The sequence below is a fragment of the Mizuhopecten yessoensis genome, unplaced genomic scaffold, assembly GCF_002113885.1.
Source record: "Mizuhopecten yessoensis strain PY_sf001 unplaced genomic scaffold, ASM211388v2 scaffold10879, whole genome shotgun sequence".
NCBI classification, from domain to species: domain Eukaryota; kingdom Metazoa; phylum Mollusca; class Bivalvia; order Pectinida; family Pectinidae; genus Mizuhopecten; species Mizuhopecten yessoensis.
In genome coordinates, this window is record NW_018408767.1 from 385,569 (window position 1) to 457,657 (window position 72,089).

At 35.8% G+C, this 72,089-nt stretch overlaps 2 protein-coding genes across 3 annotated transcripts; both read left to right on the forward strand.

The window, feature by feature from the left end:
• The first annotated feature begins 24,185 nt into the window (after positions 1-24,185).
• LOC110463234 lies at positions 24,186-31,540 on the forward strand. The gene is made up of 2 exons (XM_021517666.1): positions 24,186-24,267; positions 30,353-31,540. Exon 2 carries the CDS (start codon positions 30,408-30,410, stop codon positions 31,389-31,391), a length of 984 nt encoding a protein of 327 aa, XP_021373341.1. The 5' UTR covers positions 24,186-24,267; positions 30,353-30,407; the 3' UTR covers positions 31,392-31,540.
• A 13,220-nt stretch (positions 31,541-44,760) lies between these two features.
• On the forward strand, positions 44,761-54,211 carry LOC110463237 (lactosylceramide 1,3-N-acetyl-beta-D-glucosaminyltransferase-like). 2 transcript variants are annotated; one of them, XM_021517669.1, is made up of 2 exons: positions 44,761-45,076; positions 51,208-54,211. In XM_021517669.1, exon 2 carries the CDS (start codon positions 51,427-51,429, stop codon positions 52,528-52,530), a length of 1,104 nt encoding a protein of 367 aa, XP_021373344.1. In that variant the 5' UTR covers positions 44,761-45,076; positions 51,208-51,426; the 3' UTR covers positions 52,531-54,211. The 2 variants fall into 2 exon arrangements, with proteins under 2 accessions (XP_021373344.1, XP_021373345.1); XM_021517670.1 differs by lacking the exon at positions 44,761-45,076 and adding an exon at positions 45,110-45,177.
• The last annotated feature ends 17,878 nt before the right edge of the window (positions 54,212-72,089 follow it).

Below are 72,089 nucleotides of genomic sequence, written 5' to 3' on the forward strand. Positions count from 1 at the left end.
ATACTTCGCAAAGCGCAAGCTGGATTTAGACCGAATATAAGTACAACTGAACAGATATTTACATTAAGGAACATATTAGAAAAAATAAATTAATGGAGATCGTCACTGTATATCCACTTTATAAACTTTGAGAAATCATCGGAGTGGTTTGACATAAGAGCTGGGGTGAAACAAGGATGTATTATGTCGGATTTTTATTTCCTATTGGCCATCGACTTGATCATGAAGAGAACAACAGCAGACAAAGTGTGAAGGATACGGTGGAAATTCAACACCATCCTGGAAGACCTGGACTTTGCCGACGGCATTTCTCTTCTGAGGCAGTAATAATTGGACTAAAGCTTAATGCTAAAAATGCAAGACACTCAGGAGCGAGCAAGCAAGCAACCATGACAATATCATATTAAACAATGTTTACAGTGCTGTAATGGACAGAGAAGGAGGAGGAGGTAGAAGTGATATCAGGAACAGGCTACAGAAGGCAAGAGCGGCATTCCAACGACTCCGAAATAGTTGTGGAGCACAAGCTATTGGTGGAAAGATAGAGATACATCTGTTCTTATAAGACTTGAATTACTGTATGGCTGTGAGACCTTGAAAATAACAAAAGCAGAAGAAAAGAAATTGAACACCTTCCAATACCAGTGTCTCAGAAGGATATTGAGAGTAAGATGGCAGCATAGAACACTAGATGCTGAAATTAAAGATCTAGCCAACATAAATGACATCGACTGTAAAATAAGAAGAAGAATGTGGAACTGGATTGAAATGACTGTAAAACACATTTGGGATGGGCACCAGAAAGAAAAGGAGCAAGAGGGAGGCCAAAAACAACCTGGCGAAGAACAGTTAAAAAAAACCGCAACCATAGGATGGAGTAGCTGGAACACCGAAAAAAACAGGAGCGCAAGACAGATTGAGTTGGAAAGTAAGCGTGGGGGCCATATGCGCCTACTGGCGCGGAGAGAATTTAAGGTAAGGTAACGTTGAAGTTGTGGATGTCCTTGTAAAAGTTTGTTAGTCGTCTTTCCTTCCGTCTTCTCTGCCACTGTAGCTCGATCTGCGTTACAGTTACAGTTCCGTAGCACGATTAACATCTTCGATACTCCAAAGGTTACGCTCACTTTTGCTCTCTTCACCCCTGGAATATGTCATAACATCGGCTTATCTAGTTTTTGTCTGATTTAGGGTCAGGTAGACCTTCTCTCTTACATATTTTCTCTTTGCATCACCCCAGGTGGTGTCTCAGGAAGGATAGCAATCCTTTGGCCTTGGCGGTCATCTGGGGGATGTGGTGCTTTCAGATATGGTCGTAAGCTTGTTCCAATCCAAGGTACGTGATTTCATTTCAAATCAATTTTATTGTATTCAAAAAGATACAATTGGATTAGGCACAGGCATTGCCTATAAAAGCCCTTTCCAGAGAAAATTCACACATTTCATACATTCATATATACATATATATATAGAGAGAGAGTATTATAGAGAAGATGTAGTATATGTTCGAATTAATAGGAGAATACTAGAACCATTTAATACATGTTCACAAAAAATAATACATGTAACTAGAATATCATAGATTTACCATTTCAATTAATATAGTCTACTTACTTCAATTATTAATAGCCTAGTGTTTGGTTGGAGGCACTTCGAAGAAATTGTCACTATACACAGGGCCATCCTACCCAATTACACCAGAGTTATGGTTATAACATAGCAAATACAAACACATTGTAATGTAATTTTTAGTATAGTTTAAGTTAAAATCTTCCAGATTTGTCAATAAACTCCAGAACACATGAGAGAATAAATTTATTTGATTCACTGCTAAGGTTCATATCACCCGTAGTGAAAGTAACTGTATTTAAGATGATGTTGTCAATTTCGTTGTAATTAGATAGAGCATTGAATAAAACTATATATAAACTATCTATATATTTGGGGCAATTGAGGAAGAAGTGATTTGCATCTTCAATAATAAAACCACAGTCACACTTAGGATTATCTGTAAGATGATCATTATATAAATCTGATTTTAATTGGCTGACTTTATTCCGTAGTTGACATAAAGTTATATTCAACTTCCTGGAGCCATCGTATTTAAAAACATCCGTACAGTTAGATGGTTGCAAAACGTATGTGCTTTCCTTAAGTAATTCCAGTTTTAACTGGCTCAATGTAGTGAGTTTTGGAAAAATACAGTCTGGCCTATTCCATAGAGACATCATTCTAGGAAAAAAACTATTTTTATACAAGTTGGTTCTGCACAAGGGAACAATAAAGTTTCTATGATGTCTAAGGCGAGGATTAATATCATTATTAAAATATGGTAGGATACAATCATAAAGATGGTCAGGACAGTCATGCTGCAGTATCTTGAAAAATAATATACATTGGTAATTATCACGTCTTATTTTTAGTTTATCTACCCCAACTTCCTTATATATTAAGTTATGACTTGTACCTCTTCTCAAACCTGATATAATTCTGAGACATTCTAATTGGACTGATTCCAATAAGTCACTTTCACCCTGGGTGCAATTATTCCACACAGCACAAGCATATTCAAGTGTTGGTCTTATAAAAGATTTATAAATTATTTCAAGAGATTTTCTATCTAGCTTGTGTTTGAGCATTCGCATTATTTGTAGTTTTGTACAGCTTTTTCCATATATATAATTAACTTGATCAGACCATTATCCACGACTATTAAAAAGCAGACTAAGATGTTTATGATTTTTGACATTTATAACGACACTATTTGAGAATACCAAATCTGGATGAGATGTCTCAGAATTATTTTTATTAGACATTAGTAATGATTCAGTTTTACTTGGATTAAATGATATTCCCCATTTATCAGCCCAGAGAGACATTCTCCTTAAATCCTCATTGAGAATATCTGCAGCATGTCTGCCTTCACCATCTATCAAAACGTAAAGAGAAGTGTCATCAGCAAAGAGTTTGACATGGGATTGGAGTTCATCTTCTAGGTCATTAATAAATATTAAAAATAAATAAGGCCCGAGAACCGAGCCTTGGGGTACACCAGCTTTTAATGTTTGTAAATTTGACTTGTAGCCATCTACTAATAAGGTACGTGATGTGCTCTACTTCTTGTAACTCAAACACCTTCATGTTGTAGTTAGTTCATATTATGGTGTTTGGTGAATATATCTTCATTCTTGTCATGTTACACCTGACCATGTTGGTTGGATCTTCTGGTCGGTGGTGGGTGTCTGTATCTTCGATACTCTAGGGGTTTCGCTCACTTTCGCTCACTTGCGCTATGTGCACCCTGGAATATGTCATAGCAAATTGAAGGCACGCGGCTAGAGATTCGATTTGTTCTAGGTAAAAAAAACTTGACCAATCGTTAAGGCTGTTCTATGGGGATTACAGAGGAACGACACCCGACTTTAAAGTTTCAATTTTACCGTTACGCGACCGACATATTGTTTTGGTGTACATCAAAGGATCGAACTAGTCTCATCGTCTCTTCCACAAGATAGTGCAGATTCTTCGATTTCGCTGTTACATACTGCAGGGGTGTAGAGAACAAATGTGAGCGTAAACCCTGGAGTATCGAGGATGGGTGTGCGCAACGTAGATTACCCTGAACATAGGCAATTGCCAGATAATAACACCACAGTTTAAGCAAGTCATGTACCATTATCATTAACGCAAAAGGAGAACATTAAAGGCAACAGGACGTCCTTAGGAGTTTCCTGACTCTACCGGTACTACTGTTGATGATTCTCCATCCAATAACACCCCCGGGATTTCAGCGTGATACACTGTTTTATTCACCGCTTTTCCTGTCTCACTCCATAACGGGACTGCTGCAATAACTGCCTAAGTGACACGGTTTCAAGCCTTGGATAATAATGTCGACTTGCCTTTTGTTGTAAGGAAATATCCTCTTCAATATATAACCATTAAATGTTTGTTTATTTTGAAAGGAAATGAAAATTAAACCTATATAAGAAATTACAATAAGATGCAGACGTCATCCAATTACCGATGATGACAAACTTTATAAACCCGCGAGAAATGGGATTAAATCAGACTTCGAGAGCTTTCCATCCTTCCAATATACACCATCAGTTGCGTTGATAGTTTTACTTAGTACGTTTTGATATAAACCCATAAAATATATAATTATACACTACACACCTAGACAGGTTTTATCATGCATGCTGTAATTGTTTTTCAAGTCCCAGTAGGTCGTAGTCGAAAGCCAATACTTTAAACAGCTTTTAAACTGATGTGCTAGCCCGAGTTTCCTCTGGCCCTGACACCTGTCACCAGGCGGATAGATGTCTGATGTGGGCCAGAGCGCACTACTCTATGAAAAAAGTGGAATTATCTGACACCGTGCCCTTTTTATCACCAAGAGCTGCTTCATTTCGTCAGTAGAGTACTAATTTTTCAATCGTTCAAAATTTCCCACCTGAGCGACGCCATTTTGTACACGTGAGTGACTAATTAACAAAAAGAGACGGTACGGAGTTTCTCTAAATCATATATTCAGTTTTGGGTCCGGATCAGTACGGTTTGTTGATTAGTCACCACGTGTTATTGACATAACCTACAAAATGGCGTCGCTCAGGTGGGAAATTTTGAACGCCCTCGCCCCACACTAGACATTTATTTGTTATAATATCTAACTCTGGTGTCAGGACCAGAAAAAAACGCGGGCTAACTAATGTGCGTGAATGACCTTGGATACCTAACCAAAATAGTTCAATTAATTTACTGAAAGCCCAATTATACTCAAACTCTCAAGAGAACACGATTGATAACAACGATTGATTACAAGTCAAGCGTTGATTTATTTACTTTTTGTATATTTATAAATAATTAACAAGATTGCAGAGAAACAGTGTTATTTGGAGGATTTCGTTTGGGCAGGTTAGTATATTTTGAGTGTAAGACTAGATCCCCTATGTAGTATTCTTATCAGGAACTTCTTGAGCCACTCGACCAGCTAAATAAGAAACCAATATCGGGCTACTTTCGTATCATTGACAGGAAGTGTGTTTAAAGTCTACACTTCTAACGCTATTTGGCACTGCTATTTAACTTATCTAAATAAAGATGTACAGGTATGAATCCAGGTTAGAAAGTCGGTGTTATTTACTTATTTAAATCACCTAATAACCCGACCTATAAATGATAGCATTCTACTAATACGTGTCGTCGTAAGGGTGTTGATGACTGCTCTCCGAATCACTGTCAAAAAATCGACATGGCATGATTCTTTGATAAAATATTTCCGGAAAGAAAACCACATCTCGCGGGACTTTTATAAAAGATAATATGATCAAATCAACAAAACATAAACAGCGACAGCGTTCCGAGTACCAACATTCTATTCAAGTATAGACCGGGGCCCGTATATTTGAAACCGTCCTCATGCTCAAGCATTGTTTTTGTGCTCAAGCCTAATTGCTGGTTCTTGTTATAACTTAATAATAAAATCTTACTTTGTCAACGATATGGAAAAACTTTGAAAAGTCTTAAAGCCGAACAACATTTTCAATGATTTCGTTTGACATTTTGATCATTTGACATGATTTTAAGTGAGTTACACAAGAAAGCTTGGTTGAGCACAAACTTCACGATTAAGCATGAGAACGGTTTCGTGGATACGGTCCAAAGATTCGAACCTTGGTCTTCAGCTTGTTACACGGTACTATAGTTCTAACCTACTAAGTTACCTGGTCAATGGAAGTGTCGTGGCCTAACAGTGCTACAGTTGTATCCATAACGAAATTAAGGGGAGGTTACTGTAGCATTTCTAACATCACAGTGCAGTGAGATTGGTTTGGTTTGGTTTGGTTTAATTTTGTTTAACGTCCTATTTACAGCTAAGGTCATTGAAGGACATGCCTCCATGTGTGTGGTGCATGTGTATATGAATGTGTGTGTGCAGGAGACAGGGTATGTTGATGTGATTGCCTTCTGGTGATAGCGCGGATCTGATGCCGACTTTATAGTGCTATCTCACTGAAAGGCTATGCCGAAGGTACCAAGCACAGCATTCCGCCCGTTCACATGTGAATCTTCGATTCGGAGGAAATAAAGAGAATAATATTGACAACGGGTGAACCAGTTGTTGCCTTTTCCCTTAATGCTGAACGTTAAGCAGAGGATAAAAATGTCCCTGCCTGGGGACAGATCCCATTGCCATCCTCGCCTAGGCGAAAGCTCAAAAGTCAAAAGTAAGGTATTGCCAAGCAAGGCGCTAGGAAATCAAAGTTAGTTAGAAATAGAAAGAAATTTAAATATCCCAAATATTGTAATGGGTGCAGCAGATTTATTTTGGTTACTTTTGTGTACCCAAATAGAGGACACCGAAGCAAATCCCGAATTCTGCAGGGGGTTCCCACTTTAGTCCTACGATACATGCAGTGGGTAACAGCAGGTGTATTCTTTTCCCGATCCCCCAACTGCAGGGGTGGTGCAGCGAGAAAGGGAACCTTAAGTCAATAAGACGTATTTATAGTAAGAGGACCCCTTCCATCGTCAGGTGTCTGCACATACATGTCCCTGTACGACGACAATTAAAACATTTTCATCAAAAGTGTTCATGTTCTCATCATCCTTACACATATTGCTATGTTGTGAGTAGTTGAAGATACTCTCTCTCATGAAGTAAACTGAGTTTTCACATGAGCTCAAATATTAAAGTAAAAAAAACAACACAATTTAAATATGTTACTGTGTGTAGTGACAGTGAATATGAAATGCCTCTAAATATACACCAGATTCTGTTTATTAAAAACTCTGATATTCTCAAAAAAAACTTTGTTTGCATGTAATATGATTTACTCTTATCCTTGTTGCTTTCCAAAATATTGCTATTCATATTATTCTAGAATGCTAGCAGCCAAGCACGACTTTTCGCGCTCTGTGTTAAGTTGTCAACGGCGATGTTTTGATTTTCGCCGAGAGATAAATTGTATAGTGAGATTTTTCAATCACCTTCTCCAGTGTAAAAGACGTGATGTATTTCACATTTACCCTGGTCCAGGGACGTAACTGTTTTAATCATATTAGAACGGCAAGGCTATAAAGAGGTCATATCAAGGGAGGGGTCAAAATTCAATATTGTCTGTAAGTGGTGCTGTGTGCAGTTTTGCAAGCGACACGAAGTTGATATTTTACCGTTAACATGGTCAGGTGATTCACAACTGAATTAATCCAAATCTTATACATAATAATTGTTAATATGATAACCAGCGACCACAAAGCTTGTTCTCATTTGCAATGTGTTATAACGATTTAACGTATATCATAAAACTGTTGGTGTTATAAATATAAGAGGTTTGGCAAGGCGCGCCATATAAATGACCACGCCCTGTAGTGTAAATAAATGTCATCACTCTTATTTCGTATTCGTGAAAAAATATCGGTATTCTATCATCTTCGGGAAATGTATGTGGTATTCACCTGGGAACCGTTACATGTATATATTCAATTATAGTCTGTCGCCGTTAACACAATTTGTGCGTGTTTGTGCATATATGGTTGTGTGAATCGGGAGAATCATTGGTACTGACAATTACAAGTATCGCTGATAATATCATAAGAAAGAATACAACATTCGAAAAAAATCAATTATTCATCAATTATTTACAGTATGCTACAGTGTGCTGTCGTGTGCCCATCCTCAATGATAACATGACAATATGGTGCTATTATTTCGCACGGTTTCCTGGCGCCCCTTTCAAAAATAGTCGTGATAATAACAACTGATTAGAGACCTGTCTTTGTTTTTATCCCAGTCGGTATTTTTTTTTTATATCAGGACTGACTGGGACCCCGAGCAGGACGTTTGACTTGTGCACACGGTCTGAATTATTCTCACTAAATTCAATTAAACATCAAATCCCATTTCGACATAGCGGAAACGATCAGATTACTTATATAACACTGCCGTATTGATTGCCTTCATTCTGCCTTGTCGCTCACCAAGCTTAATCCATACGCATGTAATAGTTTCTGTCAACGAATTAACTCGGTGAATAGAGTATTTGTATTTATTTTTACCGGTCAGGTGGTTTAGGAACTGTATAAGGTTCATATTGATCAGATCCGTGCATTTTACGATTTATTTTGGTGCTTATATAAAACATCGAGGATACTGCTTTGGACACAAGCAGGTTGTACAAGGGGAGATAATTACGTGACCTGATATCGTAGGAAAGGACATAGTGAATGGCGGCGTGTCTGTAAGGTATCCAGTCGATGTGGTTAGTGTTACTGATGTAATAAGTGTATACACTTACGTCATTTTATTCAGAAGTAATAATATAAGTAAAGTGACTAGGTAAAAATGCTTTCCGACATTTCCATATTTTTCACTGGAAGGCATATATGAAAATCTTTATGACACAATCACATTTATTGTCTACTGTATATGTATCTTGTGTTTCGGTTTGATTTGATTTTCTTATGATATTTATAATAAGACCAACCATCCTCGATATCCAGGGGTTACGCTCACTTTCGCTCTCTACACCCCTATAATCATCCTCGATATCTAGGGGTTACGCTCACTTTCCTCTCTACACCCCTGTAATCATTCTCGATATCTAGGGGTTACGCTCACTTTCCTCTCTACACCCCTATAATCATCCTCGATATCTAGGGGTTACGCTCACTTTCTCTCTCTACACCCCTATAATCATCCTCGATATCATGGGGTTACGTTCACTTTCCTCTGTACACCCCTATAATCATCCTCGATATCCAGGGGTTACGCTCACTTTCGCTCTCTACACTGTGCAGTGAGCGAAAGTGAGTGTAACCCTGGATATCGAGGATGGTAAAGATGAACGTGACACATACACACATATGATTGCACCTCCAATAGAAGGTAATAGATTCAGTCAGTCCAAAACCAAGTCCACAGCAGCATGCAGCTGTTACGTCATTCTAGTCAGAAAAATACCCCAGACTATTGTTGAAACAGAGGGGCAGGTGCATAAAACCCCATAATCAAAACTTCACAAACGACTTATATGTATCTATCAATTTACTGAAGGAAGAAATCAAACCAGTTAGTAGTTAATACGTTAGACGTTGAATGGTAACTTTATCGAATACTAATCAACGTGGCTTTAGAAACAGTTCTAGCGACCAAATAACTTATCTGAAACCTAAAGGGAAAACTGAAATAGAAAAAAAGTTATGCTTAGGTATCTGTACATATTTTGAAAATGCTATTATCTTGATGTGTATAGACAATATACAAACAGAAAGCTATATATCTCACCCTAAGCTACAAATACACCCATTAGTGTACCTTGGTAAAGGTTCCAGTATACGTTACCATAAGGTACATGACAATTTGTGGTACAATCTACTACCAGGAAGTCGAAACCCCCATTAATCAGTTCGAGAAAGACAACAACACTCATCTGTTCACGTCAGTATTTTAGATTCTTATGGTAGACGTATTGTAACTAACAGGCACACCCATATATGTAGATATACATGACCTGCATGCCACACGTATGATGTTTTTTATGCCTTGTATTGTGTCTTCATATGTGATTGATGTCATTTCATTTAACAAGTCTTTTATTCGTCCACTTCTTGACTCTCATGATCTCTTCTGTACTGTAGGCGGTATAGAATGTAAATAAGATTCAGTCACCCTAAAACGATCATTATAGTCATACAAAGTCAATCGTATTAAAGGATTTTTGCAAAATAAATTGGACGCTATTTAAATGTTGTATATTATTGTAATATAAAAAAAAGGAAAGATCTATGTCGATAACTAAAGAAAATAAATTATGTCTTTAAAAAAAAGGAATGTCTCCGTGTAGATACCAGGGGGTTACCTTACAGCTTGTTTCGTTAATGGCTTTTCACTATGTTATTTGCCAGGATTGAGCAGGTTTTTTTTTTATGAATGAAAGCTGTGCAGCTATTTTTAGTTTTCGACGATAGATACGGAAACGTTTCTAGTGTGCCTCTCATTACTAAGCTGTCTTCCGTGAAAACAGCAAATATAATCTCTACTGCATTTCAGTGAGGAACACCTCCGGTCCTGGCGATGTCCATACGTGTAAGGTAAGTCTGGTATCTTAGATTACTGTAAGTACATGTACTTGCCGTATTTATGTCACGTTTACGCGGGGGAATTTACCGCGCGGTTTTCATATACAGATTGAATGGATTTTTTCATGTACATTGCGGCAGTAAATAGCAGTAGCTGATCTACATATCCTGTGAAGCGCGTTAGCGCTCAGAAGATATGTAGATCAGCTACTGCTATTCATTGCCCCAATGTACCCGAAAAAAATCCATTCAATTCATATATTTACATTACGATGAACTACAATAAAAAAAGTTACACACATTTTTTGTAAATTTAATATTTTTGATATTTGTATCGGACAGAAAACAATAAAAAAGGAACAGCCAGAACTCCAGCCTTCACACAAACTTCAAATGTTCGACTTCCGTCGATCAGCTGATTTTGTTGAAACGAAAACATAACTTAAATTATATCTAGAATCTAATAATAACACTTGTTATTCCTTTCATATGATATATTTAAAAAAAGTTTATGTCCGCACTATTTCAAATAATCGGTCACCATAGTGACCATCCAGGACACTCGTCGGCAGTAGGCATAGAGTTCATTCGTCCTATTTGTCAAAAGTTGATGGATGAAGTGTCCTGTGTCATTACAAAGTTCTCTGGGTTTAATGTGCAAGTTGATGTCACATTTGAGTGATAGAAAGTTCGTGACCATGAGGAACCGATTGCGAGTCGGAAGTCAGTATTAATATAACAATGTTTTTTTATTCTTATTTTTTAAATTTCAAATTCAAAGAAATAATAACAATAGCTCAACGGTTTATTATCCAACCACGTTATCTCGGAGAAGGGGAGATAACTCTTCTCATAAATTGTACTATGTGTAAATCAGCTGACCAGTTGCACGAGAATCGATTCATTGTATTCATAGTGTATTCATGGTCTAATAGCTGTTGTTTTCAGTTGGCAGAATGTTAATATAGTTTGCTGAAGATTGATTGATTTTAAGTTAGAAGTTCAGATGATTTCGTCAAGTTTACCTAAACATAATTATTTTCATTCAATGATTTCGTCAGAAGATCTTCGCGGAACTACTGCTGAACAAACAGTTAAGTATGAATTCGCTATGTAATTTATGTTTCCTTTATAACGTTGGTTTTGATGCGATTCAATCAGAGATCACTCACAAAGATTGTCTGACATATCTATGTAAACGAACCGCACAGCGCGCCGCCATCTTGTTACGATATGAACAAGTCAACTGATATATAGTTCTTTGGCCGTATACACAGTTTAAAGGAGCGCATCGCAAGGCACTATTTGAGAAAATGGCAAATTGAAATAACCTTCTATCATACAGTTTGAAAATAATTAATTTTCCATTTTTTTTTATATTTATTCTCATATGAAAATAAAAACAATATCTGCCTCAAGATGTACGTATTTTGTATTTTTTTCTAATGTGTGAACTGAACGTGTGATAATACCTCGACTATCTACATCAGCATTACGTCGATAGGTGACAGTCTATTTCTGTGATAACTATTATCGGGATTCCCCCTCACGAGGCATTGTATAATCACAGTCTAACAGCATAGTATTTCAAACATATTCTTATGTCATCAATACATTGCATAGAAGACAGCTGCAAGGCAATGGAAGGGGCCGCGGTGGACAAGTTAGCTGATAATATAATGAGACGTAAAACACAAACACCCCAAATAAAGCAAAGCAACAGAGCTAATAGTCCAACATCAGAGTTTTTAATTAGCTTTGGGATTTGAAATTAGCAAGTACTGTACAGTATATTATTGAAATTAATAATTTAAGGGTTTTATGCACATATCCTTCTTTTACAACGGTAGTTTGGACCAATTCGGATTTCAAGTTTGCCCCTAACATCGCCGATGATTCCTAGAGGGTCGAAACAGCTACTGTATCTGTTACGAGGGACATTCAATACGTTTTGTCGCAACACACCTCCCATAGGATCGGGAAATAAAATAGTTTCACGCCTTGTTATACTGCAAAAGCATCTAAAGAACAATGCACGTGCACATTTCGACATCATCCGACAAGATTTAAACAAGGTACTTTTTTTGTATGGAATGCACTCGTGACAGGTGGCTAGTTTTTAACGCTAAAATGAAGGTTGAGACTAAATCTGAAATACGGTCCTATATCAGAACACTGTGTGTTTTACCGATACCGCAAACACAGATACTTGCTGAGTTGTGCAGCATAAACGGCACCTCTGCCTTCACACTGATAACTATTTTCAGGTGGATGAACAAAGCCCAGAATGGTAAAGTTGAAATCAAAGAGGACACGCGGCCAGTAAGCCCAGCAGCATTGAAGAAGAACATTGTTGCTGTGAAAGCAATAACTAATATAAGGACAATGGTCGATATACTGTTTCTGAGATAGCTCATTCGGTGGGTAATTCAAAAGGCAGTAGTCTCACTATTATATACGTGAATGCAAAAGATTTTTTCTTCAGAATTGTTTCCTCGTGTTATTTTGTTTACTTCTCGAGGTCAAAATAGCAGTTAACTTTTAAAAGCTGCTAAAAAAATGTCATTTGAAGAAAGAAATATGAACAATTAAGGCATAAGGCAGTACACATCACATTCTGACTAAGTGCTTGGAATTAAAGAAACCCTGTGCTCGATGGATTCCTCAATTGCTGATATCTGAACAAAATGCCAAACCTTCGAAATTTGCTAAAAAGACAATGAAAAAGTACGGTAATTTCGATTCCAGAATGCTATCTGATATACTTACAGGGGATGAGACCTTGGTCTATTGCTTTGAACCCCTGGGGCTCAACCTGGCAAAACATTCTACATAAAAAAGCGTCAAAGTAAAGGTAGCATGGCATCCAACGCTAATTCACGACAATGCTTCTTCCCACAAAAGCAATATTCTACAGGTGTTTTTTGAAGCAAGTGACTTGCTCCTGTTTCCTTTACTAAAGAAAACACTCTTAGGGAAACGGTATGCCTCTACGAGTGCTCCGGGAGGTGCAATCTTCCAGTGTCTTGCCAGTTTATCAAGGGGAGACAACCGCGCAGCGTTTACTTCATTGATATCGCAATTGCGAAAGTGCGTTTCTGCTAAGGGAGGATACTTCGAAAGATTACAATAGAAAGGTCGAACTATCTACATAATGCATGTACTTCCTAGTGACAGAATTTATTGAATGACCCTCGTACTAATTTTAAAGATGTAATCACCTCTGTGTGTTACGTACATCTATCACCGATGGAACGCATCAGCGTTATGGTGGGAATGGTGAGTAAATCGTGGGGGTTACTGGTGTTAACGTTATTTGACGTTATGGAGGAAATCGTGGGGAACACTGGTGTTTATGTTATATGACGTTATGGAGGAAATCGTGGGGGTTACTGGTGTTAACGTTATTTGACGTTATGGAGGAAATTGTGGGGAACACTGGTGTTTATGTTATTTGACGTTATGGAGGAAATTGTGGGGAACACTGGGGTTAATGATATTTGACGTTATGGAGGAAATCGTGAGGAACACTGGTGTTAACGTTATTTGACGTTATGGAGGAAATCGTGAGGAACACTGGTGTTAATGTTATTTGACGTTATGGAGGAAATCGTGAGGAACACTGGTGTTAACGTTATTTGACGTTATGGAGGAAATCGTGGGGAACGCTGGTGTTAACGTTATTTGACGTTATGGAGGAAATTGTGGGGAACACTGGTGTTTATGTTATTTGACGTTATGGAGGGAATCGTGGGGAACACTGGTGTTTATGTTATTTGACGTTATGGAGGAAATCGTGGGAAACACTGGTGTTTATGTTATTTGACGTTATGGAGGAAATTGTGGGGAACACTGGTGTTAACGTTATTTGACGTTATGGAGGAAATTGTGTGGAACACTGGTGTTAACGTTATTTGACGTTATGGAGGGAATCGTGGGAAACACTGGTGTTTATGTTATTTGACGTTATGGAGGAAATTGTGGGGAACACTGGTGTTTATGTTATTTGACGTTATGGAGGGAATCGTGGGGAACACTGGTGTTTATGTTATTTTAAGTTATGGAGGGAATCGTGGGGGACACTGGTTATTTTGTTACTGCGGGTTTGTAACTCATTCTACTCATATAGAACTAAGACATTATTGTATATCGCTGCGTAAAAATGCATTACCAAGTGTGTCAACAAGGGGGTTTTAACTAAAAGATCCAGTTTATCTTTGAATGTATTGGATGGGTTTATAAACTTTTTTTTTAGTTGCACATACTTTATTAGGTAGTAGCAGTTTACCATAATTAGTTTGTGTTGAAGATGAAAATTGCTTACAATCTTCTTTCAACGTCGTCAGTAAAGTTAACCATTATTACCTAGGTAGGTCAAGGACTTACAACGTCGTCAGTAAAGTTAACCATTATTACCTAGGGAGGTCAGGGTCTTACAACGTCGTCAGTAAAGTTAACCATTATCACCTAGGTAGGTCAAGGTCTTACAATGTCGTCAGTAAAGTTAACCATTATTGCCTAGGTAGGTCAAGGTCTTACAACGTCGTGAGTAAAGTTAACCATTATTACCTAGGGAGGTCAGGGTCTTACAACGTCGTCAGTAAAGTTAACCATTATCACCTAGGTAGGTCAAGGTCTTACAATGTCGTCAGTAAAGTTAACCATTATTGCCTAGGTAGGTCAAGGTCTTACAACGTCGTCAGTAAAGTTAACCATTATTACCTAGGTAGGTCAAGGTCAAGGTCTTCTTCTTTCACGTAGTTTACACAAATTTCCTTCTGCGAAAACATGAAATAACGGTTAGTTCCTTTTGTGCGGCTTTTAAAAAGCCGTTCCTTTAGTCAAGACTTGATCGTGTTACCACATGGTATAGATACACGGTTTGTATAGATACACGGTTTGTATAGATACACGGTTTGTATAGATACACGGTTTGTATAGATACACGGTTTGTCTACCTACCGATTTAGGAAATACTAGCTACGGCTGAATCTCTTTTTATTTGCTAAAAACAAGAAATAAAATTAAAATTAACTTATCATATATCACATTCGTTTAAATATTCTCCTTCCTTGTAGATATATCCGAACCCTCAGTTAGGTCCCTATGCTAATTTCCCTCTATCTGAGGCCTTACAGTATACCCTACAGTTGTCTCCCCTACATCAAGAACAACACTGGCTGTTGTCATTATTTGACGTTTGGTTTCAATAATTGAGCTGTAAAGCGTTCTTTCAGAATGTTGTGTATTTTTTTTATAAAATACATGTTTATGCAAATCTCAAAATATCGGTATTCTGAGAATTTGTTATATGTATATTTCGAAATCATGTCTTAGAATGTTCGAGTGTCTGTCTTGCTGAGTTATTGTTTTAGAGTATGTGTCTGTCTACATTTAATGTAAATGTCTTCGAGTCTGTTATATTGTAAATGAAATGTATTGTTTTATATTTGTATACCTCATATTTTTGGAAAACTAAACGCAAACACAAACACAGGGTATAAGCTACCAAGATGTTTTTATTTTGGTTTTGGCGATTTTATGGCCACGGTGTCAGGCAGATATGATTAACAACTCTAGATTAGAGACATAGGCCAAACCAAACAAGTAGATTAAGTGTAAATTAGGATATTAAACAATTTACTAGTTTAAACTGCCACTATCATATAAACTTTATTTATTTTACAACAATTATGAAATAAGTTAGTTCAACTTATATTAATCACTCTTGTTGGCCCGGATGTTAGCGCGTGGAAGGCATTAATGTGGGAGGAAACCGGAGAACCCGGAGAAAACCCACGTAGTCAGGCAAGTGACCCAATACCTTTTCACCTCCTATCAGGGAATCGAACCCCAGCCGCCTTGGTGAAAGCAAGTGCACTATCCACTGCGCCACTCGACCACCCGTTGGAACTGCCACTGGGGGCACTAATTAATGTACAAACTCATTCCTTCCCCACCTTCTCCATTTAAACTGTTTGACTAAAAATGGTCTAATTATAAACAATTAATCATTAAAGAAACTTTCCAGTTAACAACTGGTACCCCAAATTCCCCAAATCATATGAAATTATGCTTTGTCGATATTGCAAGTAATATCAATGTCTTCAGGTATAACTGTTCATTGGCTGACAAATGTTTAGTATGTTAAAAAATGCTCGGGGAAATATCTGTGTTGGCTTGAAAGACAACAAACCACATATGAAAACGCCCCTCTCTCGTCTGGCTTTCGTTAATCTTTTCAGTGGCGGATCCAGAGGGGTTTTTTGGGCTTCAGGAAACCCCCCCACCCTGAAAATTTTCTTTAAAAATCAGGTATTTTCACCATTTTCCTCAATTTTTCCCCACATGGAAACCCCCCCAGGAAATTTGGAAACCCCCCCAGATAGGTCTCTGGATCCGCCACTGCTTTTCCATGTTATACCAAACACGGATAGAAAATCTTGAAAACTGAAATTAAAACAATCCCAGCAGTAACTCGTTCCAATAAACTTAATAGTATAAGTTAGCAGAGTGATGGAAAATTAGCGACATCTAAATACTTAAACTTTTATCATTTGTGACAGCGAAGGTAGCAAGGGAGGTAACTCCAACATGCATACATGATAAGGTAAACTAATCCAATTTTGGTATATAATTTTATAATCATAGACACGAAGCAACAAACACATCAAATTAATTGTCAACATTCGAAAGTAGTATAACAATATTCGTTAAAAGAGAACAACACTAAAAAGATTAGAGAGGTAGAAAGTTTCGCCCATACTCCTTTTTGAGTTCTAACGAAACCACTGCGTATCGTAAGAGGCCACTAAAAAGGAAATCTTTTCTTTTCTACCATTCCACTTTTTTAAATACACCGACATATCGCCACACATTACACACACGGTCTATGAAATTGAATGGGTTTTTTTATTTCACTGTAAATAGAACGCTAGTCCCTACCCTGGTACTACCATTGTACCTTACAATGGTGTGACCTCGCTGGCGGCTAAACCGTCAACGAACCATAGATCCTTATCGGGGTATGTAGAAACGCCCCATTAATAGTTATAAATACCCTTAGATTTTCTTTGATCTATCACGCGGAGAAATGGTATTAACAATATAAATGTCTTCGTGTCAGCATAGAAATGATCTATATATGGGATTTCAGAGATTTCTATACTTTATGTATATATATAATTACTCCAGCTCACCCTAGGCTATGACGTATCCAGCCCCCTGGCTACACATGACTCGGCCGGTACTTGTAATTGAACTGGTATGTGTCGTGGAGAGTGCAAATCTTTATCTAATCAATAATCTATCCTTCATACATACTCGTATAATAGTATAGTAACTGTTACGACCAGCAATCAATATACATGTAGTATGGTGGGATTATACGATGCTAAGGAAAAACTCTTCTTTTTTCCCAATGAGATCGGCATCAACATGGAATAAACTACCTGAATATATTACTTCAACTAATACAACAAATTTGAAAATGAACTAGACAACCACTGGAAAAACCAAGAACTATTTTTTAATTACAGAGCTGCAATCATAATTATAATTGTCAAATTATATATATTATATGCATAATAATACTTTGTATTTATTTTTTGAGTCTGGTATAGAGGGATTTATGTATAAGTCCTGAACCGGAAATAAACCTATCTTATCTTATCATATCTTTTCTTATCTTATTATAAGTTCGATAATCACAATCCATCCACAACCTTTCGATACCCTACAGTCTACTTTCGAAATCATGTAAGTAAACCAAACTCAAAATAAATTTATCGATTAAAATGACTTTGTAAAATTTGTCATTTTGGATAGGATATTGAAGATGAGTATAACTTCATTTCACTATGTCCTTTTCATCAATAAAAATGAGATTCATAGAAGTACATCATTAGAAAAACCGTCGGTGTTTTAATTAATTTTAAGGGCAGTTTGCAAACAATGTATAAACATGTATACGATACTTCTGTCCTACACACCATGGTGCTGTGATGTATACGCCACTTCTGTCCTACACACCATGGTGCTGTGATGTATACGACACTTCTGTCCTACACACCATGGTGCTGTGCTGTATTGGACTTCTACAATGTCCTACACACTATCGTGCTGTGCTGTATTGGACTTCTGCAATGGCCTACACACCATGGTGCTGTAATGTATTGGACTTCTGCAATGTCCTACACACCAAGGTGTTGTGATGTAAAGGACTTCTGCAGTGTCCTACACACCATGGTGTTGTGATGTAAAGGACTTCTGCAGTGTCCTACACACCATGGTTCTGTGATGTATGGGACCTCTGCAGTGTCCTACACACCAAGGTGCTGTGATGTATGGGACTTCTGCAGTGTCCTACACACCATGGTGCTGTGATGTATGGGACTTCTGCAGTGTCCTACACACCATGGTGCTGTAATGCATGGGGCTTTTGAAAGACAAAATACTATCAGCATTAAGGCTACTAAATCTATTCCATCCAAAACTACTATTAGAGTCTGCTAACGAGCTTGTCACACCAATTCAATATCTTTTTTAAAAAAATCTTTCAATGGGGGTAAAATACATAAATCCGGATCAAAACCCAGGCCAGAAAACTACAGACCAATCAGTTTAACATCAGTTCTAGGAAAATTAATTCAAAGAATCATCAAGGATGCCATTGTGGAACATATGGATGCCCCTCACTGTCCCTCACAAACGACTGTTGTTTAAATTGGAACAATATGGGATTCAGGGGAAGCTACTCCAAATGTATAAAAAAAAATCAAAGCGGGATGAATCCAAAGGTGGTGATCAATGGAGAAATATTCAATACCAGGAATGTAACTAGTGGTGCCCTACAAGGGAGTGTCCTAGGAACACTTTTATTCTTGATATTTGTTAACGATATGCCGGAAATCGTACAATCCATAGTTAAATTATGTGCTGATGATACCAAGTTATACTCCGGAATTTCGAAGGAAAATAATAGGAATACACTCCAGGACGATATCCATAGATTATGTGACTGGACAAAAGATTGGAACATGAAACTAAATGGAAAAAAAATGTAAACAAATGTCAGTAGGAAATCGTCTTACACAACAGAATTAGGACAAAATGAAGTAACCACTGATAAAGCAAAGAAAAGGATTTGGGAGTGGTATTTGACCATAAACTACATGCTAGTGAACTTGTACACGAGTGTGTCACCAAAGCCAACAGAATCCTCGGACTGATATTTCGAACCTTCACATTTATAAACAAAGACATGTTTATGCAATTGTTTAAAAGTCTAGTGCGGCCACATTTGGAATATGCCACTTGCATATGGTTTCCAGTGTTTAAAAAAAGATCAAATTGCCATTTAAATTGTCAACCGCAGGGCAACAAGACGCCTACTATTCTTAACAGGACAATCCGACAGTGACACCCTTGCCCTCCCCAGTTTAGAATACAGATTCAGAAGATTGAGAGGGGATGTTGTACAACTCTATAAAATCAGCAATGACATTGACGTTTCAGACAAAGACAAAATTATTAAAATGGCTACATTGGTCACAACAAGAGGAAACTTCAAAGAGCTTCTCAAGAGAAGGATGAGGCTCAACGTTACCAAGAACCTGTACAGTAGTAGGGTCGTGGACGTGTGGAACTCTCTCCCAAATATAGTTGTAGAGACCCCATTTAGTTCTAAATCCCGACTAAACAATCGCTGGCGTCATTATCACCAAAACTGTGTACCTACATGTTTCTCACAACCAACGACAGTCCCAAGTGTGACCGGGCGAAACATGTGTCTGATACCGATATCAGAATTATTTCCTGGAACGTAAATGGTGGTTTAGAAAATTAACTATAAGTTGCTGAATTCCGCAATGTTATGCTTAACTATGATAAAAAAAATTTTATCCGAGTGCTGGATACCAAAGGCTTTGAGGTAGACCTTGAGGACTTTCACGCAGTTGTTGTACTAAGGAAATTAACACGCTGTACACAAGGTGGTGGATTGGTGTTACTAGTACGTAATACTATTTTTATATTTGTAAATGTAGGAATGTTTTGTTTGATACAATTATACCGGTTACTCTTGACCAGGATTTGACCAGTTGTACTGACAACCTAATACTGTTATGTACATATATTTCACCTAGTTCATCTCGTTTTTATGAACAACATTATTGTGATATTTTTTCAATTCTAGAAAACGTTATAAGCGAGTATTCTGAATCCAGAAATGTAATGGTTATAGGTGATTTAAACAGTCATACCCGTAATACAGATGATTTAATTTAATTTGACAATTTATATGACGGTATACAGTCACATATTGAATCCATTTTTAATTACTTAAGTGATACTGATGAAGAAAGGCTTCTGCCGATCAGAACAAACCCTGATCCAGGAGTCAACGCATTCGGTACTAGATTGTTAAACCTATGTAAATCCTCGGGTCTAAGAATTGTAAATGGTAGAGACCTAGACAATCTCTCTAGTGATTTTACTTTCTGTGGAGAAAATGGAATGAGTGTTATTGATTATGTTTTAATGGCATTTAGTATGTTGTCTGTTGTTAAAAAATGATGAATTAAATCAAGATTCTATTGATACCTGCGTAAGTAATTTTACTGATGTTTTACTTGGGACTATGCAACTTTTTTTCTAAGAAAACCGCCCAAAAATAACACTGATAAGACCCCTGTTAAAGTTGACACCCATAACTTTTCTAGTTCCGAAGATAAGCCCTGGTTTAACGATCGTGTTAGAGCTCCACGTAAACAATATTTAGTTGCTTTGAAGAAATTCAACATTAACAAATGTTACTGGACACACACTGTTCTTATCCGTAAGGAAAAAGAGTACAAAATTCTGGAAAGTAAGTTTAAGAGGCAATATATTTGAGCGCAGAAGGTGATTTGTTGGAGTATATGAGTAAACATAACCCCGGGTCTTTTTATAAGAAATTTGATAAGAAGAAAGCTAAAACACCAATGTGTAATTCTAATCAACTGTACAGTCATTTCAAAAACCTTTCTTCTGTACAACAAGATGGTGATCCTGTCCATCATGACGACCTAAGTCTTACTGATAATGACACTGTTTTTTGAGGAATAAGATGCTCCTATTTCGTTACAAGAAGTAAAAAAAGCTATTCGGAAATTGAAATGTGGTAAATCACATGGACCTGATGGTTTGTTAAATGAATGTTTAAAAGCTGGCGCGGAATTACTTCTTCCAACTTTATCTACGTTGTTTAATTATATACTAGAATCTTGTTATTTTCCTTCTAATTGGTCGTCAGCCATAATTATTCCTGTCCATAAGAAATGTGTTTTAAATGACCCTAATAACTTTAGAGGTATTAGTTTATTTAGCTGTCTTTGTAAACTTTTTACCTCTGTACTAAATAAACGTATTTTAGATGTGTGTACGAAATATGACCTTATTACTAATGCACAATTCGGATTTCGTCGAGAACTTAGTACGATTGATTCAATTTTCGCATTACATTCTATTATAACGAAAACTTTATCTTCGAAGAAACGTTTTAGTTTAAACATATTTATTGCCAAAAAAAAGACAAGGGATTAGGCACAAGTTATAACAACTTGTCAACGCCTTCTCCCAATATACATTTTAAATGACATTACAATACCGACAATAAATATATACAATTGTTGTTACAATTTGAACTCAAAATCTCTTGCTGGATTTAATAAAGTTTTGCACAGATCAAAAAGTGTTTAAGGTCGACGGAAAATTGTGAATCGCCAAACAAAAGAATTTCTAAATTTAACGCAACATTCAAATTAATCAAATTTTGAACCAAAATACGTTTTTCGTTTGTAAAAAGGTGACATTCTATAAAATAGTGAAAGACATTTTCACAAGGATGACCAAAATTACAAGATGTACTCTCAGCAAGGTTAACTCTAGAATGGTCAACAGTGAAGAGTAGTAAAGAGGAGTTAGTAAGAGATAATCTGAAAGGAGGAATCCTATAGTTATTATTATGGTAAAGCGTAACGATTATTTCTCCAGATAAAGGCGGCAAAAGATGATTGAAGTAATCAGGAGTCTATTTATTATGCATCTTATACAATAGTTGAAGTTTCCTCTGTTTTCTGCGATTAGATAAAGTTTCAAGACTAGTTTCGTAATAGAAGAAACGTTTGTACTGTTGCTTTGTGGACTTTCGCAAAGCGTTTGATTTTGTCGACAGGTTAAGCTTATGGCACAAGTTGACTAGGCTTGGTCTTCGAGGAAAAATGTCTGTTATTAAGTCGCTTTATAAATCAGTCAAATCCTGTGTTTCAGTTAATGGGGAATGCTCTTAATTTTTTGAAAACGATGTCGGTTTATTGCAAGGGTAAAATTTGTCACCATTACTGTTTTCACTTTTTATCAATGCTTTTGAAATGTCCTTTATTGAAAACGGTGCAACATATTACGACTTCGGTGAGTTAAGTTTGTTTCTGTTAATGTACGCAGATGATATCGTTATTTTTTCGGAATCTGTACAGGGCCTGCAGACTCGTCCTGGCAGCCTTTTTGAATACTCTACCAAATGGAATTTAACTGTAAATGCGGAAAAAAACCAAAAATTGTAGTTTTTAGAAAAGGTGCAAGATTACATAATGATGAAAAATGGTATTACAAAGGAAGTAAAGTCGAATGTGTGGATCAATTTTCTTACCTAGGTGTTATTCTAAAATACAATAATAAATTCAAAAACAATTAGCTATCCAAGGACGAAAAGTTATGTTTGCATTATTTTCAAAGTGTTCATCATTAAACTTAAATGTAAAAACTATGCTACACCCTTTCGATACATATGTAAGCAGTATCCTTTTTTATGCAAGTGAAATTTAGTGTATGCATAAAGTTCGAGAGATTGAACATGTACATTTACATGTTTGTAAGGTGAAGAAATCGGCCAATAACAGTATGGTATATCTTGAATTGGGACGATTAGAATGATGAAATATTGGTTTAAGATCTTAAAATCTTATAATTGTATCAAATCCACTTCCTATAGATTTTTATTACAATGTTGTAGTAAAAATGATTTCAACTGGGCTAAAGCAGCAAGAGATGAATTAAATAATCTAGGTCTTAGTGATGTTTGGTTAAGTCCATGTATTTCTCAGCAAAATGTGTTATTGATCAAGGCATACAATCCCTAAGGGCCTCATAACAATTTTACCTCACAAAATATATACCAATGAAATATTCCATTTGTTTAACTCGAATCCGTACATCTACACATTCTTTGGCTGTAGTAGTTGAAAGGTATAATGATATACACCTAGAGAAGGTAGATATTGTAAAGAGAGTAACTCCCCCTCTGAAGTAGAGGACGAATTTCGATGATTTTTATTAGTCTGTTCTAAATCTCAGATCACGTTTTATCAAAAGCTATTATTGGAAAAAAACATCTGTGTTTAAAGTCGTTCAGTTATTGAGTGTCCATAAGAATTGTGTATACTAGGAAAATTCATCTATGAGGCAAACAAATTAAGGGTATTATAATGGAATATGATTGTCTTCATTCTCTGTACATTGTCAATGATTTGTGTATAATATGTATTGTATACTGATGGGCCAATGGCCTAAAGTTCGAATAAAACTTGAACTTTTTCAACACTTGTGTACACACGTGTGCTAGTGAGAGTCCGCTGTGTGTTTGCTATGTGACAATAGACTACCAGGGGTGGCTTTCATTGGTATTACAATGGTGTCTGCCTCGTCTGTCAAGTCTTCGGCTTCAACCAGTTCGATTTACACAATCGATCTCCTACAGAGACAGACGTGGATAAATATACACTGTATAGCTTATTAAAAAAAACATATTTTTTTTGTCCGGTAAAAGAGTAGATCGTCATTTCTGTGAGATCAAAATTACAGATTCTATTTATGCTTACCATTTTTTTATTTTTTTTTCAATATCTGCTTAGTTAAATGTTTAACCTACGCACTTACCCAGGTGTTTGACATACAAAAACACACGTAGAGTAGGAATGTATGTTTTAATTGTAAATCCTCATAAACGTTGAACATTTTTTCGTGTCATGCTCCTTACTACAATCACATACGTTAATCAGTAATCCGATCCGAGATGTTCCGAATAACCTACATGTAAGTGTAGTGGTTTGGATAGCCACAGTGGGAGCGTAGCACCGTATGCAGAATAAGGTACGTTAATTTTCCCTCGTAAAACCTATACGGTATATAGTCACAGATAATACACAATATGGTCACAATTAACCCAATTAACGCATTTAATTATAGTCTCGCTGTCTTGGTGTAATGCGTCACCTAAACGTCACGCGGTATGGTCAGCGGACCGGAATGGCCAATTCAACTGATCGTGATCTCACATGTACGCAGTGTACTGTACAACATTTCATTGTCAACACAATATACGGGTTCGTGTATGCTGTTATTTTAAAGGAAGAGTAGACAAGTTTTTGTGTTGAGGAGCTCGTGAATGTAAACGTGTTAGTCGTGTGTACATCGATCGAGCTATTCTGAACACTGGTTTAAAAAAACACCGTAACTGATAACTGAGCCACAGGTACTACCATTACACAACATATCACTGCGCCAGCATTAGGGGATAGTTACTACATAACATATCATTATATTGGTATATTTATATTGTTTACGGGTTTCTATATGTAAAATAGGTCCTTAGACTAGTGCATGCTCGTTCACTGGTGATCGACCTCTTCCGTTAGCCACGTGCACACTGATACTGTGATAAAGGGACATTTCGCGTGCTACATTATGTATGACGGTTTTACATACACACACGTACACACATATATAAGAGGGCGTTATAGCAATTACGGTGATACAAACTGTGCTGCTTTATCGCGACTGTGACGCACACTTACACCTTCCGTTTCAATATATAGTGTAGAGGAACTTGAATAAAGGTCAATCAGAGTCGTCTCAAAATTAAGAAACAACTAGAAAATGCCAGTAAGACATGTATGCCCCCGCCATCATGTGAAATTTATATATGAGTTTCTGTGTCATCTGAGGTATTATCATATCTGAAATCTGTATACACTTTGATGAAAATCTTTTAAGAAATGAAGTAGCTGGAATGATGACGTTGAATCGTTTGATGACTTTGTACGTAACCACAGTGACATTGACCTTGACCTTCGAACCCTGAAACACAAAGATGTCAGAGGTACCCTCATACCTGACCTTTGTATACAGTTTAATCAATATCCAACAGGAAATAAAGTTGGTTAACTTATGAAACTGAATTGGTTGATGACTTTCGACCTTGGCCTTATAGTAATGGTGACCTTGGCCTTCAACTAAGACCTAAAACACGAAATCACCTGATGTATTGGCATAGTTTTGACTTTTGTCTGAAGTTTGAAGAAATCCGTCAAAGAATGAAACTTCTAGAGTGTAACATTAAATCTGGACATGGGCAACACTATTTACAGAACATGTAGGCTCATTTCGTTCTCCTCTTACTACATACCATGCCCCTTCCACTCATTACCTGTCTTTTCTTCGTCTCATGGATAACCGAACTACTGGGTAGTGAAGAGGACGTAAAACCACTCAAACAAACAAACAAACTAACAAACAGTCGGGTCGATTTCCAGTTCCGGAAGTTCCGGTTTCGAAAAGGTCTGGCCGTTGCATTTTTCTTTCCCTGTTGCATATTGCATGTAACATATCCTTGTGCCTAGGAGTAACGTGAATGGATTAGGTCTTTCAAAGTATCCGTGCTCAGCTTCAGTTCATGTTATATTTCAAATTAAGTAGTTGACATTGAACACTGCTGTATCAGCTTTGATTTTCCATAGCTTACAATATTCATTAAACATGTTAAGCTACAGTTATAGATCATCTGAACAGTCAGAAACGATATTTCCTCCCACCTTTACATGTACCCGATGACCCCCAGTTCAGGTACAACATCTACTTTTTTAGCCCCATCATAAGATGGCTCATTGCCTCTGAGTGATTTAAATGTGGAATTGTTGACATATTTTTATTGAATAAATATACAGATATGAAACTTGTAGAGTTCAGTAGGCTTTAGTATATATGATGAAGGGTTAATACGGGGTCAGAGGCAGAAGGTGTGCCCGTCCCGCTTCACCGATTTGGCTTGTAACTGGAGCGCTCTTTTATGCCAATAAACCTGCAAAGAAAGTGCCTTTTGAAGCCTTTGTCATATTAAAGCTATTAGCTCAAAAGCTAAATAATAACATTCAGTAAATGATTTTGTCGTGCGAGTCCTACTAACGGCTTTTACTAACTCAGTATTACCTACCGGATCTTGATCCGTACTGGCCAGATCCTCTTATGAGATCATATCCCAAGTTATTAAACGTGAAATTGTATTTATAGCTGCAGGCGTACGTAAATAGGACTATCTCGGATCTCTTACATCAACTCTGACTAGGTAGTGCATAAACATGATTCAGTTTAACGCGTTCAGTACCTTAACAGCTGACGTTCTTAAACATGACGTCATGTGAATAACCAGCGGCAGAAAAGCTACCGCCAAAACATAGTTGGCATCTGACATCGATCATCTCATTAACAAATATGAAGCAAAATTGATGTTAAGATTTTGTAAACTGCTTTAATTATAAAGTTTGCCAGTCTTTCCCCCTTCTCTATCCAAATACGTTCTTTATTAATTTGTACGGCTTCTAAATCGAGTTCCAATTAAAGGGGGGTAAAAGCAGACAATACAGTTATGTAGAAGAACCAACGGAAAACAACTACAGTAACTTTAAGAGAGAAAAAGTTGTGCGTACAAACTCTCAAACAAAACGCTTGTCAAGTTCTGTAAAATTTACGTGAGCACATTGCAAAAAACACTTGTCACAAAGACAGGAAATGAGATGCAAAGTAAAGTTAATGAAATATAAATATTTTGGTAATTTATTCAATGCATTGATGGTCTATTTACTTATTTTGTGTTTAATTGGAGTATTAATATATTTCAATTCAATTCAATAATTTTACATTTATATATACACATGTACAATCAGACCGATACTGTCACGTGAAAGTATTAATATATTTCAATTCAATTCAATAATTTTACATAATATTATATATATATGTACAATCAGACCGATACTGTCACGTGACCTGTCGAAAATTGACGCCGAACGTCGCATGATTAACCAGAAACACAGCTTCTGTTGGTGGTGATTTGATAGTGATCATTACTTGAAAAATATTGATTAAATGGGGTTAATGAGAGGGCACCTGTCCATCGAGTCTAGATGTATACCTATGTACAAGTTTCTAGCAAATTTGCAATCTGTCAAAAATGTGACCGTGATGTCTGTTCGGTGTTAAGCAATATACAGTTGTGAAGAGTCGTAATGGGCTACAGAAATAAAAGTTAGAGGGAAAAGTAGCTGAATCTTCGGCATAGAAAATGTCTCCCTTCCACTTAGAAAGTTTCAGCAGACTTTTCTTGTAAGATTTTACGGTATATGAAAAAAATAGACCACTTAAATCAAGTAGAAGAATATAAGTCTGTGATAACAAGGTCCTTCTTGTAAAGTTAGCATTCCAGTTTATTTTCTTTTAGTTATGATTTAAACATCGTTGTGACATCATCTGTAAATCAGTGTGTACTGCGCGAGTTTGGTTATAATTTATCTGTACTTGTCCAATAGATATAGCTTACTATATATATATATGTGCAAACCACACATGAGCAAACACAGTTGATGTTATAAACAATTCACACTTTTTAATTGTTTACGATAATCTAAAAGTTGCTACAGTAAAAATAGAAAATTTCTAATATCAATACAATTTACGGGTGAAGAAACGTCCAAAAGTAGCACAATACAGGGCTGTGCTTTACAATAGATGGAATCCTTACGAATCCTTGTCACACTGCACCGTGGTTGATCGATCCTAGAACACAGTAACAGCTGTAAAATAGTTGGGCCAGGACGATTAGAATAACAGTATAACAAATCTGTAACTTACGGTTCGAATCCCGGTCTAGCCCACAGGATTTCACCAAGAATACTGTTATTGTTAATATTTTGTTTATTTCACGATAATTATTTTTCATAAAGGTCCCATAAGGTATATGGATTTCTTTTCAGAAATGACTCATTACAGCTATAGCCATGCCGGGAAAAAAACGGTTTCCAAAACTAAGTTACAGTTTTTGGCAGTGGTACCACAGGTGTTCGAAATTCTGACTGTAAATTGAGATAAAAATCATATAAAAAATATAAATATTACTATAAAAATAGTACAGTACTTTTTTTTTATAGTAATACCCTTATTTTTTATATGAATTTTATCTCGATTTACAGTCCAGAATTTCAAACTCCGGTGGTGGTAAGGGGATCCATACATTGTTCAGTAAGGGAAGTCACACATTTCAAATATCGTTCGGTGATGATTAAAACTATCTTTTATCTATTTTCAAATTTTATTAGAATTGTGTTTTTCCAAGCGAGAAAACGAATAATGTTATACCGTCTTCCTTTTATCATGTTATTATAATTATGTAGACTTAACAAAATCTAGGCCTGATTACTCTCTCGCTGGCATTAGATACAGTACGTAAGGTCTGTATCTAAAGTAGTAGGTACTTCACTGTCGGGATGCGTGCATGTTTTATAAAAGCAGACCAAGTCTAGGATGCTATACCGTATAAGGAACGTTAATTCACTGACAAGGTCATTTAAGGTTGTACTTAGGACTCCAGTTTACTGAAAGTCGATCTAAACCCCTAAAACATGTAAAATTACTCTGAACACATATCTTTGAAAATGCGTGAAAAATTAAAAAAAAAAAGTAAATTAATCTGAGCATCTTAGTTTGGGTCCAAATATAGCTGTAACAAATTCTCAGGCCCCTGTGCTCCAGTCATCTCATTTCACGGCTTATTCAAACGACTGTATTTTATACAAATGGCTAATAAATTGCCTTTAATTTGGTTTACCTGCACATTTGTCTAGTAGGCTTGTCCAGTAGGCCTAAATATTGTGTGTGTCTCCAACATTTTGGATGGTTGTGAAAAATAAATATTGTAACATTTTGCTTATCATCATAATGGTTCGCCAAACCTGCCATTGTTTTTGCACTGCTCTCGGGCAGTCTCAGCTTGATGCGCTGAGCTGAGTTTTTAGTTTGTGATAACCATACGTTTGTGATACCGAAGCCTGGTGTGGTTGTACTTGCGCAGTATAGGGTGGTGGAGGAGGTCACTGTTTGAAAGTCCTGAATTGTAGGTCGGCTATATACACGCGGGGTGACAAAGGTATTATTGTGTGTTTGTTTGCCTTCTTATTCACATTACTTGTTCAGAGCCATAAGTAGAAAACCCGGATTAAAACTTGTCTGCTACAGTAGTACTAACACATACGGTTTTAAGTCTAGGATTATATCCTAAAAGTGAGAAAAAAAATGGGTTTGTACTTGTTAAATCCTTTGTGTGTATATGGTATTCATGACAATAAAGTGTACTATCAAATGGGCTACACAGAGTTGAGGGCAATTACTGTCATTGTTAAGATAAGTTTATTTCTCGTACAGGTTCATTTTTGATCCTCTTCATGGTGCAGTGAAATTATTTGTTGGTGTTCACTGTATATGTTTAGCTAGATAGTGATATTTATTGTCACCCATGTCCTTCCCTTCCCAATGCAGTTTCGTCGCTCTAGCGACTTCATTACGAAAGTCAGACACGAGAACACCCCAGACGAGTTAACAAGGTATGGCTGCATTGTCAGGGTCAAGGTCACAGTTATTTACAAAATTGTTAACCAATCAGTGGCAACATTCTCAGGGACTTCATTTCTTTATAAATTTAGTTAAAAAAATCATACAAAGTATGAAAATACATAAAGAAGAAAAGTTAATGCTTTACGGCGCAAACGTCAACCCCCACCGTTACTATTGATAGAAAACTGTCTAAAAAGTGAAACTTGATTTCATTGATGCGGGGACATCATGTCTGATACAGAAATGTTCCAGTTTTATTCAGGCTCAACACTTCCCACTCATATTCGCGTTTTTCGCGTCGAGTAAATTTGCGCAAAAGATGTCCACAAGCAATATTTATTTAAAGGTTTTAGTTAAATAGAATACACGGGTTTATAGCAAACGCGAAATATCCACTCTGCGAACATTTCCTAGGGTCATAACGCGAACATTTCCACATGCCAAAATGTCCACGTTTTACGGCGTGATGTTACGTTATTTCCATCAGTGATAAATGTTACTCTTCTCTTTGTTTCAGATTCGAATACTTTAAATGGTGCAAGTGGTGGTTAGATGATCAAAAACAACTCAATATGACCAACGCAACATGGAGTCAGCGACCGGCACTTGCCCTCAAAGGAATTGTCCAAACCCCTGGTCAGCTGTTCAGAAGCCTGCTAATTCTCTGTGTGTTCATGGTTCTTATTCTCGTGTATCAAAAGTCACAATGTAAACATGTCAAATCAAAACCGACATATATATGTATAGAAGATCCAGAATTATTAAAGTTGTCTGGCTTAGAAAAAGTGGAATTTCTAACATTTAACGGGGCGACCCCTGAGGATTGTTCTAAAAAAATTTCGTCGCGTGGAATGGTTCTCAATGTGAAGGAACAGAGTCGTTTTGAACAATGTGTAAAGAACTATGAATCTGACTGTAAGGCAGCCCACACGAGATTTTGGTCCGGTGATAATCAATATGTCCGTCATCACCATCATAAATATCTGACCAATCGGAGCTTGATGATTGATGTCGGCGGTAACGTTGGGGAGGACGCGGAGTATTTTATTCAGCGCTATAACCCTAAGAGTTATGTGATATTGGAACCACTTAAGCTTCTATATAGGAACCTTGTAAAAAAGTTTGAAAACAGGCGTAATATTGTGACGTATAATTTTGGCTTGGCTAAAAAGAATGACGTATTCATGGTTAGTATAGAGGGTAATGATGGAGATGCGACATCACCTTTCATGGCAACTACAGACGGAACTTGTTCTCTGAAGGTTGTTAATACCACGGTATTTCTAACGACGTTAGGAGTTGGTTGTTACGATGTGGATTTACTCACGATTAATTGTGAGGGGTGCGAGTATGATGTGTTGGAATCTTTACTCGCTACGTCACTCATCAATAGTTTTAAACACATCCAGTTTGCCACACATACTAAATTGGCAAGTCTGGTTGACCCAGTGAACAGGTACTGTAGGATCCAGGAACTTCTACAAAGGACTCACAGAATCAGCTATAGCTACAAGTTTAACTGGGAGACCTGGACGAGGCTGGACGTCGCTGTATAACCTGCCAAACTCCATATAATTTGTTAACAAATACGTTTTAATCAAAGTGTATTATCAGTGAAGATCAAGAGGGACAGACCCCTCAGAATTTACACATTTGCTATAAATGATGATGTTTAGAGGTGTTGACTCCTCACCTATTGAGCGGCAGGGAATGGGGGTGGGGATGGGGTGGGGGTGGGGGTTGTATTAATGATTCTCTCCAGTTTGAGCCGCTAGATATTTTTGGTACATTTGTTATTATAAATAAATACAAAAATTAAAGATAAATTATTTATCATAACGAAAATAGTGTAAATATTAGATGGTTTAACTACTTTAATTGTTAATCAAACATGTTTACATTATAGATCAAATATGTTTAAGATCTTGTACAAGTTACTTTGCACATTAAGCTAGAGAGAGCCCTTTAGAAATCTGAATGACCCAAACTTTTCTTTCCGTCCATCTCTATTCCTAACACATGCAATGTAAAAGATCGTGTATACGACATTTCGCTGGCTATCATAATTTATAGGTTTGACAACAACATACACCGCCTTGGTGGCATTTCTCGTAAATCCATAAATTTAGCTGTTCTATTGTTTGTATACTGTAAAAGTACGCGTGTGTAAATGTTCACGTTGTGACTGTAAACAGATCGCGATGTGGAAATTACACACATCCCACATATCTATAATCTATATAATCTATAAATATACATTCGCGTGTTGGTATTTTCGCGCTTATTTACTCGTGAAAAACGCAAAATGTCCACACCGCGAACATTTCCACTGTTTGAGTTTAATGAACTTAAGTTTTCAGCACTACAACTAGTTTTATTTTGCTTTTGCGCTTATAATGATTTATTCATTTGTAATAGAGATCAAGAAATAAACGATATAACTTTTTGAAGTGTATCTGAATAAATAATTTCTTTTGGAATGTAATTATTTAACTGTTATTATTTTTAATCATTTTTTTGAGGTTTTATTTGGTGTAAAAAGAATATGAATGAGTGTTTATTGGATTTGATACTTTTTTTGTGTGTGTGTAATATTTTGTTTTATTCGACATTCGGGTAAATGTTTTCGCACACATTGTTTGTAAATTTATTTGGTTGTGAGGGTATAGTTTACACAGATGCTCAGGTAACTTAGTGTTCTGCTGATTCTGGTCACTGCACAACGAATAAATATATAGACACAAATTAATTTCCAACTTATACAGTTTAATAAGATATTTCGAGCTGGTCTTGTGTTCTATAATGTGAGTATTCGGGTAAGGGGATTGACACAGGCCCTCTGTGCCTCTTGTTTTATTTATAGTAGATAATAATTTAAAATTGGTTGGAATAGTTATCATGGGATGGAACTTTATTGGGTTAAAATTGGGATCAGTATTACCTTCAGGGGCTTGCAGCAGCCAATTGGGATGGACATGTTGTGAGATTCTTCATACAAAAATTCTACGTTAAATAACCCTTTGCGAGCCATTCCCACTACGGAGCGATGAATGTTTTAAATATTTATTACTAAGAAAATAACACTTTTGAAGTTTGGTTTTTAGGTTCAGTAGGAAATCAAGCAAACTTGGAAAACATTATTATCACGGCATTGCAATTCTTTTGCATGATAAGTGAAACCCAGACATTCCAGTAATTTGTTTAGAAAGTTTAATTTTGATACATACCAGTATTTTCAAATAAGTGCTTCCTTTCTAAGTACTTCTAATGCTCATTGTTAAATTATGTAGAAATTTGTATTTTGTAAATGTTTAGGTAAATTGTAAGCATTTGTGTGGAGTTACTGTAGATAGTTTAGTAAATGTTTTTTTTTAAATTTTACTTTTGTAAGGAGTTCAAAGAGCAGAGGAGTTGACGTAAACATTACTTATTGAAAATTGCCTATAAAATACTAGATAAACACTCAAAATTAGAGACGGTTTCAATACACGAACACTTTGGTGTCAAAAGGTATTTAAGGTAAAGGGTACCAGCAGGTCAAATAATATAATAACCCTCGTATCTATTATCAAATATTTGTTTATGTCCTTTTCAAAAGCAATATTCCATAAAAATCATGTTGCCATATATTTTAGAAGTTTGTAGTTGTTCCAAATTTGAATATTAGAAAATAGCGTTAGAAAAAGAAAACTGAAAAATTGCAGGGGTCGAACACAGTTCCTTTGTATCACAAATCCTACACATTACTAGTGTTGCTTTATTTGAATTATGTTAGCACGGCATCACAATGAGTGTCCAATGTATGGGCCGCAAACTTATGAAAACTTGACGAGGGAAGTTACCCCAAGTCAGAAAATAAAACCCTTTTGATTGCTTCACTTTCTTTTTAGAAGGGAGATAACTTCAAATCAAAAACCTCGGAATGGAACTCTTCTTTGTGATATAGAATAATTCAGTGGTACCCTTTACCTTAATATATATATATGGTCAGTTTTACATACTTTTTACATCTGAGAGATATAAATGTAGTAACATTTCTAACAATTAACTTTAATGCAGTTTTGTTTAAAATATACCTTTACTTTGTGTTGTATTTATTATGACTATTTCTCTTGTAACATTTTGGAAGGATCTGGATCAGACCTGCTGTATTCCACTGCATTTACGCAGGGATGTGTGTTAATGGACTACACATCCCTGATTTACGTAAAGGCCACTAACTCGGGACTCTCAGTAGGATAATGGGGGCCGCCTTCTTTGGGAGCATGGGAGAGACCAGACTTTATCTGTTGTCCCCAGGCAACCTCTAGATTCTGTTGAGCAGTGCTTCCTTCGGCACCCGTCTTCATACATTAAACCCGTTAACCCCCAAATAAATCAAAACAAAAACTAGCATTATGACCATCTCTATTTTGCTACTACTTTTGTGTTTGAGGTTTATGTAAATAAGTTCATTAATAGTGAACGAGGAATTGTAATCAAATGAAATCATGTATGGTAATTTGCGTTGATCGAATTCCAGACATTGTCATTGTCATCAACAGAGTTATGTCAATTGGGGACATATGTTTATCTTAGGCTAGCAAAGTGTCCCTTACGAAAGCGATAACAGTCTTATTAATGTATTATTCCTTTTCTGTAAACGAACATGCATAATATTTTGGTGTATCATCCGGCAGTGGTATACTGTATAATAAGATATAGAGTAATTCCTTTTGTCACGCTTAAAAATGTAATTCATTAAAGATGTGCCTTCATTGTGTATTGTGTCCTTGATAAATTATTTGTGAACAAAAGAAAATTTCATTTTAATTTCTATTTTTCTGTGGAACACTTCAATAGTTTCTAACATAGCAGTGTAATGTTCATTTCCATCGGGTAAAGATTTTTAACTGTTAAACTATCATTATATAAATGTTTCTATCATTTCAACAGTTACATTATCACCACATAATAAATATATAAGGTTTTCACACCAACAGTTAAACTATCACCATATAAATATATAAGGTTTCCACACCAACAGTTACACTATCACCACATATAAATATATAAGGTTTTCACTCCAACAGTTTCACTATCACCACATATATATATATAAGGTTTTCACACCAACAGTTACACTATCACCACATATATATATATAAGGTTTTCACACCAACAGTTGCACTATCACCACATATATATATCTAAGGTTTTCACACCAACAGTTACACTATTACCACATATAAATATATAAGGTTTCCACACCAACAGTTACACTATCACCACATATAAATATATAAGGTTTTCACACCAACAGTTACACTATCACCACATATATATATATAAGGTTTTCACTTCACTTGGATCTTTCCTGCAGAAAAAGGTAGTTGATGTGGTGTTTAACAGTTAATTGATCAAAATTCCTAGATGTTATAAGTATCTTATAACTATCATAAAAATCATTGAACATCTATAATTATCCAAGCTCCGGACCGACGAATGTAATGATGTCAGCGAGAGGATTGTCAAGCGTCTACCGACCTTCTACTTAATGCACGCTAGTCTTTACCGAGCCATATTGACCAAGACGACTGCCGGGGAACAGTTCCTGCTTTTTGATGATGGAGATGACTCGCGCATCATCAGCTTCGCTACTACGGACAACCTCTTCGAACTTGCCAATGCTGACAACCTCTACTGTGGTGGAACTTTCTTCACATGCCCGAAGCTCTTCTATCAGATATACACCATCCACGGACTGATTGACGGAAAGATGTACCCACTCATCTACTCACTACTACCAGGCAAGACCCAGCAGTTGTACACCCTTTTCCTGACACTACTGAAAACAACCATGACCGACCTCAACCTATTGTACCTCTCAACCCAACAACAGTGTTCGTTGACTTCAAGACTGTAGCACACAACGCTCTACGACAAGTGTTCCCCGGATGACCATCAAGGGCTGTTTTTTCCACTTCACGCAATGCATATGGAGGAAGGCCCAGCAGACCGGACTTCAACAACTTTACAGAGAGAACGACAACATCAATCGACTTGTGCGCTTGGCCGCAGTGTAGTCCGAACTATTCTGACGTTTTATCGACGTTTTTCATATCGGTCTGTCGTCGATTAACGTCAGACCTCCGGCCCTCTATAATATGCGGGAAATATGCGACCCGCGCCCGGAGCGCACTTCAAACTGATATTTTAGAAACAAATCGTCACTTTCACACACATGTCGCACATGGATCGAAAGATCTATTCTTTATGCACAAGATGAACATACACAACATGCCTCAAACAACCAATACAATCACTAAAAACATATTTTTTCAAAACTTACTCTGTTTTACTCTAGTTTTTGATAGCCCCCGCCTTCTAATGCCACGTGACTAAAATCTCGCCGGCTTACGTCATAACGTTGGGAAATACCTTCGGTAACTCGAGATCTCGTAAAGTCATGTGACATTGCTCATGGCCTAATTTCCATTAAAAACATGGGTTGGTATAGAAAACGTTGGAAAATACTTTTCGTAATGATCTTTGAAACATGTTATTGATACCACCTAGTGCATAAAGAATAGATCTTTCGATTCATGTGCGACATGTGTGTGAAAGTGACGATTTGTTTCTAAAATATCAGTTTGAAGTGCGCTCCGGGTGCGGGTCGCATAATTCCCGCATATTATAGAGGGCCGGAGTTCTGACGTTCATCGACGACAAACCGATATGAAAAAAGTCGATAAAACGTCAGAATAATTCGGACTAGCCGCAGTGTTACCCCTGGTGCCCCTGGAGAGTGTGGACGATGTGTGGTTCAACGCTTTATGTGAACTTGAGATTGCTATTACTAAACTTTACTATTCGTAATATGTGAATATTGTTAATGTATTTGTGATAAGTAATTTTGATTAATCCCAGGCTGTATGGATTGGGGTAAAACGGGGCTGCGGTGAGGAAATCGAAACAGAACAAAACTTATCCTGGAATCACCAAGGAAAATTCAAACTATTGGGAGTGAGATATGATTTATCCAAACACGATATTTATGAAGATAATTTTACCGAAAAAATAAAGTCAGTGGAATCACTTTTGTCTGATTGGTCATTTAGAAATCTCTCTATTATTGGAAGAGTAACTGTTGTCAAAACTTTAGCTTTTCCAATCATTGTACAGATACTAACTGTCATTCCTAGTCCACCTGTTAAAATCCTTAAAAAGTTTCAAGTCCTGTTCTTTCATTTTATATGGAATAGTAAAATCGATAAACTTAAACGGAATCTCCTAATAGGCGATTTTAAAGATGGAGGTTTAAAGGTTCCAGATATTTTTTCTTATAGTAAATCTTTAAAGCTTATGTGGATAAAGAAATGTCTGGATCCAAACAACCATGCAGATTGGAAAAAGATACTAATTGACGATATTGAAAATATTGGAGGAGATAAAATCTGGAGCTTAACAAAAAGTGGACTAGAAGAAATAGCTAAAAGATATAATTTTGGTAAATTTTGGAAAGAAATTTTATCAATTTGGGGAAATCTGTACGAGACTCTCCCAGCAGCCCCTGAAAACGCACTCTCTCAGCCTCTATGGTTTAACAAAGAAATACAAGTAAATAGACAAACAGTCTTTATAAAAAACATGTGTGATGAAGGTATTTTCTACGTTAAAGATGTAGTAGATGAAAATGGAAATTTTCTGTCTTTTAATGATTTCATTCAAAAATACCAAATAAATATAAACTTTATGAATTTTAATAGCATTATTAGTGCAATACCGAGAGGCTGGAAGAGAATGATTAGAGATTATGGAAAAAATATTAATAATGTTGCACATGATAATTTAAAGAAATTGAAAAATATTGAAAAACCGTCTAAATATTTTTATAATAAAATCATGTCTACTGTATTGATTTATCCGCAACAATCCCATGAAAGGTGGCACACTATCTTAGATATTTCTCTGAACCAAGACGAATGGGGAAAAATTCACTCATGTCCCTTTTACGAGACAAAAGACTCGAAATTACAAAGTTTACAATACAGAATCATTCACAGAATCTTTTTCACAAATTCCATGCTACTGAAGCGAAAACTATTAGAACATGAAGAATGCAGCTTTTGTAGTGGAGAATCAGAAACAATATATCACCTTTTTTGGGACTGTACACATAGTCAATCGCTCTGGACATGTTTTATTAACTCGGTTTTACAAAAATATGATATTGTTTTAGAGAAAAAACCTGCTACTTTCCTATTCGGCATCATTGACAATGTTCAACTGACGGGTTTAAACATATGCATACTACTGATTAAAAAATATATATCTTTAATGCGACAATACCACAAAATCCCTGACTGGGAAAGTTGTAAAATATTTATAAAAAATTATAGAAATTTAGACCTATATTCTGTCTACATGATGTCTCAAAATGCAGCGAACAAGACCCGGCAAAAATGGGAAAGTATCAAGCTTATTCTAGAATGAACTACTAGTACTTAGCTACTTGTTTATATTGTATTTTTTCTCCATGAACCTTTGTAAATATGTAATGCACTTATGTGACTGACGCAATACAAAAATGTCAAAGACAAAAAAAAAATGGTAGATGTTAACACTGTACAGACATGTGTGATATGTGAACGTAGAAATGATAGATGTTAACAGTGTACNATTTGTGATTGCTATTACTAAACTTTACTATTCGTAATATGTGAATATTGTTAATGTATTTGTGATTAGTAAATGTAATGTTAAGTTTATATTGAGGGATTTAACTTCTTAACATGTTTTGAAACCCCTAACCCCCTACCCCTAACAACACGCGACGGCCCAAGAGAGCGCGCTCCACTCCCAAGAGTGGGAACAGTCGCCATCAACCCCGGTGTCCCGGGCGCGCACAACGCTGACAGACGATTTCAACGGGTCGTATGTGGGCCAATCCCAAGGAAGACAACACATGGCATCGCACCAAGGAGGAACCCACGTCATCACCGATCCGACGTCATCCTCCTGGTCCAGGGGGATCCCATAGACGAGCGTAGGGAAGCGTAACGAGAGGTCTCGGCCTCAAGAACTTGAACATTGCATTTCTAAATGTATGTGATCTTATGTATAAATCGTTACTTCCAGAATTTGACAATTTAGTTAAATCGCATGATATCCTTGTATTTGTGGAAAGTAAAACTGATAATTTAGATATTATTAAATTACCAGATGAGTACACATACTTTGCAAAAAATCGAACAAAATTTTAAAAAAAATCAGGAGGTATTGTCATTGTTTTTAAAAAGAGTTTAGAACATCTGTTACAATTTATCACTACCGAGTCTGAATTTGTACAATGGATAAGAATATCCCAGAAACTACTAAACAAGAGATCCCAGAGGGATCTTGGCGCCCACCTTTGTACCATATTCATTAGTTCTTTGTCAGTTCGATCTTTTCTCTTCTTTCCTCTAATCTGTTTGATCAAGTCATGTTAACAGTAAATGCACCTTAAGGTAACTTTTGATCTAAACTTAATACTGATGTGTATGAAAGCCAACCTTCAAAGTGAGTTTGCCATTTCACATATTTACTGGTACAGTACTTAAATTAAGTGAAAGAAATAGAATCGATCATTGCAATATGAGAAAGATCTGTTTAGATCTCCTTTTAATCCATTTTGTTTTTATGATCAGGCTCAAAATATAGCATGCACAACGAGAGATCAATGGGAACCTACATATAAAATTTGAGAAAGATCCCTCTGATACTTCCCAAGAAAAAGTGATAACAAACTTTCACAATCAAAATCCAAGATGGCTGCCTGTCGGCCATGTTGTTTATCCGATCAGTCTCAAAAATTGCCCTGCACAAATCATAACCAAGGGGAACCTACATATATAATTTGCGAAAGATCCCTCTGATACTTCCCAAGAAAAAGTGATAACAAACTTTCACAATCAAAATCCAAGATGGCTGCCTGTCGGCCATGTTGTTTATCTGATCAGTCTCAAAATTTGCCCTGCACAATTCATAACCAAGGGGAACCTACATTTATAATTTGAGAAAGATCCCTCTGATACTTCCCAAGAAAAAGCGATAACAAACTTTCACAATCAAAATCCAAGATGGCTGCCTGTCGGCCATGTTGTTTATCCGATCAGTCTCAAAAGTTGCTCTGCACAGCTGAGGACTAAGGGGAACCTTCATATAAAATTTGAGAAAGATCCCTCAGGTACTTCTTGGGAAATAGCGATAACAAACTTTCAATATCAAAATCCAAGATGGCTGCCTTTCGGTCATGTTGTTTATCCGATCAGTCTCAAAAGATCCCTCAGGCACTTCTTGAGAAATACCGATAACAAGAATTGTTTAAGGTCGTCCGACGCAGGGTGATTTGAATAGCCCACCATCAGATGATGTTGGGCTAAAAATATAGATTATGATATGGTATTAGGGTGTACGTAATATTCCTCCCGAAAGTTCCAAGTACTCTTCTCCCGATGCATTCTCCGATGTGGAGTCTGAAATGATTAGCTTGTGTAGCAATGACACCAGAGTAGCCTTAATAGGAGACTTTACCGCTAAAACTGAGAAGAAGCAAGACTATATTATTCCGGATAGTCCAATTCTCAATGTTTTGAATATAGATGAAAATGATGATCTCTATAAAATCATGTATGATTTTGAAAAACTAGAATTATATAACATTCCACTACAACGTTATAGTGAATGCAAGGCTAAAACTAACAATTTTGGCAATAAACTACTAGACTTTTGCAAGAATAATAATATATATATAGCAAATGGTAGAATTGGTTGTGATCAGTTTAATGGGAAAAATACCTGTAATGGCTCGCCTCTTATTGATTATTTGTTACTAACTGCCGACTTATTCAAAGTAGTAACATATTTTGAGGTTGTTGATTTTAATCCACTATTATCCGATGTTCATAGTTGTATTGAATTTAAGTTCGAAGGGGCGTCTGAACTCATAAATACTCTATACGAAAATCCTTATGCAACCGACAAAAACGGCGATTACGTGAAATGGAAGGATCAATTAAGTAATTCGTTTACTAATCTTATTGCAGATGATCATGATAATAAACTTGCTACGCTGAACGAGTATGTTAAAAATTTGAAAGCTAAGGAAACCGACCAAATAACTAATGCAGATATTAATGATGTAACTAAAAATATTACAGATATATTTACCACGTCTGCCAACCAGTCATTCGGTCGCAAATCTGTTTACCGCGGAAACATTCATGAAAATAACAAACCATGGTTTACATCAAATTGTAAAAAGCTTCGAAAAGAATTTCACAAAGCCAAACAGAACTATCGTAAATTAAAAAATTATATTAACAAGCACGCCTTGAAAAGGAAAAGTCTTAATTACAGGAAAGAGGTAAATAAAGCATACAAAACCTTTACATTCAACATGGAAAATAAAATAAGAGATTCAGTAAAGGAGAGTCCAAAATTCCTATGGAATATTCTAACTAGGTTTTCGGGTAAACCAAAATCGTCAAAAGCTAATATACCAATAACCGAACTCTATAACTATTTAAAAAAATTTAAATTCAGCTAGCTATGAGGAAGATAATAATGAAGGACTTCTACAAGTTATTGATAACGATGAAGTCTCTGAAGATCTCAATGCTGAAATTACCGAAACGGAATCATTCGATCGATAGAAAGCTTAAAAAATAATAAAGCGAGCGGAATCGATGAAATACGGAATGAATATATAAAAAATACTCTCAATCAGTTTTTGCCTTTATATATAGATTTTTTCAACATCATTCTCAACACTGGGTTAATACCCCAAGAATGGACAGTTGGTATAAATGTATTAAACCTATATAAAAAATAAAGGTAACAAGGGCGATCCGGATAATTATAGGGCGATAACTCTGGTGTCAGTCATGCTTGGGAAAAGTATTTACCTCTATAATTAATGGTAGACTAACAAAATTATCTGATAAGATAAACCTGATATCATCCGCCCAAGCGGGATTTCGAAAGGGATATTCTACTAATGAAAACAATTTTATATTGCATTCCCTAATTTCTTTATATTTTTCAAAGGGTAAAAAGTTATGTTGTTCATTCGTTGATTTTAAAAAGACCTTTGATACGGTGTGGCGAGCAGGCTTGTGGAGAAAATTACAAAATAGTAACATTACGGGCAAAACATTTAAAGTCCTTTATAATTTATATTAAAATACCAAATCATGCGTAATTAATGGTAATGATACATCCGACTTTTTCATGTGCAATGTCGGGGTAAAACAAGGAGAAAACTTATCGCCATTTTTGTTTTCCCTCTTTCTTCACGATTTAAAGGATTTCCTCAATCAACGTAATGTTTCTTGTTTGAATGAAGTGTATGCTCTTAGTGATCAAAATTTAGGTTTGTCCTTAAAATTGTTTATTATATTATATGCTGATGATACAGTGCTTTTGTCAGAAACACCAGATGGCCTACAGAACGCATTGAATGAATTCCAAAATTATTGTAATATATGGAAATTAACCATTAATACCCAAAAAACTAAAGTTTTGATTTTTGAAAAAGAAAAAGTAAAAGAGACCATCACTTTACGTTGAATAATGAGATTTTAGAAATACAAGATTCGTACACATATCTTGGAATATGTCCATCAATGTATACTATGTATTATGTGACCTCTTGTTACGCACGTATACTTGTGGCGTGAGTGTAAAAATAAAACTTGAAAAAACTTGAAATGTAATGTTAAAGTTAACTTGTCTTGTATTTGTTGGCCTAACCGTGTAATATAAATTAATATAATTAATATGCAGTGACGGTTGTATGTTTAAAAATTGTAATATAATTGAAATGAAATCATTATGTATAAGTAGTGAAATACTCGATTGTGAACTCTTATGTAGTGCTGTTATATTCAATATTAAAAGTGTAATTTAAATATTTGACTGTAAACTCTACATATGTATAAGTATAAAAATATATCGATTATATATAAAGATATTTGAACCCCAAAAAAGTATTAAAACCTTATTTATACCCAACATATACAACAAAGCTACAAGTCACACAGGTAACTTTCCCACAGGTAACTTACCTGTGGGGTAAGTATGAAACAGACTTTAATTGGTTTGCCATTGTCTTCCTAAATCAACACTTTCCTTTGTTATATAAAAAGTGGGGGAAACGAGAACACCCCTTTGGAGTTCAGGACTGCTAAACTGAGTATGTGCAGTGTACCAAATAAATCGAATCAAAACAGACTTTACAATTGTACCACCACAGGGGCGTGGCACATACAAATGAGAGTCACGGTAGACTAAGTATATTTCAATTCAATTCATTATTAACTTTCGGCCTTACGGCCCATCAGTACAAACATATCAATACAATGCATAATATACACAATAACACGGCTCACAATACACAGTGAGAGAGTGGAGTAAATAAATTAGATTCTTAACTTGTTAGCTTCAAAAATATATTTACCAAGTTGACATAATTCCTTAGTATTGTTCACACACAATAATTGTATAAATTTAAACATGGATGGCTTTTTCCAATAGTACTTTTTAATAAGGCGACTTCTTAAGTTTTGGTAGGTTTTACATATCAGAATAAAATGGTATTCATCTTCGACTTCTGTAACCGAATTACGGTTCGTACAATATCTCTGTTCTCGAATAACGTTGCGATATCTACCGGTCTCGATTGCTAATGAATGTGCAGACATTCGTAACTTTGTTAGACTAATTCTATAATTCTAAGGAATATATTTGGTTAAATAATACTGAATGGAAAAGTGGTCTACGATACACTTGTATAAAAAACACTTAGAGGAAGTCTCTAGTAAACCTCTTAAATGTTGTTGACCTTGGTCACAAATTCTTTGACGAATAAGCGGTAAAATTAATTTAACATTAGTCGACGATTGGCTTAACCATACATCACCAAAGCAGACGACACATGGAGTGTCCAGAGAATGTGGCGTTCCTTCTCAAATGGATTCCTAAATGAAAAGACATTTATGAAATCATTTATATGGTTAAACCCATAATATACTTGTACGTCTAAGTCCAATTCCTGTCCGGTTATAAGTCATACTAATTCTACATTTTTCGGATATTTAAATTGGAGGAACTAACAAGAGACTTAATGTCATTTACAGTTTTCAATATATGGCTCGACTTTTACTTTTTGACTGGCATGGTTTTCATGATTTGCAGGAACGTTCGTTTTGTACATCTTACATACTTGGGTCTGGGAATGTGTGGAATTTCCGATGTTATGAGAAAGTGATTGCTATCGGACGCTTTTTCAAAAACGGTCCGTCTTAAGCACGGACTTAGATAACAAATCTAATTCCGTGGTCTTGAGGGATATTAGTACACCCAATGCAACAGGAAGTTCGTGAAACTCCTTGCAAAATATTAGCGAAATCAGTGCTTTTTCAATTCAGGTATAAGCATATGTAACATTAGGAAGTGAAAAAAATACCATGCTATTAAAGTATAACTTTATTTAAATCGGTGTCAACTAAGAAGACTGTACGAATATACACATCCTCGATATCCAGGTGTTACGCTCACTTCCGCTCTCTACACCCCTGGAATATGTCATAGCAAAATTAAAGGCTCAGTGTGCGCCATCTCGCGGTCACGTAACGCCGGGTAAAACTTGAAGTCGGGCGTCTCTCCTTTATAATCTTCAAAGGACAGGTATCAGCCTAGCGTTTGATCAGGTTTTTTTTTACGCGAGACCAATCAAGCAGCCATCTTCGTGCCTTCAATTTTGCTATGACGTATTCCAGGGGTGTAGAGAGCGAAAGTTAGCGTTCATGTATTTCTACGTAAATGACCAGTGGCCTGTCCGCGGACAGTCTTTGCCAGTAATTACGTCGACCACTATTGATCGAACCCGACCCAAGGCGATCAACGCTTTGTGTCTGAACCAGCGACGTGTGGAGCCACAACTGTCGATAACATCTATTCCATCTACGCACTGTGTATAGTACACGTACGAGTCTCGAGCTCTCTTACACAGTAACAGAGTAAGTCGACAACGGATATGATGTCAAAACGCGAAATCCATGTGATTTTCGTGCTGATTACACCAACGGGTTGTGGAATACGTGCTGAGTGACCAGTAAGACCATACTTAGGATGGACACACGAAGCTGGCCGCAGGTGCTCAGTTCTGCCACGGCGATGGACATAGTACAGTGGCCAATACAGTCAGTCAGCTCAGGTAGGACAATTAGGTCTAGGTGACGCACGGATCAATAACGCTCAAGCTACACATATACATGTGTGTGTGTGTTTGCTGGTCGTAATTACATCGATAGAAAGGTAGGTTATTATATTTAATATACAACAATTTTATGTAGATATTTTGGTGGACACACACACCCATATTACAACCGTAAAACTGTTAGAATGTCGACATATTGTTTTACACCAATATCAACGGATATGTATGTAACCTATGAAAAAAGGGTCAGCACGCGGATTAGTACAACGGTAGTATCCTGTATAACACTAGTATAACGGTAGTATCCTGTAAACCACTGGTATAACAGTAGTATCCTCTATAACACTAGTATAACAGTAGAATCCTGTATAACAGTGGTATAACAGTAGTATCCTGCAAAACACTGGTATAACAGTAGGATCCTGTATAACACTAGTATGACGGTAGTATCCTGTATAAAACTAGTATAACAGTAGTATACTGTATAACACTAGTATAACAGTGGTGGACACCCACACCCATATTACAACCGTAAAACTGTTAGAATGTCGACATATTGTTTTACACCAATATCAAAGGATATGTATGTAACCTATGAAAAAATGGTCAGCACGCGGATTAGTACAACGGTAGTATCCTGTATACACTAGTATAACAGTAGTCTCCTGTATAACACTAGCATAACAGTAGTATCCTGTACAACACTAGTATAACAGTAGTACCCTGTATAACAGTAGTATCCTGCAAAACACTGGTATAACAGTAGTATCCTGTAAAACGCTGGTATAACAGTAGTATCCTCTATAACACTAGTATAACAGTCGTATCCTGTATAACACTAGTATATCGGTAGTATCCTGTATAACCCTAGTATAACGGTAGTATCATGTATAACACTAGTATAACCGTAGTATCCTGTATAACACGAGTATAACGGTAGTATCCTTTATAACACTAGTATAACAGTGGTGGACACCCACACCCATATTACAACCGTAAAACTGTTAGAATGTCGACATATTGTTTTACACCAATATCAAAGGATATGTATGTAACCTATGAAAAAAGGGTCAGCACGCGGATTAGTACACCGGTAGTATCCTGTATAACCCTAGTATAACGGTAGTCTCCTGTATAACGCTAGTATAACAGTAGTATCCTGCATAACACTAGTATAACGGTCGTATCCTGTAAAACACTGGTAGAGCAGTAGTATCCTGTATAACGCTAGTATAACAGTAGTATCCTGTAAAACGCTGGTATAACAGTAGTATCCTCTATAACACTAGTATAACAGTGGTGGACACCCACACCCATATTACAACCGTAAAACTGTTAGAATGTCGACATATTGTTTTACACCAATATCAAAGGATATGTATGTAACCTATGAAAAAATGGTCAGCACGCGGATTAGTACAACGGTAGTATCCTGAATAACACTAGTATAACGGTCGTATCCTGTAAAACACTGGAATAACAGTAGTATCCTGTATTACACTAGAATAACAGTAGTATCCTGTATATCACTAGTATAACGGTAGTATCATGTATAACACTAGTATAACCGTAGTATCCTGTATAACACTCGTATAACAGTAGTATCCTGTAAAACACTGGAATAACAGTAGTATCCTGTATTACACTAGAATAACAGTAGTATCCTGTAAAACGCTAGTATAACGGTAGTATCCTTTATAACACTAGTATAACGGAAGTATCCTGTATAACACTAGCATAACAGTAGTATCCTGTAAAACGCTAGTATAACGGTAGTATCATGTATAACACTAGTATAACCGTAGTATCCTGTATAACACTAGGATAACGGTAGTATCCTGTAAAACGCTAGTATAACGGTAGTATCATGTATAACACTAGTATAACGGTCGTATCCTGTAAAACACTGGAATAACAGTAGTATCCTGTAAAACACTAGTATAACAGTAGAATCCTGTATAACAGTGGTATAACAGTAGTATCCTGAAAAACACTGGTATAACAGTAGAATACTGTAAAACACTGGTATAACAGTAGTATCCTGGATAACACTAGTATAACAGTATTATCCTGTATAACACTAGTCTAACGGTAGTATCCTGTGTAACGCTAGTGTAACGGTAGTATCCTGGATAACACTAGTATAACAGTCGTATCCTGTATAACACTAGCATAACAGTAGTATCCTGTATAACACTAGTATAACGGTAGTATCCTGTAAAACACTGGTATAACAGTAGTATCCTGTAAAACACTGGTATAACAGTAGTATCCTGTATAACACTAGTATAACAGTAGTACCCTGTATAACACTAGTGTAACAGTAGTATCCTGTATAACACTAGTATAACGGTAGTATTCTGTATTACAGTTTGACGACAGTATTCTGTATTACAATATCAAGGTAGTATTGTTTATTACAGTATAACGGTAGTATCCTGTATAATCAATACCTGGTTATAAACAGACTGGTGTTTGGTGTAATCTAGTGTCTCTGAAGGTAGAGCGCGTTATACAAGTTAATGCCTGGTTATAAACAGACTGGTGTTTGGTGTTATCTAGTATCTCTGAAGGTAGCACGCGTTATACAAGTCAATACATGGTTATAAACAGACTGGTGTTTGGTGCAATTTAGTATCTGTGAAGGTAGCACGCGTTATACAAGTCAATACCTGGTTATAAACAGACTGGTGTATACATGGTTATAAACAGACTGATGTGTATCCTGTATAACACTAGTATAACGGTAGTATCCTGTAAAACACTGGTATAACAGTAGTATCCTGTATAACACTAGTATAACGGTAGTATCCTGTAAAACACTGGTATAACAGTAGTATCCTGTAAAACACTGGTATAACAGTAGTATCCTGTATAACACTAGTATAACGGTAGTATCCTGTGTAACACTAGTGTAACGGTAGTATCCTGTATAATCAATACCTGGTTATAAACAGACTGGTGCTTGGTGTAATCTAGTATCTCTGAATGTAGCCCGCGTTATACAAGTCAATTCCTGGTTATAAACAGACTGGTGCTTGGTGTAATCTAGTATCTCTGAAGGTGGCACGCGTTAAACAAGTCATACATGGTTATAAACAGACTGATGTTTGGTGTAATCTAGTATCCCTGAAGGTAGCACGCTTTATACAAGTCGATACATAGTTATAAACAGACTGGCGTTTGGTGTAATCTAGTATCTCTTAAGGTAGCACGCGTTATACAATTCAATACATGGTTATAAACAGACTGGTATTTGGTGTAATCTAGTATCTCTGAAGGTGGCACGCGTTAAACAAGTCATACATGGTTATAAACAGACTGGAGTTTGGTGTAATCTAGTATCTCTGAATGTAGCACGCGTTATACAAGTCGATTCATAGTTATAAACAGACTGGTGTTTTGTGTAATCTAGTATCTCTGAATGTAGCACTCGTAATAAAAGTCAATACCTAGTTATAAACAGACTGGCGTTTGGTGTAATCTAGTATCTAGAAAGGTAGCAAGCGTTATACAAGTCAATACATAGTTATAAACAGACTGGTGCTTGGTGTAATCTAGTATCTCTGAATGTAGCACGCGTTATACAAGTCCATACATAGTTATAAACAGACTGGAGTTTGGTGTAATCTAGTATCTCTGAAGGTACCACGCGTTATACAAGTATATACATGATTATAAACAGACTGGTAATTGGTGTAATCTAGTATCTCTTAAGGTAGCACGCGTTATACAATTCAATACATGGTTATAAACAGATTGGTGTTTGGTGTAATCTAGTAACACTGGTATAACAGTAGTATCCTGTATAACACTAGTATAACGGTAGTATCCTGTGTAACACTAGTGTAACGGTAGTATCCTGTATAATCAATACCTGGTTATAAACAGACTGGTGTTGGGTGTAATCTAGTATCTCTGAATGTAGCACTCGTAATAAAAGTCAATACCTAGTTATAAACAGACTGGCGTTTGGTGTAATCTAGTATCTCTTAAGGTAGCACGCGTTATACAATTCAATACATGGTTATAAACAGATTGGTGTTTGGTGTAATCTAGTAACACTGGTATAACAGTAGTATCCTGTAAAACACTGGTATAACAGTAGTATCCTGTATAACACTAGTATAACGGTAGTATCCTGTAAAACACTGGTATAACAGTAGTATCCTGTATAACACTAGTATAACAGTAGTATCCTGTAAAACACTGGTATAACAGTAGTATCCTGTAAAACACTGGTATAACAGTAGTATCCTGTAAAACACTGGTATAACAGTAGTATCCTGTATAACACTAGTATAACGGTAGTATCCTGTAAAACACTGGTATAACAGTAGTATCCTGTAAAACACTGGTATAACAGTAGTATCCTGTATAACACTAGTATAACGGTAGTATCCTGTAAAACACTGGTATAACAGTAGTATCCTGTATAACACTAGTATAACGGTAGTATCCTGTATAATCAATACCTGGTTATAAACAGACTGGTGCTTGGTGTAATCTAGTATCTCTGAATGTAGCACTCGTAATAAAAGTCAATACCTAGTTATAAACAGACTGGCGTTTGGTGTAATCTAGTATCTAGAAAGGTAGCAAGCGTTATACAAGTCAATACATAGTTATAAACAGACTGGTGTTTGGGGTAATCTAGTATCTATGAATGTAGCACGCGTTATACAAGTCCATACATAGTTATAAACAGACTGGTGTTTGGCGTAATCTAGTATCTAGAAAGGTAGCAAGCGTTATACAAGTCAATACATAGTTATAAACAGACTGGCGTTTGGTGTAATCTAGTATCTCTGAAGGTAGCACGCGTTATACAAGTCAAAATATGGTTACAAACAGACTAATCCTAGCCTTTGAAATGCTTAAACAACCGACTATTCAACAACCCTACCTAGCAGTGCGAACGGGATTATATTGAAATACACATAATAGCACACACATAAACTATATTAAATGTGTACGACATACACTAAACCACATGCATCTACTTCTACAAGGTACCAGCTTCACAATGGTGAATGGTGAATGGCGACCGTGTTTTCCACTGACCTTCTTGTATAGCATGTTTAATAACACAGCAGATGTTCAATGACCTAAATGTGTGATGGTTTAATTTACAGTTATTTTTTATTCAGGTAAGTTTAAGCAGTTCATTGAAATAAATAAATAAAAATTGACACGTGCAGCTAGCCGGACATGAATTCCGACCCATGGCTATCTACATATGATCACTGGATTTATGCTGTCTTGGTGCATATTGAGTTTAAAATTATACATATTAAGCTCCGTTAACACGATTCTATAAATACTTGTTCATACAAAATTTGTAAACGTTCTTTTCACTTCGACGGATAGCTAAGCTTACCGTTACATTAGCTTCTAGTGCTCTCACCCCTTGTTTCTTGACGTTCAAGCCTGTTGACATGTGGTCTTTGTAAACATGGCCACTCTTGTACCTTGGTGTGTGGTTAGAGGTAATGTCATCTAAAGCATTTTGGTTAACACGGAACACAATTTGAATCAAGAAATAGGCTATTGTCATGACGATTGGTGTAGGGAAGCCTACTGTTTGAAGAGGAGGGTCGTTTTAATCTAGAATGTCTGCAAGATATAGCGTTGTATTGGAATACTTCCTTTATATATAAACATGTGCATCACTTTTTGACAAGAATTTTTCTTGGTCATGCAATCTTAAGGTAAAAATATGTGTAACGTTAGGCCTGATAAAAATGTCGTTTGTTTGTTTCCGGTTATCCTATCTACCCTAATATTTAGTGCCCACCCCAAAGTTTTTGGCAATTTTCAATGAAGCACTGTTTAAGCCTATAAATCCCTCCTAAATAAAGCTTATAAAATGAATTTTTTTTTTATTTCCTACCGACCCGATTTTCAGACATGTAACAAGAAACAAATATGTTTTTTTGTTTCACCTTGTCTTTCATCGAAGACTTACCTTAAATAAAATTTACTTTATATATTAATATTCACTTTTGTGTTATAGGGTGTTACTATATATTTTAAAAAAATAATATGTTATTTCCTTACTTTGGACTTAGATTTAATTTTTGTTTGTTCGAAATTTTGTTTCATTTTCTAAACTTGATTTGTTCCAGGTGTGACCGCCCTGCCGGGGCCTCAATCCGGGTAACAGAGGCAGACTGATCAGCACTAAGGACGATACAGTTCTTACAACTTCCTCTTCTTGTGCAAACAGACTCGGCAGTATAACATATTCCTTGTGTCCGTACCGATGATCCTCGACAGGAACAAAATCATGAGGATTATGTGTCGGATGGGAAGCTAAATTTAAAGGAATTTCATTATCATCTGCTATGATGGCTAGGTGGTGTACTAACCAGATATATGCGGTTTCCTTTATGGGTACCTGGCCAAAGCGACTACGTTCTTGCGTCACCTGGGTGATAGCTGTGATTGTTCTGGTAGGACTTTGCTTCCTTCATATCATAGATAAATCTGAAATATACTTCAGGGAAGAAGAAAACCACAACGTTGAGTCATGGATACAAAGTTTGCCTGAAAGTAGTTCGTTCTTCGCGCTACATGTGGATATTCGCAGTATTGTCGACAGGAAGCTGCTGAATTCGACAACGGAAATAGGCGGAATAGGAGTGATTAATCCACACCCTTTCCAGTTTATAAATAATCCTGGTCATTGTCAGTTCAAGAGCAATGGTTTGCGGACAGTGTTAGTTCTCGTGAAATCTACAGTACGTAATGTCTTACTACGGCAAGCTATACGGACAACTTGGGGCAATATTAGTGAAGAGAATGTCAAAATAGTGTTCATGTTAGGACGTAACATCTCGAATGACCTACAGAGAACAATTGACCAGGAGGCTGCGAGGTATAAAGATTTAGTCCAGGAAGACTTTATTGATGCTTATTTCAACAACACACTCAAGTCCATAATGTCATTTAACTGGGCAACTCAATACTGTGGAAACGCGCAATTTCTCTTGTTCGTAGACGATGACTTTGTGATCGATTTACCCAAAATTCAGAGATATATTTACTCTATTCCAGAGACTGATGTTGATACACTTTTCATAGGACAGCGAATAACTCAACCGGTGGTGAGAGACCGAAACTCCAAGTGGAGTTTGTCATGGAAGGTATATCCATACAAGTATTGGCCTCCATATTTAGCAGGCGGAGCGTTTCTCGCAAGTATGCAGGTCGCCAAACAATTTAGTTTTGCTTTTCCGTATATACATAGTTTAGGTATAGATGACGCTTGGCTAGGTATTGTCGCTAGGAATGTGAGAGTACACCCACAAGATCATCATTTCTTTCATAATAACGGGAGGCACTCTCACCTAGCGCTAGTATACCAGTGTTGTCACACACAGAAGGAAATGTTGAACACCTGGTGGCAACATAAACATAATAAAAGCTTTCGATTCGGGAAAATATAGAACTCTAAACTTATGTCCAGTAGATCAGTTACAGTTTTATTTTCACGTTTGCACTAAGTCGAAATCCATACAAATGAACTTCACTTCATATGTATTTTGCATCTTTACAGGGTCGGCCATTATTGGTAGACTCTACAGCGTCGGCCGTTGTTGGTAATCTTAACAGGGTCGGCCATTACTGGTAGACTCTACAGCGTCGGCCATTGTTGATTGTCTTTACAGGGTCGGCCATTATTGGTTGTCTTTACAGTGTCGGCCATTATTTGTAGCCTCTACAGCGTCGGCCATTGTTGGTTGTCTTTACAGGGTCGGCCATTATTTGTAGCCTCTACAGCGTCGGCCTTTGTTGGTATTCTTTACAGGGTCGGCCATTACTGGTAGACTCTACAGCTTAGGCCATTGTTGGTTGTCTTTACAGGGTCGGCCATTACTGGTAGACTCTACAGCTTAGGCCATTGTCGGTTGTCTTTACAGGGTCGGCGATTATTGGTAGACTCTACAGCGTCGGTCATTGTTGGTAGTCTTTATAGGGTCGGCCATTACTAGTAGTCTCTTCAGCGTCGGCCATTACTGGTTGTCTCTACAGCGTCGGTCTTTATTGGTAGTCTCTACAGTGTCGGCCATTATGGTTGTCTCTACAGCGTCGGTCTTTATTGGTAGTCTCTACAGTGTCGGTCATTATTGGTAGCCTCTACAGCGTCGGCCATTATTGATAGTCTTTACAGCGTCGGTCATTGTTGGTAGTCTTCATAGGGTCGGCCATTACTGGTAGTCTCTTCAGCGTCGGCCATGACTGGTTGTCTCTACAGCGTCGGTCTTTATTGGTAGTCTCTACAGTGTCGGCCATTATTTGTAGCCTCTACAGCGTCGGCCATTGTTGGTAATCTTTACAGGGTCGGCCATTACTGGTAGACTCTACAACGGAGGCCATTGTTGGTAGTCTTTACAGGGTCGGCCATTTCTGGTAATCTCTACAGTGTCGGCCATTATTGTTAGCCTCTAAAGCGTCGGCCATTGTTGACAGTCTCTACAGTGTCGGCCATTGTTGACAGTCTCCACAGCGTCGGCCATTATTGGTATTCTCTACAGTGTCGGCCATTATTGGTAATCTCTACTGTGTCGGCCATTATTGTTAGTCTCTATTGTGTCGGCCATTGTTGACAGTCTCCACAGCGTCGGCCATTATTGGTAGTCTTTACAGTGTCGGACATTATTGTAAGCCTCTACAGCGTCGGCCATTATTGGTAGTCTCTACAGTGTCAGCCATTATTGGTAGCCTATCGCGTCGTCCATTATTGATAGTCTATAGCGTCGGCCATTATTGGTAGTCTATAGCGTCGGCCATTATTGGTATTCTCTACAGTGTCGGCCATTATTGGTAATCTCTACAGCGTCGGTCATTATTGTTATTCTCTACAGTGTTGGCCATTATTGGTAATCTCTACAGCGTCGGCCATTATTGGTATTCTCTACTGTGTCGGCCATTGTTGGTAGTCTATACAGCATCGGCCATTATTGGTAGTCTTTACAGTGTCGGCCATTATTGTAAGCCTCTACAGCGTCGGCCATTATTGGTAGTCTCTACAGTGTCAGCCATTATTGGTAGCCTATAGCGTCGTCCATTATTGATAGTCTATAGCGTCGGCCATTATTGTAAGCCTCTACAGCGTCGGCCATTATTGGTATTCTCTACAGTGTCGGGCATTATTGTTAGCCTCTACAGCGTCGGCCATTGTTGGTAATCTCTACAGCGTCGGTCATTATTGGTTGTCTCTACAGTGTCGACCATTATTGGTAGTCTCTACAACATCGGTCATTATTGGTAGTCTCTACAGTGTCAGCCATTATTGGTAGTCTCAACAGCGTCGGCCATTATTGGTAGTCTCTACAGTGTCGGCCATTATTGGTAGTCTCTACAGTGTCGGGCATTATTGGTAGTCTCTACAGTGTCAGCCATTATTGGTAGTCTCTAAAGTGTCGGCCATTATTGGTAGTCTCTACAGCGTCGGCCATTATTGGTAGTCTCTACAGTGTCGACCATTATTGGTAGTCTCTACAGCGTCGGTCATTATTGGTAATCTCTACAGCGTCGGCCATTATTGGTATTCTCTACAGTGTCGGCCATTGTTGGTAGTTTATACAGCATCGGCCATTATTGGTAGTCTTTACAGTGTCGGCCATTATTGTAAGCCTCTACAGCGTCGGCCATTATTGGTATTCTCTACAGTGTCGGGCATTATTGTTAGCCTCTACAGCGTCGGCCATTGTTGGTAATCTCTACAGCGTCGGTCATTATTGGTTGTCTCTACAGTGTCGACCATTATTGGTAGTCTCTACAACATCGGTCATTATTGGTAGTCTCTACAGTGTCAGCCATTATTGGTAGTCTCTATAGCGTTGGTCATTATTGGTAGTCTCTACAGCGTCGGTCATTATTGGTAGACTCTACAGCGTCGGCCATTACATTTTACCAAAGAAAACTAATGAAATTATTTATATTACTTGTCATTGCTATTACCGTTCATGTTAATTCAAAGGCCACTTGATATTTAGTAGGTCAGGTACACAGGTCAAATTGGTTCGCTTTAGTCTTATTGACCTAGTGTTGCCATGTGATATGCATAATTCGTGGGACTTCGAGTGCAATGGTTATTTGTAATTTATTGCTTAGAGCCATTTAACTATAATAGAAATCAGGAGTTACGCTGCGTCATCAAATTACTAAATGCTATATAATCTCCAAAAGAGTTCAGCGCGAGTGAATTCGAATTTATTTATTGTTACTTGTATATGAATTAATGGATTTGTGACATGTATTATAAGTTTACAAACCGCTTTTGAAGGAAATATTAATTATTAGGTTATTCCTTTTATTTAAGAAAACATGATTTATTTTTATATCCTTTTCATACATTAAATTCTACAGATCGTGACTTATGATAGAAACTAAATGAGAATTCTTCAAACAACGAATAACCATAACGTTCAGCTTATGGAATATTGTAGTCTGATAATGTACATTGTATTAGATTAATTTGTATGATACTGCCAGTCGAGGATATTTTTGTGTTTTGGTGCGATTTTTTTAACTAGTATTTTTGGTACATAAATAAAACGATATCGAATGTCACGAGTACACTTCTGTAAGTTGGAAATATTTATTGGTTTTTGTGTGAATTATGTTTATGTCCTAAAAAGCGTGGTAAAGTATTTGTGAATATTGTCGTTGTCCCTTTTCCATATGTGTACGAATATCGTTTTCCCATTTCCAGGCGTCATGTGTTTCTCTGGCCACCATTAAGTCTTTGTCTCATTTACATTGTGCATACAGTATGCTCTTTACTTCCCATACTAACACTACGGGTCAAATTGACGGCATTATAAGTCATTATTGCGTATAATATATACAGTGTACTAGATATCCTACACAGATTCGATACTACAAGATAATATTGTCCAGGATGCTATAGTGTCATGGAGGCACAGCTATTCTGTTTGAGACACCCAGGTTCAAACTTGTAGGATTTGATTTCTAGTAGAACTTCTCTGTCCGATTATTGTTTTTACAAGCTCCCTATGTGTGATTTAAGTTATAGGTAATGTTTTTGCATGTTTGCTTTGATAGTAAGCCGTCCGATAAGTAATTCAGTCAGCTGGCACAGAATCTCTTGCTTTTTATCGTGTAAAACTGAATCTACCGACATCTAGGGGCGGATCTAGTCTCGTGGTACAATAAGTAATGTCGGAGTGGGGGGCGGATCTAGTCTCATGGTACAATAAGTAATGTCGGAGTGGTACAATAAGTAATGTCGGAGTGGTACAATAAGAAATGTCGGAGTGGGGTGCGGTGTGTAGACTAGTCGTTTTGGTACATTAATTAAATAATGTCGAATGTCACGGGTTCACTTCTGTCAGTTGGACATATTTATTTGTTTATATGTTTTTGTGTGAATTATATTTATGTCACCAAATAAGTGGCAAAAGATTTGTGAAAAATTGTCATTTCCCCATTTCCTGGTGTAAAAAATTGTCATTTTCCCATTTCCTGGCGTCATGTGTTTCTGTTACTATCAGTGCGACAACACATGAACCTTTGTCTCCTTTAAGTTGTCCACATACTCTGCTCTTACGTTACGGGTCAGTAGGCGTTTATTGTACATAACAAGTACGGTTTCTCTAGATACCAGACACAGATTTTACACTGCACTAATGCTATTATAGCCACAGCTTTAGTATATCTTATTTTAGACGTACAAGGTTCAACGTTGTGGGATTCGATTTCTAGTAAACGTCTCTACCCTATTATTACAAGTTCCCTATATGTGAAATAAGTATTGTTGTATGTTTGCTTTAAAGTCATAATTTGCAGAAATCCTTCCTTATAGTCAGGATGTCTGTCTATAACAATCGATATATTGTTTTTCTTCTGCAATAATGTTTTGTGTATTGTTCGCGATTTGAGAACCATCTCGGTGTTGGGTTTAAGGAAATATGTGGTGAAACAATTCCTCTCGAGTTTTCTTATTGTTTTCTAGATCTGTTTTTCTATTTACATTTTTTTTGTCTCCTTTTGTCCACTGTTAACTTACCGTCACAACGTATAACGACAACAGGTTATAGACGCTATCCAATGGGTAGTGATTGTTTACATTTTGCAATATACATTTGTTGAATTATATACAAATAAAAAGGCATAATATATAAATAATCATGTTATGAAAATGAGGGAGTGTTTTATGACACATATTTATTTTTTCATTTGTTTGTTCACTTATTTATGACAGATTATTAACGATGTATTAGCATCATACGTTTAATGTTGATTTGCATGAATTCATACCATGGCATATTCATTACACTTGACACCAAAGTAATGATATCACTGTCATGTGACTTATATAAAAAGATGAATTTCTGAATATTGATATTTCTATTTTTAGTGCATTTATATTTCATTTTTATATGATGGATGTTTTGTGTGACCTCAAGAATTTCAATAATTAAATACATAGGACTTATTCTCTGGAAATCGAAACTAAAGGAATCACACATCAGTTGCATATCGTGACGTTTATATACCATACACGTTATTTGTTTTTATCGATGTTTTCATAACTCGATTTCCATATAACAAGGTATTTCTGATTTTACCATAATGAAGACCTGTTTACTTTGACCGAGTACATTGTGTCGGCCTACATGCTGACCTTAATCTACCTCGATTTGGTGGAAGACAAGCGTCTATCATCATGGTAACAAAGTCGCCATAGTCGGAGATTTTAATGCTAAAACCCAAGTTAGAGATGATTTTGTAGAACCAGATGATAACTTCATTCGTTCATTAAACTTAGATGAAAATGATGAGCTATACTCATATCTCTATGATATTGAAAAGTTGAAATTATATAATGTTCCTCTGCGAAGGGCTAGTCAATGTAAAGCTAAAGTTAATAATTATGGCAATAAATTGCTTGACTTCTGCAAGGAAAAATAATATGTATATTGCCAATGGTCGGATTGGAAATGATGCACAAATAGGTAAAACTACATGTAGTGATGTCAGCGTTATAGATTATCTATTGCTGTCGTCAGATATGTTTCGGTATACAACAGATTTTGAAATCAAAGTTTTTGACCCACTCATATCAGATGTCCACTGTAGACTTGTATTTAGCCTTTGTAAATTAACTGATGAATGTATATATAATACCGAATGTCATGAAAATCGATATACAAAGTGGAAATCCTGTAAAGAACAAGATTTTGTAAAACATATACTAGATGATGAAAGAGGTAATCTCCATAGAATTAATGATAAATTAAATGAATTATTAAATAAACAACACGACAATGTAACCAATAACGAAATTAATGACATTGTAAACTCAATTAGTGAATTGTTCAAAGGCTCTGCTAAGCAGGTTTTTGGTAGTAACAATGCTTACAGGAAACGGAGGTTGAGATGTGATAATAAACCTTGGTTTAATAGGGAATGCCACTTAAACAGAGTTGAATTTAATAAAGCCAAGGCCTTATTTCACAAAGTAAATAATCCTATAAATAAAACTAATCTCAATAGAGCTAGTAAAGTTTATAGAAAAACATTGAATAAAAATTACAGAAATTATCAGGAGAAATTGTCAAGCGAGTTAAGAAATACTGCTAGAATGGATTCAAAAAAATTCTGGAATATTTTGAATAAATGTGACGGATCTGTAAAGAAAGGTAATGCTGATATATGTATTACTGAATTATATGAATACTTTAAGGATCTGAACAAGTCTGTTTATGATGATGACGATTTTGAGCTGGAAAATCCTGATAATAGTATTTTTGATGATTATCTGAATGGTGAAATTACCACTGATGAAATTAAATTTTCTTTAATCAATTTGAAGAATAGTAAAGCCTCTGGTATAGATCAAATCCTAAATGAATATCTAAAAAGTACAATGGATGTATTTTTACCAATTTATCAAAAAATATTTAACCTTATTCTGAATACTGCGTCTATACCAGATGTGTGGAAGATCGGTATTATAAAACCAGTATATAAAAACAAAGGCGATCCAAAAGATCCGGATAATTATAGAGCGATCACTTTAGTCTCGTGCCTTGGCAAAGTTTTCACTTCGGTTATTAATAATCGTTTAAATAAAATTTCTGACGAATTTGACCTGATAAGCAGTGCACAAGCTGGGTTTAGAAAGGGTCATTCTACAACCGATAACATGTTTGTATTGTATTCTTTAATCTCAATATATTTTTCATTAGGAAAAAAACTTTATTGTACGTTCATCGATTTTAGTAAGGCGTTCGATTCTGTATGGAGAGTTGGTCTGTGGAAAAAGCTCCAAAAAAGCAACATTACTGGAAAAATTTTCAATATTATTTATAAGCTATATGATAAAACCAAATCATGTGTTAAAAATGGATGTGAACAGTCGGATTTGTTCAATTGTGAGATCGGTTTAAAACAGGGCGAAAATTTATCGCCATTTTTGTTTGCAATTTATTTAAATGATTTAGAAACTTATCTTGTTGAAAAAAATGTAAATTGTCTTCAAACAATAGACAAATTATGTATTGATAACATTGGAGTGTATCTCAAACTATTCATTATCTTATATGCCGATGATACTGTCCTGTTTTCAGAAACACCAGATGGTTTACAGTTAGCTTTAAATGAATTTGAACAATACTGTAATACTTGGAAGTTAACTATCAATTCAGGAAAAACTAAAATTGTCATCTTTTCAAAAAGAAAATGTGCAAGAACTCCCCATTTTACATTATGTAACGTAGAATTAGAAATACTGGAAGGGTATACCTATCTAGGATTATTCTTTAATTTTAGTTGTAGCTTCTTTAAAGCAAGGAAAAAAATTGTTGAACAAGCACAGAAATCAGTGTTTGCTGTCTATAAGAAATTGAGAAACATATCTTTACCAGTTGATCTACAATTGAAGATATTTGATTCATTAATTATGCCAGTTCTTCTGTATTCATCAGAAATATGGGGTTTTGAAAACACAAATATTATAGAAAAAATCCATCTTCAATTTTGTAAATATATACTAAATGTAAGAAAAAGTACACCAAATTTCATTGTTTATGGTGAGCTTGGAAGATACCCACTAGACATCGAAATTAAATGTAGAATAATAGTATTCTGGCATAAGTTGATTACCTCTAGTAAGTTATCAAGTACTATTTATAAGCTTATGTATACATTACATGAAAATGGAACTATGTTATTTAAATGGCTCGCATATGTTAAAGATATTTTTTCTCAAACTGGCCTGAACTATGTGTGGTACTATCAATCTACATGTTCTTTTTCAAAAGACGAAATTAAGAGGCTTGTGAAAAGTAGACTGAAGGATCAATTTATACAGAAATGGTTTGATAATATTCTTAACTCCTCTAGAGGACAAACATATTCAATATTAAAGACAAAGTTTGAACAAGAAAAATATTTAATTAAACTTAATACAAATGATAGGAAAATAATGTGTAAATTCCGTTCTTGCAATATGCATTTACCCATAGAAAAAGGAAGATGGTTAGGTATTCCTCGTCAAGAAAGAACCTGTACATTATGTAATTTGTACATTGGAGATGAATTTCATTACTTATTTATATGTGAAAGTGTTTTAGTTAAATGTCTAAGAGAGAAATATATACCAAAATATTATTTCACTTATCCAAGTCAATTAAAAATGCAAGGATTGTTTAATATATTTAATGTAAAAATTTACACAAAACTTTGTAAATTCATAGAAAAGCTTGAAAAAATATTAACTTAATTTCTGTACTATTTGTGTACTTCTATATGTATCTATGCTATGTACAATGTTGTAATTGTGTACATCACACGCCATGTATCATACTTACTATATGTATGTGACCTCTTGTTACACACGTAAGTGTGTCGGAGTGAATAAATAAAACTTATAAACTTATAACTTATCATTTGTAAATAAAATATCGTGTGTTTGACTTGCTTTTTTTATTTGTTTTATGATGCCACTTATTTGTTGATCCCGGGAAAAGTAAAATTATTACAGGTTTACTGGTTTGTCCATATACCATGGCTGATAATCATAGAAGAGAAAGGGTCAGTTGATAAGTTGTTTGAGACTACAGGGCTAGCATATCATACCCTACATGTTACTTTGTACGATATAAAGCGTCCGGAACCGGAATCACTACATTACAAAGTATACACTTAAACAATGCTGCCATCGAGGAATTCTACAAATTGAATATATAAACTTGATAGGGGCAGTTACTCTAAGTCAGAAAAACCTCCGCTTGATGGCTTCATTTTCTACACACATATATATATATATATAGGAGTGAGGATATTTCAAGTAAAACAGTATATTATTGGAACTGCTCTTCGTGATGCAGTGGTATCGTTAACCTTAATGTGAAATTCAGTAAGAAATATCTTCCTTCTTCATGGAGATTAATAAGTTAGCTAATGTACCAATATTGAATTCAAAACTATCCGGAAAGTGTTGAACATACCCTACAATATAATAGTTGCCATGTTTGGAATATATGAACTCACACACCGTAAGATATTTCGCGATGGTGTTTTTGAATGAGTTGATACATGAACATTATTCTGGTTACGAAACTGAACTTAACAAGCATCAAGTCATTTTTTTTCAATTTCAAAAGTATTTTATTGACAAAACATATATAATACAAACATATAAGTTAACATTAAAGAAGATATTAAAACAGTATTGACAAAAGAATTAGACAACAGGCTATGCCTATATCAGTCTTCTTCTATTTCCGGTAGCTATGTACAATGATTAAATATATAAAATGTTGTAATTCGTTTTCCTCTCACACACATGCACACCCACACCCACACCAGCTTATGTCTAACACTCATTATTTAAGGGACAAAACTTGCCTGAAAAATGATAATAATAACAATACATGAATATTAATTTGGAATTTATCTAGCACGTATAAGTAACGAAACGTTTTGATGATTTAATATAAAAGTCAACACGTATAAGAATGGTTTTATTTAATTGGTCAAATGCATTACTAATACCATATTATAAACAGTGCAGATTTAAATATCCTAATAAATTAAAAATAGTGGTAATATGATGCCTAATATTTGAATACCTCTTTCTTGGAAAACAGCTAATATTAATGCAATATACAAAGGTAAGGGTGCTCAAAATGATGTCTCTAACTAATTTATGTTTAAGTATATGAAAGAATGTGATATCATAACGACACACCAATCAGGCTTCTTACCAAGAGACTCGACTGTAAACCAGTTATTATCTATATATGACACTATTGTAAATAACTTCGATCAAAATAATGAAATCAGATTTGTATTTTGTGATGTAAGTAAGGCGTTCGATAGAGTTTCGCATGAGGGTTTATTTTATAAATTGGAATCGTATGGCACAAAAGGGAAAATATTACAATGGTTTAGTAATAATTACGTATACCTTTCTGATAGAAAGCAGAGAGTATCAACAGAGGGTTTTAATTCAACTTTTAAGCACGTCAAAGCCGGTGTACCCCAAGGCTCGGTCCTTGGTTAATTTCTTTTCTTAATCTATATTATGTGATATCTTTACATTGCAAGTGATGCTATTATTTATAGTGTCATGATCACTCTGCTAATAAGTAGTTATACTGGTGTATATCTATTTTCACAACATCTCTGGTATTAGGCTGGACTGGATGGAATTTATGAGTGTACTATTCTATAACCTGTTCTAACTATTTCATAGTTACATCAATATTCTATAGTGCTTTGTTAAAGAAATTTTAAGAGAATCAACTCCAATAATATATAATAATAACTACATTTTCCTATATGAATCCATATCATATTCTGAAATTTTACAAAATGTTTATTTCTTGGTAACTTATCCTATATATCCAGTGGGTGGATGGCCAATGTGTTTATACACAGGGGCTTTTGGGCCTGTATCCCTTGGGTTTTATGTAGAATGGGTTGTCAATAAATATACATGATTTATTTAATTGTTAATATCTAAAACACAAACAGAAAATGATTAAGCAATAGGTTGTAAAATGTTCATTTCACAAGGTAAATTGGAGTTATCTCCCCTGCACTGTTTAATTGGATTGTTATGACAGAATATATGCAATGTTTGTAAAAAGTTTGAAAAGGACTTAAATAGGCCTAGCCTGATGTCCAATCCAATTGACATATATAAAGTCAATAAAATCTGATGAAATGAAATGAAATGTCTCCCCGACAGAGAACAAAGGACTCTATGAATGTGAGCGATAAGCCAGTCAGCTATCACATAACCACAAAATGTCTCCCGCAGATCACCAAAAGTGGTACCGGATATGATCGGGGTGTTGACGGCTGTCAGTTTCCGGTATTCACTGATAGTGGACCCATTTCGAAATGGTTGAGCGTCCATCTTAGTACTCATGGCTGTGGTGGTGCGTCCACGCCAGTTGAGGAACAGAGTACCGCCGGGTTTAGCCCAGGACATTTGTTTCGAGCGTTCCTTTTAGTACTCATGGCTGTGGTGGTGCGTCCACGCCAGTTGAAGAACAGAGGACCGCCGGGTTTAGCCCAGGACATTTGTTTCGAGCGTTCCTTTTAGTACTCATGGCTGTGGTGGTGCGTCCACGCCAGTTGAGGAACAGAGGACCGCCGGGTTTAGCCCAGGGCAGTTTGTTTCGAGCGTTCCTTTTAGTACTCACGGCTGTGGTGGTGCGTCCACGCCAGTTGAGGAACAGAGGACCGCCGGGTTTAGCACAGGACAGTTTGTTTCGAGCGTTCCTCTTAGTACTCATGGCTGTGGTGGTGCGTCCACGCCAGTTGAGGAACAGAGGACCGCCGAGTTTAACCGAGAACAGTCTGTGTCACTTTACTTGGCCAATGTTAGGGAGATGCTGGACATGGACGAGGTGGTGACCGAGGACGCTAGACCCGTTAACAAAATACCGGTAGAGTCACACGAATCCACCTAGGACAGGCAGAAGTGTGAGACATACAAAATCTTATCATGGAATGTGTGTAGAAGCCTGCGTGACAAATTGAAGGATATTGATTTTGTGAAAACTTATAACGGCACATGATATGGTTTTCTTGTATGAATGTTGGGTAAATCCTGATGATGAAAAATCATTGGATTAGTGCCATACATATAGATTCCGCGGCGGAATTGTAATATATGTAAAATCCTTACTCGGTGATACTTGTACAGTTGTCGAAAATATATTAGATTGTATTGTTATATTAAAATTGAAGGGTGAAAATAATCCATCGGGGTATAATCATGATACATTTATATTTGCATGCTATTTTCCACCTGAAAACAGGACATTTTATGAAAAAAATGACATAGACCCATTTGTAAGTGTAGAAGAATGTGTTTCCAAACACAAAACATATGGTAAAATTATAGTTACAGGTGATTTTAACAGCAGAACAGGTGAGGCGGAGGATTATATAACATCTGATAAATTAAGCGAAATTTCTGTGCATGTGTTATCAAATATTTTTAATTATATACCAGACTCTGATATGCCAAAAAGATACAATACGGATAAATATATAAATGATTAATCAATTCGGGAGACGATTGGTAGAAGTGTGTAAGTCAACTGGGCTACGGATTGTTAATGGTAGACATCCTGGTGACGCTAAGTGAGATAATTCATTTTATAATAGAATTGGAACTTGTTTAATTGATTATGTTTTGGCGAATGACACCGATTTTGATATTATCCGATCACTTAAGACGGGTGAATTTAGCCCTTTTTCTGACCATGCACCTGTGTGCTTTTTATTATGTAGCGTCTATAATAGGGTTGTCGAGGATCACACACAAGGTAACACTAGTCATGATGGTAGTCCTATATACAGAAAATGGAATGAGGAAAATAAAAATAAAATTTGTGAGGTATTACAGGAAAATATTGATAGGTTATTGCAAACTTGTAATGTCACTCAGTATGATCAAGAAGGAATTAACATATGTGTTAGGAATTTTGCTTTCTTATAGCACCATATTGTAGCGAAACAAAAAGTAATACGCATACATGTAAGAGGAAAAATTCCACAAAGGGAGACAAGCCTTGGTTCAACGATATTTGTAAACAGCGATATAGGGAATACAAGAGTGCATTAAATATTTTCAATATATGTAAATCAAATCATAACAGGGAATGTCTTGTCACTAAAAAAAGTCTGTTTATAAGAAGCTTGAATGCAAGTTGAAAAGAGAATATAAATGTCAACAAGGAGATATGATGAATTATGTGAGGAAGCACAATCCTAGACTTTTTTTTATAAAACATTTAGAAAGCGAAAACAAAATATGAATACTGAACTACATGCAGATGATTTTTATGACCACTTTTCCTCATTATGTTCTGAGGAGCGTATTGTAGACAATTATATATATATATATATATATATATATATTATATAATTATGATATCAATTTTGATTGTCCTTTATTTGAAGAACTTGATGTTGAAATAACTCAGAATGAAATAGATAAGGTCATTGGAAAACTTAATAGCAATAAAGCTTGTGGACAAGATGTTATACTCAATGAATATTTTATGAATTGTATAGAAATTTTAATGCCATGTCTATTATTATTATTTAATAATATATTTAAGACAGGTTGTTCCCATCTTCATGGTCGATAGGAAATATTGTACCTGTTTTTAAGAAAGGTGACATTAATAACACAGACAATAATCGCGTTATTACATTGTTAAGTTGTGTAGGTAAGCTTTTAATAGGCTGGTAGCATTTGGAATGAAATGTCATAAAGTAACCGATGCCCAATTTGGGTTTAGAAAAACTCATTCCACTGTTGATGCTATTTTCGCTCTACAGACATTAATTAATCGTATGTTAAAAAATATAAAAAAAAACCGCCTTTATTGTTGTTTTGTGGATTAAACAAAGGCATTTGATTTTGTAAACAGACAAAACTTGTGGTACAAATTGATTAGAGAAGGAATTGGGGGTAAAATGCTTAAAGTTATAAGATCACTTTATAAGGATGTGAAATGTTGTGTAAAATATGGAGGTACATTGTACAATTATTTCGATTGTGATAGTGGAATATTTCAAGGTGAAATTTTATCACCTCTTTTATTTGCCCTATATGTAAATGACTGAGATACATTTTTAGCTGATAATTGTCCATCGATTGAAATACGAGAGATCAATATGTTTTTGTTGATATGGTGGTCGTAGCAGAAACGCCGGAAGGTTTGCAAAAAATGCTAGATTCCTTGTCAAATTATACGTATAAATGGGATTTGACAGTTAATACCCAAAAAACCAAAATTGTTGTATTCCGAAATGGGGGTAAGTTGAAAGAGAACGAAATTTGGTGGTATAAAGGCAAGAAATTAGAAGTAGTTGACACTTTTAACTATTTAGGAGTGCTACTTAATTTTAACAGGAAATTCAGAGTTACTCAAAAACAAATTGCTGACCAAGGGAGAAAAGCAATGTTTGCAATTGTTAACGTTTGTAAATATAACTATTTTAATATAGAAGCGCAGTTAGCTGTGTTTGACACATATGTAAATAGCGTACTTAGTTACGGGACGGAAGTGTGGGGCTTCCATACAGCTCCAGATACAGAAAAGTTACAGGTAAATTTTTGCAAACGTATATTGGGATTACATAGTAAGGCAAGTAAGTATATGGTACATTATGAACTAGGACGATATCCTATGAATATAGTTCGTAAATTTCGTATTTTCAAATATTGGATAAAATTAATAAAATCTGAAGACTGTATTCTAAAATCATGCTACTCTGAGATACGATCTAACAACGATATATGGTTAAGTCAGGTGAGGCAAGAATTATACAGAATTGGTCTTGGTTATGTGTGGGAAGCCCCGAGTCTAAATAATGATATATTTTTTATAATTAAGGAACGCATTTCTGATATATTCAAACAAGAATGTTTTGAATACACAACATCTTCTGCAAAAGGTGCACTTTACCAATATATTTGTAATTTTGGACTATAGTTTTATTTGTCCAAATCTATCAATACTAATTATGTAAAATATCTTTGTTAAATAGGATTATCAGCACACAAATTAAATGTGGTAGGTATATCAAAATCGAAAGAGGAAACAGATTGTGTATATTATGTAATATGAATGAGGTAGAAGATGAATTTCATTTCAATTTGAAATGTCCTTGTTATGCTGACATAAGAGCTAGATTCATCAAAAAATAGTATGTAAACCGTACTAGCATGTTTAAATTTATCCAACTGCTAAACAGTAATAGTTAATCAGAAATTAGAAATGTGGGTGAATATCTAGTGCATGCGAACAAGAAACAGTCTCAACTAATTAGTGGTTACTGTTCAATCTCCACTATATAATGTACAAATATAATACCTAGACATATTATGTTTGCATGGATATACATTGTATTGTACTGTATATATGTTGTAACTGATAAGTCGGACGACTTAAAGTAATAATAAACTTGTAAACTTGTTAACCCCTGAAATTCCATAATGAACTATCACAACCTATTAATTGGAAGAGTTAAAATGTGTCTTCAGGGGTGAGTGGTAATACTTGGATTTATCGACCCGAGAAAAGATATTTTGACCACGGACAGCGTCGTCGGTTAATATATCTTTTCTCGGGTTGATAAGTCCAGGTATCGACCTCAGACAAAGGCTATAATTGAATAATATCCACCTCAACAAATATCCACCTCAACAAAAATCCATGATTGAAACAAAATTACGAACTGACCTGTGTTATTGTTTATATAATTAAGATGCATTTGTATAACAGCAACTAACTAGTATTAATTGTTTAAGTTACTTAAGTATAATATCAAGTGATTACTTTTAATTGCTCAAATTATTTAGGTCTACTACAACTCGACCAGTGTTTGTTGTTTAGGTTTTTAGTATAATACGATCATGTTAAGTGACTTAAGTATAACATGAGCTATTATTTGTAAATTGTTTACTACGGGTTGTCAACTAATAATGTCATGTTGTTCGGTATCAAACGAATAGACAAGCGTAAGGTCTTTGAATTATTTTATATTCTAACTGACCATTGCAAATTATTCAAGTATAAAAAGAACTGACAATCAGAGAAAATATACATGGTAAATTAAAATTGATTTGAATAACGTGTCTACATAGCAAAGTCCAATAGCTTAAACAACAATAAAGGGGAAAACTCATTTGATACGATCCCAGTACGCCCTTCTTTTTTTCTTTTTTTTTTCTTTTTTACTGAAATACGTTTTTTTATGTTTGAGCGATCGGGTAATGATGCGAAACCAGACACCTCAATGGCCAGTGATGGATTCTCTCCTGAACTGTAGTGTCATCCAAGTTTTTACCATTGTCAATAAAGAAAGACCAGAATATAAAAGCAGAATGACAAGGTCATTTATATAGTTCATGTTTTGTCGTGTCGTTTCACGTTTTTTTTCTTTGGAATTCTTTACTCACACGATTGAACATTTGATGTCACTTCCGATGAATTTTAGATTAAACACGTCTTTTTACAAGAGAGGTTTAACATAAGTAGTCAACCATAGGGAGAATGACAAAACAAAAACAAGCAAAAAATAAAAATAAACGTTTGTTGTTCTTGATCAAATAACGTCTAAAAGATAAGGGTAGGAATTTAATTCCATTTTTGAAATATGATTTGGTATTCTTCAAACCATACAACTTCATTGTTAAATATCAAAGTTAAATATATGTGTCAATAACGTTAAACGAGTTACAAGAGCAAAGTTCACAGTAACTGTGAGTACACACTCGGTATGGGAGACGCCATTCACTTACCTGTTCAAATCTAGATAAATTGGGAATAACAAGTTCATTTAGACTAGTTCGACCTAAAACAATTAATGTTAAGATTTATTGTAAATTATAGAAATCCCCTTTTAAGGCCTACTTTACCTTAAAATTAATTAATTTGGTAAAATGATTATCTCTCTTTCAAAAGTGTCTTATTGCAAAAAAGATATCAGCTAAAAATAATACCTTCGTTCTGGTGATAAACTGGGTAGCGGTAGAACAGGGGTCTACTTTACCTGGAGAGCTGGAGAGGTGAGCTAATATCCTGGTGGACTTTTTCATTATATATTATTAGTCGAACAGTCCAACCTGATAAGATGTGGTATAACGTAGGTTGTAAAAATAAGATAATCTTTGATAAATGGTGTTAGATCTGAGAGCTAGAATAATGAAAACACTGTTAAGTAAACAAAAGTAAAAGTGATCTAAGTTTTATTAATAATTGAAACATGCCAAATAAGCAAATGTTTATGTCTAGAATAAACATAATGTAAAACAAGTGAATTTGATAAATGTACAAATATACGTGTTCGAAAAATATAAAGGTGGAATGTATGAAGTAATTTAATAATAATGAAAAATACAACCGTACTCTGATATTTCTATTACAATTTTACATTTTACTCGTGTTCGACGTTTTACTTGTTTTACTTGTTGACATTTTACTTGTGTTGTGTTTGATGAGTAATATGCATTTTGTTGTAAATTACTTAGCCGCTTTCCCTGACTATTACAGGAATACAATGATATTTAACCACTTTCCCTGACTATTACAGGAATACAATGATATTTAGCCGCTTTCCCTGACTATTACAGGAATACAGTGATATTAAGCCACTTTCCCTGACTATTTCAGGAATACAGGGATATTTAACCACTTTCCCTGACTATGACAGGAATACAGTGATATTTAACCACTTTCCCTGACTATTACAGGAATACAGTGATATTTAGCCACTTTCCCTGACTATTACAAGAATACAGTGATATTTAGCCGCTTTCCCTGACTATTACAGGAATACAGTGATATTTAGCCTCTTTCCCTGACTATTACAGGAATACAATGATATTTAGCAGCTTTCCCTGACTATTACAGGAATACAGTGATATTTAGCCACTTCCCCTGACTATTACAGGAATACAGTGATATTTAGCCACTTTCCCTGACTATTACAGGAATACAGTGATATTTAGCCGATGCTAGATTAGAATTAATATAACTGAAATAAGGTTTTGTCTACTAAATTGCTTACAGTGTAACAGTACTACTAGTTTATAGTCTAAAGGGATAGTATTGTGAAATATCTCCCTTTAAATCCGTATTATATTTCGTTGCGTTGTCAATCAAAAATTTGAAAAACCGAAAATCTTTATTCAAAAACAGATTTTCGGGTGTCGCTGCTTGTGCATACATTTTTTTCCCTTTTTGTTTTTTGTTTTTAACTAAACTTAATACTGTCAAACTTTTAAGCCAGACACTTTTTAAAAGAGCAATGGAAATGCCCCTAAAAATAACCGTTTCACACAATTTCCTTACAAAATACATATATATTTTTGGGCTTATTCGTTTGCACGCTAATGGCAGATAATCACATTTTTTGAAGAAACACTGAAGTTGTTCAGCATTTTCTCATGTTCAGAAAAGTGTCATTTTGACAAACAGCAGAAACAAAACAAGACATAAGAATTTTACTACCGACGATAATAGTTTGACCAAGGGACTAGTCCGTCTTGAAGCAATGCCACACGTTGGATACGTCAATTGTCTGTTTGATGCTATACTATTTAGGTCACCATCCCACTGCACTGCGGGTTTACATATATATAGTAACCCTCACTTAAATTTGTTTTGAATATAACGGTAGCACACTTACACAAAGACTCTTTCGTTGATCAGGTATCTGTCAGTTACACTGATATTTTTGCAACCATCTGAGGTCCTAAGTTCGAATCCCGGTCTAAGCCCGCTGAATTCATGCGCTCAGAGCACTGTTGTTTTTGTTCTTGCTTTCTTTTTCATTCTATATTATTTTATGAAAACAAATACCACAAGGCATGGTTTTCTTTTCAGAATAACTTTTATCTAAGCTATAGGCATGTCGGAGAAACAGATTGAATTGTGTAGTTACGGGTGGGGGTCCTTAAACATTTTTCAACCGACAATTACAATGCAACATCACAACACCAGTTAGGCAAGCATTGTCTTATCGATGTTACACAACATCAGTTAAGCATGCATTGTCTTATTGATGAAACACAACATCAGTTAGGCAAGCATTGTCTTATTGATGAAACACAACATCAGTTAGGCATGTATTTTCTTATTGATGTAACACATCATCAGTTATGCATGTATTTTCTTATTGATGTACCACAACATCAGTTAGGCATGAATTTTCTTATTGATCTAACACCCCACCAGTTATGCATGCATTGTCTTATTGATGTAACACAAAATCAGGTAGGCATGTATTTTCTTATTGATGTAACACAACATCAGTTAGGCATGTATTTTCTTATTGGTGTAACACAACATCAGTTAGGCATGCATTGTCTTATTGATGAAACATAACATCAGTTAGGCATGCATTGCTTTATTGATGAAACATAACATCAGTTAAGCAAGTATTGTCTTATCGACGTTCCACAACATCAGTTAGGCAAGTATTGTCTTATTGATGTAACACAACATCAGTTAGGCATGCATGTTCACATTGATGTAACACAACATCAATTTGACATGAATTTTCTTATCGATCTAACACCGCATCAGTTATGCAAGCATTGTCTTATTGATGTAACATAACATCAGTGAGGCAAGCATTGTCTTATTGATGTAACACAACATCAGTTAGGCAAGCATTGTCTTATAGATGTAACACAACATCAGTTAGGCAAGCATTTTCTAATTGATGTAACACAACATCAGTTAGGCAAGTATTGTCTTATTGATGTAACACAACATCAGTTAGGCATGCAGTTTCACATTGATGTAACACACCATCAATTGCCATGAATTTTCTTATTGATCTAACACCCCATCAGTTATGCATGCATTGTCTTATTGATGTGAAACGACATCAGTTAGGCATGCATTTTATTATTGATTTAACACAACATCAGTTAGGCAAGCATTGTCTTATTGATGAAACACAACATCAGTTAGGCAAGCAT

Excerpts from the sequence above, each read along its gene's own strand:
- LOC110463234 (XM_021517666.1), top strand. The coding sequence starts at position 30,408 with ATGACCAACGCAACATGGAGTCAGCGACCGGCACTTGCCCTCAAAGGA.
- LOC110463237 (XM_021517669.1), top strand. The coding sequence starts at position 51,427 with ATGATGGCTAGGTGGTGTACTAACCAGATATATGCGGTTTCCTTTATG.